Raw genomic sequence first — 72089 nt, 5'->3', positions numbered from 1 at the left:
TATCCCCCTAAAAATTTGGGGAAAATTTTTTTTTTTTTCTCTCATCTTTTGTCTAAACAGACTTCCACTTTATACCTCCTTCCTCATTTAGAGTTATAAGTTAATAAATGTCTCTTATTCATATCATTGAGACGGGAAGTGACAACATTACCTCCCACTTGATACCCCCCCCCCCTCCCCCTTCCCCCCCTTTTTTTTTTTTTTTTCCCCTCCCCCCCCCACTCTTCGCAATTTTCATCTCCCCCCCTGGTTACTTTATATGGTTTTGTATTTGAAACTTTAAATTACCTCAGAATTAAGGCCTGTGACATCCGCCGCCGCTGGATTGTCCCCCATCCTGCTCGTGTTATTAGTTGCGACACTCCCGATTTTGTGTTGCCGCGCCTGATGGCACTCGCAGGACTAGGACTGTATTGTCCTCTTGAAGTTAATTCATTTATTAGTGACAGGATGTTTCTTGTCCCTTTGTTATTATTCTACATTCTGTTTTTTCACATTTTTTTCACCTTTAAGGCAAAAGACATAATTCTTTTAAAAAATTGAAGTTTTCATGACATCTTACGACCACAGAGGTCTGAATGTTGGTATAATTGCTTTTATTATGGCATATTACTCTTATGGTATGTTATACTATACATAGTGTTCCTTGTATACTTACATTACTTTTCTTCCCTCCCTACCAGAAACATTAACATCATACTTACCAAACACACACAAAAAATATTTTTATCTATAGCCCACCTCATTTTCAAGTTGGATTCTATTCATAAGCTTATTACCTTACTCACATATAATGGTCCTTAGAATTATATCACATAATGTCCAGGGCTTTAACTCACCCCACAAACGTAAAAAAGCCTTCCGACACTATAAAAGATTAGGAGTAGATGTTATCCTTATGCAGGAAACCCACTTTTCTTCCACTAACCATCCCAATTATTTTGATAAGACATACAATCAATTTTATTACACCACCTTCCATAATAAAACTCGTGGTGTAGCCATATTTATACGCAACACCATTATCCTAGACATACAAAACATATATAAAGATGTTGATAGTCGGTATATCATCATCAAGGGTCTTATTAACAATAAAGCAATAACATTAGCTTCAGTCTATGCCCCAAACGAATCTCAATCTACCTTTTTCACAAACTTCTTTGATAAGCTTGACCAATACAGCTCACCTCATATAATTCTAGGTGGGGACTTTAAAATAACTGCACACCCAACCCTAGACAGAAGTAAAACTTCCCCCTCCTCTAAAGCATTCTCTAAATCTATAAACCGTTATTTAAATAATTTTCAACTCATAGACTCATGGAGATCCCACAATGTGGGGATTAGGGCCTATACACACTATTCTTACCCCCACGACGTTTATGCTAGACTGGACTATATCTTTTGTACCCCCATATTGTTGGCTAATTCTTCCAACGCCCTTATCCATCCCTGCCCCTGGTTTGACCATGATATTGCCTACTTTGAAACATCACACATAGGACTCTCCCCTTCCCCCTACAATTGGCGACTAAATGATTCAATTCTAACCTGCCCTTCAATATCACAAACTATTTCATCACACATTGAAAACTATTTCATTGAAAACGCTATTGATGATATCTCCCCCACAACCCTCTGGACAGCTCACAAAGCAGTTCTACGCGGCCATCTAATCAGCATAGCAGCCAAAAGAAATAGAGAAAAACTCACAAACATTAAAAACCTTACCAGAGAATTAAACCTTCTCTACAATAAGGTACAACAAAACACCACCCAAGATATCACAAAACAAATTCAAGATAAACGCAAAGCTTTAGATCATATATTATCAGCAAACACAGAAAAATCCCTGAGATTCTCAAAAGCTAAATTTTTACTACACAGTAACTCCCCCTCTGCCATGTTCGCCAAAAAACTTAACCATGATCACAAACCCCCTCACACATATAAGCTTAGAGATCAAACTGGAAATATGATCACCCATCCACAAGGTGTGTTGGAAATCTTCTCCTCTTTCTATAAAGACCTACTTTGTAGTCCACAACTCCCCCTTGACCAACCCTCTAAATTATGGCTAGACGACATTCAACTACCTACTCTTAATGCTCTCCAAATAGAATTCCTTAACGCTCCTTGCACAGATGCAGAAGTAAGCAAAATAATTAAATCTCTCAAAACATCTACTGCCCCCGGCCCAGATGGCTTCTCATCTTCATACTATAAAAAATATTCCTCTCTCTTAACCCCACATCTATCCAAACTCTTCAACCATATTCTGAATGGTAACCGTTTCCCAGATGAAATGCTTCTAGCAAACCTCTCCCTTATCCCCAAACCATTTAAAGATCATTCTCTACCCCAAAACTACCGACCTATATCAGTCCTCAACAACGACCTTAACATTTTTGGTAGGTTGCTCTCAGACAGACTAGCAGCAGTCATTACTAATTTAATACATATAGACCAAACCGGCTTTATCCCCCGTCGACAGATAGTTGATAATACCAGACTAGTTACCAATATCATCCAAGATGCCAACCTAACCTCCCATCAATTATGCCTTCTCAGTTTGGATAATCATAAGGCGTTTGACAGCGTTAGCTGGTCATATCTAAATTATCTATTACCCAAATACGGAATCTCAGAAAAATTTTTACAAGGTTTCAATGCACTTTACCACAACCATCAAACCAGAATTAAACTCCCTGGACACAACTCTGACTTTTTCCCCCTCAGTAGAGGCACCAGACAGGGCTGCCCCCTATCACCACTATTGTTTGCTTTGGCAATTGAACTTTTAGCCCACAAGATTAGGAATAGTGTTGATATTAAAGGTTACACTAAGGGTGATAGAGAATTTAAACTCAGCTTATATGCAGATGATGCTCTTCTATTCCTCACAGACCCCCTAACTTCTATTCTATCCCTCCTAAAAGAACTTAAATCTTTCCAAACTATTTCAGACCTCAAAATCAACACCAATAAATGTTCTGCTTTACCAATTAATTACACCCAAAATCTCCAATCCCTACTATCAAAAAATTTCCCATTTGATTGGTGTTCCAACTCATTCAAATACCTAGGTATCACAATCTCCTCACCCCACAACCTTTTGTATAAATCTAATTATACTCCACTATTCTTGCATATCACATCCCTCCTAAAATCATGGTCCTCCTTTCATATTTCCTTCCTTGGTAGAATATGCGTTATCAAAATGACGGTTCTTCCTAAACTTCTTTACTATTTCCGTGCTCTACCTATCAATGTTCCCAAATCTAAACTGACTTCCCTTCAAAGAGAAATCAACAAATTCATATGGGCAGATAAAAAACCGAGATGCAGCTATGCTCTAATGCATAGACCACACTCTAGGGGCGGCTTAGGCCTTCCAAATTTATGGCTTTATTACCTAGCCACAAGACTTACGCAACTTACCCAATGGTTCACTCCCTCAATAAACACCCAATGGAAGTTGTTTGAATCCATCTCAATCCTCCCACTCCATCTACAAGGTATCCTATGGTCCAATTCTACCTCATATAACAGACTTATGAAACAAAACATTATAATAGCTCAATTTTATCAGTTATGGATTAAATATAAAGATATTTACAAACTCTCCTCTGACACACCACCTTTGGCCTCCTTTTTAGGAGATCCCAGATTCATATGTGCCTATAATAACAGACAATCTTTCTCCACTTGGATTGACAAAAACTTAATCACACTGAAATCTCTTCAGCAAAAATGGGAATTTATCTCATTTCCCGCACTACAAGCCACACACAATTTACCTGCATATGAATTCCAACGATACCAGCAAATTAAATCCTTCTACGCTAAATATTTTGCACTAAACACTCACCCTTCATACACAACCTTTGAACATATATGTATTTTATCCTCTAGAGACAGAGGCCTTATCTCCAGGTTGTATTGTTATATTAATAGCGCTGGAGTTCCAGATAAATCTACCCAAATGCTTAAATGGGAAGAGGATATGGATGTCTCGATCAGTGTTGAAGATTGGCACTCCATGTCAGAAAATCTACGCAAATGCAATAAAGCTATCACCTTTAGAGAGACTCCAATTAAGATTTTCTCTAGATGGTACCTTACCCCTTCAAAACTTCACACTTTCTACCCATCCATCTCTCCTAATTGTTTTAGGGGATGCTCGGATTCCGGTACCCTCTTACACATATTTTGGAGGTGCAACCATATTAACCATATATGGCACAAAACAAATGATTTAATAGAACAATCCTCTGGACAAAAAATTACCCTCTCCCCTCAGATATGCTTGCTATATGCCAATATACCAGGCATACCTGCCCCCTGTTTGAGACTGTTCCATTCCCTATGCAGTTCCATACACTGGATGACCGCCTATAATTGGAAATCCACTAATCTATCATGGCAACAAGTAATAAATAGAATGGAACTACTCAGACTATCTGAGTGGATTTATCACACCCTTAATGATACTATCCACATTCACAAAAAGAAATGGGCATATTGGAACCCAACCTAACTGTTGTTAATATACTATTACCATCTTCTTTTACTACCTCATGATGATACTATGTTATGCCCTACTTTATTCATATACAAACCTTCGTTCATTGTCTATGATCACATCTGTTACATGATGTTAAATAACCTCTTTCTTTGTATACAACCTATTACTTCAATGTTAAATTGTAATGTCATATTATACCTAATGTCTGTTCATCTAAGCTTCCAAATAAATCTTTTGTAAACAAAAAAAAGTTTTCCTATCATTTGAGCCCAGTCTTGCCACAAAGAGTTAATCCAGCTCTGAGCAATCCTCTTGTCATAAGAGGGCCAATGAAAGTTGCAGGGCTGCAGAGCAGGAGGTGTGCCTCTGTGTGTCTGTGTAAATCCAGGAAGTGAACAGGCAGCAGCTTCAACTGCCCACAGTTAAAATGGATGCAGCCAGACTCAGTGGAGGGAGATTTCTGCATCACGTTTAGCAAGCACATGATCACAGTATATATAAAATAATATGTAAAGTGGTTGGCAGGAAGCTTTAGAATGGCAAAGATGTTTTTATTACAAATTATGTGAACAGACTACAGTTCCTCTTTAACATAAAAAATATCTTAGCTGCCTTAGGACCTGTTCAAGTGTTTTTGAACTGTTTAAAGTGTTTTCCTGCAAAGAAGCAGATCCATAATGAAAGTAGAGTGTGGAAAGAGACTGTTCAGGTTCTAGTCTAATCAATATTCCAATCGCCCACGTTCCTGTTCAAATGGCACACAAGTAAGTGCTGCAGCGATTACGAGTTGGGTTCTGGAAGCATCAGACAAACGTACATCTTCGCCAGCACACCATGGATCAGCAAAAAGTTATCCAAGAAGGTTTTTTTATTGGAAAGAAGTTACATCACAAAGAAGTGCAACATTTCGGGGCCGCGCAGGACCCCTTCGTCAGGCAAATGATGGGGTGCATAGTGTCAAACACAACATATTTATACAGTTGTCACCAATCAAAGAAAACATGTGCAGAGTGAAAAGAAGTGCACTCCCCCTTCCCTCTGACGTCATATTGACGTCAAAATCCCGCCATAAAGTATTAAAAACTGTTAAATCTAGAGTCAACGAGTTATTAAGAGTACTGGCATACAAAAATTCCTGGAGTGCGGATCACCACTCCAGCAGATGCATCATAGTACTCGATCGACTATAGACGCCGAATGCGCCCGCTCAGGGCACACTGTTTATTAGGACCCAGCTGACTGCTGAGGTCCTGGGAGCCTATCACGCAGCGCCACTTATGTTGTGCATGCGCCCGCCTCCGTGGAAACCGATTCATGGGAGGGACGCCTGGAAGCGGGGCCGCCTTCATCACGGCAACCTGTGACGTGTGGCCGGCGCCGCGTCAGGTATCCAAGGGGAGGTGTGTGTGTGTAGAAGAGCAGAGAGATGAAGAGCAATAAAGCGGGGAAAAGTGAAAGGGTGAATAAAAACGTGGTGCAAAAGAGAAAAGGGAAAGATAATGAAAGAGTGAAAAGAGGAATAGCAGAAGAGGGAAAAAAGGGGGAAAAATAGAAAGTAGATAAAGAAAGAGGAACAAGAGCCGAGGTTAGAAACACACTTGTCACAGCAAAAACAGCAAAAAAAGGAAAAAGGGGAGAAAAAAAGGAAGAAAAAAAAGGGGGGAAAAAAAAAAAGGAAAAAGTGGAAATAAGTAAAATGTCAAAGGAGAAAAAGTGTGTATGAAAAGTGGGAGACTTAGGAGAGAGAATTATAGGAGAAGAAAGGGAGAAAAAAAGAAAGAAAAAAGAAAGAAAAAAAGGGGGGAAAAGAAAAGGAAAAGGTGGAAATAAGTAAAATGTCAAAGGGGAACAATGTGTATGAAAAGTTGGAGACTTAGGAGACAGTATTGGAGGGGGGGTGGGGGGGGATGGGAAAAGAACAGGAAAGAGGAAAGGAGGAAGAAGGAGGGAGACGGGGGGGGAGAAGAGGGGGAGGCAGGGAGGTCGGGGGGGTTTCGGGGGGGTAGAAGGAAAATCTGGGGATACCATATACATTGCAGTGGGAGCCCAGGGGTTGCATATGCTAAATAATCCAATGGAAGAGGAAGATCTACATCCGTCGTTAGGCGTGAAGAACTGATCCAAATATATGTTTCTGAAAACTGTACCCTGCTGGTACTGGGTATTACAGAAAGGTACCAGACATGGGAAAAAACGAGAATAGAGAATAAAGGCCCATAGAGGAAAAGAAGAGTAATAATATGTACAAGCTATGTCTTAATCCGATGAGGCATTACCCAGATAAGGCATAAACAGTAATCAAGAAATACATGTTATACATCATAATGAAAACCAAGCCATAGATAAAAAAGCAAGAATACACAGGAAATTATCATCTATCATCAATGAAGCATGCGAAAGATAAATTAGTGTTGAGCCCCCCAGGGTGTACTGTGCCTAGGGTGTGTATCCAGTAGGCCTCACGGCGGAGAAGTAACTGATCACGATCCCCACCCCTGTGGGGTAGCTTGATGTGCTCAATCACCATCCCACAGAGTTCATGGGTCTGGTGTTTGGCTGTTACAAAGTGCATTGCTACAGGTTTATTGGGGTCAGCCTGTTCACCCTTCTCTGTCTTGGCCAGAGCAACCCTAATGTCACTTCTGTGTTTTTGGAATCGTTTCTTGAACGGGCCGATGGTTTTACCCACATACGTCAATGTACAGGGGCATTTCAATATATATACGCAGTGATCGGTGTTGCAGTTGTAATACTCGCGTATCGGGTAACGATTACCCATGCGTGGGTGTGTGAAATGTGTACCACAAATAAGTGAGTTGCATATGTTACAATTATAACATTTATAGCAGCTTGTTTTCTGTGATATTTTGGGTACAGTTTTGGTGTACTTCTGTCTAGGATCCGCTTGTATTAGATGGTCACGCAGCGTCCTCCCCCGTTTGTATGCTATCATGGGTCTGGCCCTCGTGGTGGGTCCTAAGGACCTGTCGGATAGTAAAATATTTCAGTTCCGTTCAATAGCGCGTCTAATCGCCCAAGATTCTTGATTGAATGTGTGGACGAACAATGGGCAAGTGATAGGGTTGGGAGTTCTGGTCTGTCTAGTCAGGGCTTTGTCAAGAGCTTGGTCAAGTACCACTGTAGGATACCTATAGAATTTGTTGTACATAATGTCTAGTTGCTTCTTTTTGTCATTCTCGTCAGAACAGATGCGTAGTACCCTAGCAAATTGTGAGATAGGCAGGTTTCTTCGTAGATGCTCAGGATGTGCACTCTGAAAATGGAGCAAGGTGTTTCTGTCAGTGGGTTTAGTGTATAGGGATGTTGTGATTGTGCCTTGGTTATTGGTGATGAGCACATCAAGGAATGAAATATGGTCACAAGAGAATTCAGGATTAAACACTATTCCTAGCAACAAACAAACTGAAATCATCCTCGCTACCTGACCAAATGAGGAAAATGTCATCAATTTACCTCATCCATTTCACAACATACTTGTGGAATAAAGGGGATGGGTAAATATGTTGTTCCTCAAGATAGCCAACAAATAAGTTGGCAAATGAGGGCGCTGCCGAGCTCCCCATGGCCATGCCACTTCTTTGTGTGTATGTCTTTCCCTCAAACATAAAATGGTTGTTAGTGAGGATGAATTCAAGACATTTGAGTATGAACCCACATGGTACCCCGGAAAAGTCTTGTTCAGCAAAAAAATGTTCAATGGCCCGCAAACCAGCAGAGTTTAGTATGCAAGTGTATAAGGATGATATGTCCATTGTGGCAAATTTCCAATCATTCTGAAGTGTCTGGAAGGGCCTTAATTTCTCTAGAAAATCACTTGTGTCCCGTGTGTAGGCAGGTAGATCCTTAACGAGGGGCTGTAAATAAAAATCAATAACCTGGGCCAACGGTTGAGCGATGGCACCTGTACCAGAGACTACGGGTCGGAACTTGCGCGATATGCTACCAGGACCTCCAGCTGACGAGCAGTCAGCTGGGTCCTAACAAACAGCGGGTGCATTCGGCGTCTATAGCCGATCGGGTACTATGATGCATCTGCTGGAGTGGTGATCCGCACTCCAGGAATTTTTGCATGCCAGTACTCTTAATAACTCATGTTGACTCTAGATTTAACAGTTTTTAACACTTTATGGCGGGATTTTGACATCAATCTGACATCAGAGGGAAGGGGGAGTATACTTCTTTTCACTCTGCACATGTTTTCTTTGATTAGTGACCACTGTATAAATATGTTGTGTTTGACACTATGCACCCAATCACTTGCCTGACAAAGGGGTCCTGCGCGGCCGCGAAACGTTGTACCTTTTTTGTGATGTAACTTCTTTCCAATAAAAAACCTTCTTGGACAACTTTTTGCTGATCCATGGTGTGCTGGCGAATATGTACGTTTGTTCAGGTTCTAGGGTGCTAGCTCTCTGAGACTGACAAAGGCAGTTCTCAGCCGTCTGTAAATGGATGTGTTAGAAGGAGCACCTGGAACAAAAGTTAATTTAACTTACAGGCCTTTCTGAAACATTCAGTAGTTAGGAACATCAGTTAGGAACATCAATATCACAGCCAATCACAGCGCCGGAGCCCGCGATCACGGAAGAGAGGATGTGAGAAGATATCAGCCCTCTCAGCAGTGACCGGCACCACTGAGGGGGCTTCGTTCTAAGGTAAGTATTTAAGTGCATACTAGCAGATTATGCCTTTGTCTTGCAGGTTTTTTTCCCTAGGTTTACAACTGCTTTACCTTCTTGCATTCTGCCATGATTCTATTAACCAATTCTGGACCAAGCCTATTTTTGACACTTGTTGCTTACAAGTTAAAATTATTGCTAGAAAATTACTTAGAACCCCCAAACATTATACAAACATTATACATATTTTTTTAGCAAAGACCCTAGAGAATAACATGGCAGTTATTGCAATATTTTATGTCACGCGGTATTTGCACAGCAGTCTTTCAAACGCAATTTGTTTAGTTAAAAATACACTTTTTGAGTTAAAAAACAAGAAAACAGTAAAATTAGCCCCATTTTTTTTACATATTGTGAAAGATGATGTTATGCCGAGTAAATAGATACCTAACATCTTTAAAATTGCGTGCACTCGTGGAATGGCGACAAACTACGGTACTTAAAAATCTCCATAGGCGACGTTCAAAAATGTTTAACGGTTACCTGTTTAGAGTTACAGAGGAGGTCTTTTGCTAACGCCAGGTGGAGGGATGGAGCCAGGGGGACAGAAGAGGGGGGTGCAGCCAGATGGTGGGATGGAGCCAGGTGGACAGGAGAGGGGGTGCAGCCAGGTGGAGGGAGGATGGAGCCAGGGGGACAGGAGAGGGGGGTGCAGCCGGGTGGAGGGAGGATGGAGCCAGGTGGACTGGGAAGGGGTTGCAGCCAGGTGGAGGGAGGATGGAGCCAGGTGGACTGGAGAGGGGGTTCAGGCAGGTGGGGGGATGGAGCTAGGTGGACTGGAGAAGGTAGGTGCAGCCAGGTGGAGGGAGGATGGAGCCATGTGGACTGGAAAGGGGGTGCAGCCAGGTGGAGGGAGGATTGAGCCAGGTGGCCTAGAGAGGGGGGTGCAGCCAGGTTGAGGGAGGATGGAGCCAGATGGACTAGAGAGAGGGGTGCAGCCAAGTGGAGGGAGAATGGAGCCAGGTGGACAGGAGAGGGGGTGCAGCCTGGTGGAGGGATGGAGCCAGGTGGACTGGAGAGGGGGGTGGAGTCAGGTGGAGGTAAGGAGCCAGGTGGACAGGAGAGGGGGTGCAGCCAGGTGGAGGTTTGATGGAGCCAGGTGGACTGGAGAGGGGGTGCAGCCAGGTGGAGGGAGGATGGAGCCAGGTGGACTGGAGAGGGGGGTGCAGCCAGGTGGAGGAAGGATGGAGCCAGGTGGACTGGAGAGGAGGGTACAGCCAGGGGGGGTGAAGCCAGGTGGACTGGAGAGGGGGGTGCAGTCAGGTGGAGGGATGGAGCCAGGTGGACAGGAGAGAGGGGTACAGCCAGGTAGAGGGATGGAGCCAGGTGGACAGGAGAGGGGGGTGCAGCCAGGTGGGGGAGGATGGAACCAGGTGGACTGGAGAGGGGGTGCAGCCATGTGGAGGAAGGATGGAGCCAGGTGGACTGGAGAGGAGGGTGCAGCCGGGGGGTGGAGCAAGGTGGACTGGAGAGCAGGGTGCAGCCAGGTGGAGGGAGGATGGAGCCAGGTGGAATTAAGAGGGGGTGCAGCGATTTGGGAGGTGGATAAAGCCAGATGGACTGGAGAGGAGGTGCAGCCAGGTGGGGGGAGGATGGAGCCAGGTGGACAGGAGAGGGGGTGCAGCCATGTGGAGGGATGCAGCCAGATGGACAGGAGAGGGGGGTGCAGCCAGTGGAGGGATGGAACCAGGTGGACAGGAGAGGGGGTGCAGCCAGGTGGAGGGAGGATGGAGCCAGGTGGCCTGGAGAGGGGGGTGCAGCCAGGTTGAGGGAGGATGGAGCCAGATGGACTAGAGAGAGGGGTGCAGCCAAGTGGAGGGAGAATGGAGCCAGGTGGACAGGAGAGGGGGTGCAGCCTGGTGGAGGGATGGAGCCAGGTGGACTGGAGAGGGGGGTGGAGTCAGGTGGAGGTAAGGAGCCAGGTGGACAGGAGAGGGGGTGCAGCCAGGTGGAGGTTTGATGGAGCCAGGTGGACTGGAGAGGGGGGTGCAGTCAGGTGGAGGGAGGATGGAGCCAGGTGGACTGGAGAGGGGGGTGCAGCCAGGTGGAGGAAGGATGGAGCCAGGTGGACTGGAGAGGAGGGTACAGCCAGGGGGGGTGAAGCCAGGTGGACTGGAGAGGGGGGTGCAGTCAGGTGGAGGGATGGAGCCAGGTGGACAGGAGAGAGGGGTACAGCCAGGTAGAGGGATGGAGCCAGGGGGGTGCAGCCAGGTGGGGGAGGATGGAACCAGGTGGACTGGAGAGGGGGTGCAGCCATGTGAAGGAAGGATGGAGCCAGGTGGACTGGAGAGGAGGGTGCAGCCGGGGGGTGGAGCAAGGTGGACTGGAGAGCAGGGTGCAGCCAGGTGGAGGGAGGATGGAGCCAGGTGGAATTAAGAGGGGGTGCAGCGATTTGGGAGGTGGATAAAGCCAGATGGACTGGAGAGGAGGTGCAGCCAGGTGGGGGGAGGATGGAGCCAGGTGGACAGGAGAGGGGGTGCAGCCATGTGGAGGGATGCAGCCAGATGGACAGGAGAGGGGGGTGCAGCCAGTGGAGGGATGGAACCAGGTGCACAGGAGAGGGGGTGCAGCCAGGTGGAGGGAGGATGGAGCCAGGTGGACTGGAGTGGGGGGTGCAGCCAAGTGAAGGGAGAATGGAGCCAGGTGGGCAGGAGAGGGGGTTACAGCCTGGTGGAGGGATGGAGCCAGGTGGACTGGAGAGGGGGTGCAGCCAGGTGGAGGGACGAAGGAGCCAGGTGGACTGAAGAGGGGGTTCAGTCAGGTGGGGGGAGGATGGAGCTAGGTGGACTGGAGAGTGTAGGTGCAGCCAGGTGGAGGGAGGATGGAGCCATGTGGACTGGAGAGGGGGTGCAGCCAGGTGGAGGGAGGATGGAGCCAGGTGGACTGGAGAGGGGGTGCAGCCAGGTGGAGGGAGGATGGAGCCAGATGGACTGGAGAGGGGGTGCAGCCAAGTGGAGGGAGAATGGAGCCAGGTGGACAGGAGAGGGGGTACAGCCTGGTGGAGGGATGGAGCCAGGTGGACTGGAGAGAGGGGTGCAGTTAGGTGGAGGTATGGAGCCAGGTGGACAGGAGAGGGGGGTGCAGCCAAGTAGAGGGATGGAGCCAGGTGGACAGGAGGGAGGGTGCAGCCAAGTGGAGGAAGGATGGAGCCAGGGTTCAGCCAGGGGGGATGGAGCCAGGGGGACTGGAGAGGGGGGGGCAGGCAGGTGGAGGATGGAGCCAGGTGGACAGGAGAGAGGGGTACAGCCAGGTAGAGGGATGGAGCTAGGTGGACAGGAGAGGGGGTGCAGCCAGGTGGGGGAGGATGGAGCCAGGTGGACTGGAGAGGGGTTGCAGCCAGGTAAAGGAAGTATGGAGCCAGGTGGACTGGAGAGGAGGGTGAGCCAGGGGGGATGGAGCCAGGTGGACTGGAGAGCCGGGTGCAGCCAGGTGGAGGGAGGATGGAGCCAGGTGGACTGGAGAGAGGGGTGCAGCCAGGTAGAGGGATGGAGCTAGGTGGACAGGAGAGGGGGTGCAGCCAGGTGGGGGGAGGATGGAGCCAGGTGGACTGGAGAGGGGTTGCAGCCAGGTAAAGGAAGGATGGAGCCAGGTGGACTGGAGAGGAGGGTGAGCCAGGGGGGATGGAGCCAGGTGGACTGGAGAGCCGGGTGCAGCCAGGTGGAGGGAGGATGGAGCCAGGTGGACTGGAGAGGAGGGTGCAGCCAGGGGGGATGGAGCCAGGTGGACTGGAGAGGGGGGTGCAGCCAGGTGGGGGAGGATGGAGCCAGGTGGAATTAAGAGGGGGTGCAGCTATTTGGGGGGGTGGGTGAAGCCAGGTGGACTAGAGAGGAGGTGCAGCCAGGTGGGGGAAGATGGAGCCAGGTGGACAGGAGAGGGGATGCAGCCAGGTGGAGGGATGGAGCCAGATGGACAGGAGAGGGGGGTGCAGCCAGTTGGAGGGATGGAGCCAGGTGGACAGGAGAGGGGGTGCAGCCAGGTGGAGGAAAGATGGAGCCAGGTGGACTGGAGAGGGGGTGCAGCCAGCTGGAGGGAGGATGGATCCAGGTGGACTAGAGAAGAGGGGGGACCAGGTGGCGGGAGGATGGAGCCAGGTGCACTGGAGAGGGGGGTGCAGCCAGGTGGAGGGAGGATGGAGCCAGTTGACCTGGAGAGGGGGGTGCAGCCCAGTGGAGGGAGGATGGAGCCAGGTGGACAGGAGAGGGGGTGCAGCCAGGTGGAGGTTGGATGGAGCCAGGTGGACTGGAGAGGGGGGTGCAGCCAGGTGGAGGGAGGATGGAGCCAGGTCGACTGGAGAGGGGGGTGCAACCAGCTGGAGGGAGGATGGATCCAGATGGACTGGAGAAGGGGGTGCAGCCAGGTGGAGCGAGGATGGAGCCAGGTGCAGTGGAGAGGGGGTGCAGCCAGGTGGAGGGAGGATGGAGCCAGGTTGACAGGAGAGGGGGCTGCAGCCAGGTGGAGGGAGGATGGAGCAAATTGACCTGGAGAGGGGGGTGCAGCCCGGTGGAGGGAGGATGGAGCCAGGTGGACTGGAGAGGGGGCTGCAGCCAGGTGGAGGGAGGAAGGAGCCAGGTGGACAGGAGAGGGGGTGCAGCCAGATGGAGGGAGGATGGAGCCGGGTGGCCTGGAGAGGGGATGCAGCCAGGTGGAGGGAGGATGGAGCCAGGTGGACTGGAGATGGGGGTGCAGCCAGGTGGAGGGGGATGAAGCCAGGTGGACTGGAGGGGGGGTGCAGCCAGGTAGAGGGAGGATGGAGCCCATTGGACTGGAGAGGGGGTGCAGCCAGGTGGGGAGTCATACACCAGTGATAATGTCTGGTCCTCCTACGGTCCACCAGCGCTCCCCTCCACCACCCGACAAGTTCTTACCACCCGCTCTGCTCCTCCAATGGCTGCATATCGCCCAGGAAGGGAGACAGGCAGAGAGCTGACAGGGCTGCACGGTCGCCCCTGGCTCCGGGGGGTCTGCCTGCTCCTTCTCCCTGCCCAGCGACTCTGCACCAGCAGCCAGCCAGATGGGGTTGCGGAGGCTGCCTACATTCAGCACCGCACCAACCACCACCCACCAGGGGGGAACCGATCCTCTGGAGGGGACCCAGCGGCTGTGGCTGCACCCCTAGGCAGCAGTGCGCCCTAGGCAGCTGCCTAGTTTGCCTAGCAGGAGCGCCGCCCCTGGGTACAACCACTTCAACCAAATGAAGTACAGGTACCTGATTTGGTGTGAAGTCGTTCAAGTGATACTAAACATACAGTATTTCATTGCCATTATCTGTATGTCTATTTATGCATAAAGATCATGTCACTGTATTTAATTTAATATAAAAATAATCATCCAAGTACCTTATTTAATCATTGCTGATCAAAGGTCACATGACGTTTCCCAGGTCTTTCCTATCCTCAGCGAAAGTTCTGCTGATGTATGAATCTGTGTCTGCACAGCGTTGATCTGTGCTGTGCTGGTCACATGATATAAAAAAAAGGCTTTTTATAGAATAGAGAATTAAAAAAAAGAAACAGGAGCAAAGTGTTTTAAAGTGTCATACAAATCTATATCTAAAAGTAAATGTTTATTATTTTTGTTGCATTAACTTGGTGTAGGTGGAGTTTAAGTTGACTGACAATAGCTTTCACTTTGATCACAACGTGAGAAGATCTGGAGGTGATTCTGCCAATAACAGGCTTTGTCACGCCCCTCCAGCCTGAGTCTATGGTGTGTATATGCTGGGAGTAACAGGAAGGTAAAGCCTCCATCAATCACCATCTTATATCCCACCCCCATAGTATTTAGCAATATGAGAACATGGAGGAGAAGGGGGAAGGAGGGGGAAGTATCATTTACCACTGTGTATACACCCACATGGGTAACTCTATAGTCACATGGGCTGCACAGATAAGAAAAGGGAGCAAATGAACAGCTTAGAAGTGAACTGAAACTGGAGCATGTTCAGTAGATGTCAATAGCTGGTTTACACAATCTCAGGCTACAGAAAAGAAGGGAGGGACAGTGAACAGCAGGCTCAACCAGGGTGTTTTGCAGTCTACAGAAAACAAATGCTCTAGGAAATAAGTATGAGCACAATGTAATATAGCATGTATTGTCAATTTTTGATGATTTGGGTTTAATGACACTTTTATATCAACTGCTCAAGCCCTGAAGCGAGCAGTTGAAACATTTTCACCTGAAACCCATTGGCTGCATTTGATGCTATTAACCATTACATGTTTCAAAAAGACCTTTCTTGCAAGTTTTTTGATAAGCCTTCAAAACTGATTGGCCTGGGTTACATGCCTTTCTAAAGAAGCTAATAAAATAGCCCTCTTACATAGTTACATAGTAGGTGAGGTTGAAAAAAGACACATCAAGTCCAACCTGTGTGTGTGTTTTTATGTCAGTATTACATTGTATATTCCTGTATGTTGTGGTCTTCAGGTGCCTATCTAATAGTTTTTTGAAATTATCGATGCTCCCTGCTGAAACCACTGGCTGTGGAAAAGAATTCCATATCTTTACCACTCTTACAGTAAAGAACCCTCTATGCAGTCTAAGGTTAAACTGCTTCTCTTCTAATTTTAGTGAATGCCCGCGTGTCTTTTTAAATTCCCGTTTGTGGAAAAGTTTTATCCCTATTGTGGGGTCACCAGTATGGTATTTGTACATTGAAATCATATCCCCTCTCAAGTGTCTCTTCTACAGAGAGAATAAGTTCAGTGCTCGTAACCTTTCCTCATAACTAAGGCCCTACAGTCCCTTTATTAGCTTTGTTGCCCTTTTCTGTACTCTCTCTATTTCCAGCACATCCTTGCTGAGGACTGGTGCCCAGAACTGGAGGGCGTACTCCAGGTGCGGAGAATTATCATTTTATTTCTGAAGTTAATACCTTTTTTAATGCATGCCAATATTTTGTTTGCTTTGCTTGCAGCAGCTTGGCATTGCATGTCACCTCTGAACCTATCATCTACTAGGACCCCCGGATCCTTCTCTATCCTAGATTCCCCCAGAGGTTCTTCCCCTAGTTAGTAGATTGCATTCATATTTTTTCCTCCCAAATGCATTATTTTACATTTTTCTACACTAAACCTCATTTGCCATGTAGTTGCCCACCACATTAATGTGTTCAGATCTTCTATTAAGGTTTTCACATCCTGCGGAGAAATTATTGTTTGTCTTAGCTTTGTATCGTCCGCAAATACTGAGATTGGGTTGTTTATCCCATCCTCCAGATCATTTATGAATAAATTAAATAGGATTGATCCCAGGACAGAACCCTGGGGGACTCTGCTTTCCACCCCGGACCATACTGAGAACTCCCAGTTTTCAATCCATGTACTCACCCTATGGTCCATGCCGACAGACCTTAGTTTGATCAGTAAGCGTTTATGGGGAACTGTATCAAATGCCTTTGCAAAATCCAGATACACCACGTATACGGGCCTTCCGTTATCTAGATGGCAGCTCACCTCCTCAAAGAAGGTTAATAGATTCTTCATGAATCCATATTGATTACTGCTAATGATACCATTTTCACTACTAAAATCTTGTATATAGTCCCTTATCATTCCCTCCAAGAGCTTGCATACTATTGATGTTAGGCTAACTGGTCTGTAATTCCCTGGGATGTATATTGGCACTTTTTTTGAATAATGGTGCTACATTGGCTTTTCTCCAATCAGCTGGTATAAATTCCAGTCAGTTGACTGTTCGTAAAAATTAGGAACCCTCGGGTGCAAGCCATCTGGTCCCAGTGACTTATTAATGTTACGTTTTTCAAGTCTATTTCTAATTCTATCCTCTGTTAGCCATGAGGTTGCTTCCTGTGACGTGTCATGAGGATAAACATTGCAGTTTTGGTTAATGAAGCTCCCCATTTCCCTTGTGAAGACTGAGGAGAAGAATAAATTCAATACCTTCGCCATCTCTCCAGCCTTAGTAACCAGATTCCCTTCATCATTCGTTATGGGACCAATATGATCTGACCTCCCTTTCTTACTATTTATATACTTAAAAAATTTCTTGGGATTTTTTTAATCTCCTCCGCTATGTGTCTTTCATGTTCTATCTTAGCCGCCCTGATTGCACCCTTACATTTCTTGTATTTCTTTCGGAGTCGGAAAGCTGCTGATGATCCCTCAGCCTTGTATTTTTTGAAGGCCTTCTCCTTTGCATTTTTACATTGGAGTTAAGCCACCCAGGACTTTTATTAGCTCTTTTAAATGTATTTCCCATTGGGATGTACTGGCTAATACCCTTGTTTAATATGCTCTTAGATACCCATTTTTCGTCCATGTTCTTTGTTCCTAAAGCCTCGTACACACGATCGTATTTTCCGACGGGAATTGTGTGATGACAGAAATATATAAAAGCCTCATGCATGTGTCCTGCTTCTTAATATAGGGGGTCAACAATGCCAAGAGTTGGTGAAAGCAGGGGTCCGTCATCTGGAAATAATTTTGAAAATCATCCGAATTATTCTCCTGGAGCTCCCGCAGCAAAGGCATATGATATAATTGGTCACGATTAATAAAGTAACCAATTTTTGGTCCAAGAAATCCTCCTCCTCCTCTTCCTGGACTGGACTTAGGTTAAAGCAATAACTCCAAGGCCAATAATAAATAACACGTTATCTATTCCGATGCCGCAATATGTCTGGTTGAACGGTCGTTCAGAAACGAACTGAAAATCGCAAAATGAAAATCGCAAAATGAAAAGTGCAAATCAACACAACACACCAAACTTCTACTAACACGAAATTAGCAGAAGGATCCCAAAGGGTGGCGCCTGACAATTGAACTTCCTCTTTATCGGTTCGTAGTACATCTAGTATGTCAATACGTTCATGTTTGTTGGCTGACAATTGTGTACCGTTTGTATGCAAGACAAAATCCAGGAACACGCTCTTTGCACAAAAGTCCAACGCTTTGTCTGCGGAAAATCCGATCGCGTGTACGAGGCTTTCCCATTTTTTACCTTCTAGCAAGGATCATAGTTTAGGGAAGTTGGCTCTTTTGAAATTCAGTGTCTTTTATTCCCCTTATGTTTCCTAAATGTGTGATTTATACAGAAAGTAAATTACCTGTGATTGCTGTTTCCTAAATTGCCCCGTATTTCCACATCCGTGATCAGGTCTGTATTGTTGGTAATCAGTAGGTCTAGTAACGCTTTGTTTCTAGTTGGTGCATTTACCATCTGACCCATGGAATTGTCCTGCAAGACATTTAGGAAATGGCGAGTTTTAGATGAATGTGCGGTTCCTTCCGCCAAGTCTATGTCGGGATAATGCCTGTGGAACTATAGAGCCCAGCAGAACTTTAAAACACACAAAAATGAAAGGAAATTACACACTTACAGGAGTAGAGACAGTTCCTGGTGATACGTGACAACCTAATCTGTCTGTCCATGATGGAGTGTGCCAATTGGATTCACTGTTGAGCCTCTGCATTATATGAATACATCGCTTGTTTTTTATATCCTTCTGGTAAGCAGACTGACAGCACTTGGGTGTGGTGTGCTCTTCCCTTGCACACGGAAGTTTGGTGGAGGTTTCATCTCATCTCTACTCTTCATTGGCTTTTATGGACTATCATATGCATTTTTGATCTTTTGTGCTTGTTTTTGATGAATCCACAAACTATGCTGGCTGCTTATTATATTTATATTTATCTCAGTTAGCGCTGATATTTGTTCACTGTTTTTTGTATTTTTTGAAACACAGTTTATCCAAGCATTATGCGTTGAAACACGATTGCAACCCAGAGGGTACCTCTTTCTTGGGAATTGACAAATTTTTGGGACATTGGAGGGGAAGTAACATGGTGAGAGGGGTCTCTCAATTGGAGACCAAATGGATTTACCAAGCTCAGACGTACCATCCCCATGGAATGAACATAGAATGGGATTTGAATGCTTTTATTAATAATAGTTAGAATATATTGCAGATTCCTATTCTTGTTTCGACTATAATATGTTATGCTATGTATTTTTTCTACTCCGTACCCTCTCTTTCGGAACCTTCTATATGTTTTATATCTCTGTTGTATGGGAATGTTCTTTATTTCATTACATGTTTTTAATCTAAGCATGTTAGTTTTTGAGTTTGCCACAAAGTTTTTTAGATTTTCTAAAATGCATTATGTCATTTAACCAGAAGAGGCCGCTGTCCCCTAAGTCTGTTATATGTCCGCTTATATACACAATTATTATAAGTATAATATCACACTTGTCCCTTCCCCTTAACATAATCCGCTTCCCCAATATTATGGGAAACTGATTATATTGATATAATATTTGTTCCTGGTTTCTTAATTGATTATGTATCCACAGAACGTATTGAAATTTTTTTACTTTTACCTGGGAACTTCCTGTGATCGGTCGCTTCCGGTTTTTGTATGTGTTCTACTTCTGGTCTATGGAACACAACACATTTCCACTCGTCAGGCCCGTCCACTCTATAAGAATGAATATCGTCGCACGTCATAACCACGCCCCTGAAGACGCCTGTTGATGACGAAACGTTGGGTTGAGCCACGGGACGTGTGACGTAGGACACGGACGGATGGAGGTGCGGCAGCCATCTTGTTGGTTAGAAGTGCTGGTTGCTTCTTCCTATTATGCTTGCTGAACTCCTTTAATATGTGAGTTTATTTTATCATTTCTTTTGCTCAATAAATGTCCTTTGATTGGATGCCTGCGCAATGAGCGTTCTTTCTTTCTCCTATGCATTCATATGACAATTGAATCATTACCTGAGCCCTGGAGTACACTCGGCTGAGAGGAAGGTTTTTTCAGTCTGCTAATGGGTCTAGTGTGAGAAGGCTCTCTTTGGGATACAGGAGCTGTGAATGATTGGATCGTTTTTGTCATCCTTTGAGTGCATATAATGTGTATAGCCCATACACTGATGGTAAGAGTCAGTTATATTGGGTGAAGGTGACGGGCTCTTTATCATCTTTCTTTCTCCCATATTGGACACTGTTTTTGATCGGTTCTAGTATTTCTGCTTGTACAGATGAACTTCTTTTTATGAACTTTATGCCCTTTTTTTATTTTGCGCTTTGAGCGCTACACCGTTTACCCACATTACGTTTATTGTTTCCAGCAATTTAGTGTTAGCAGCTATTTGTACAGTTTATCATTTGTTAAGCTCAACATTTTTTTTTGTTTTTATCAATAGTATGCAAGGTTTTGGAGGGGATGATAAGGGGCTATATACAAGATTTTAGTCATGAGAACGGTATCATTAGCAGTAATCAGCATGGATTCAAGAAGAATCACTCTTGCCAAACCAATCTATTAACCTTCTATGAGGAGGACAGTTGCCATCTAGATAAAAGAAGGACATGGTGTATCTGGATTTTGCAAAAGTATTTGACACAGTTCCCCATAAACGTTTACAGTACAAAATAAGGTCCATTGGCATGGACCATAGGGTGAGTATATGGATTGAAAACTGGCTGCAAAGGCGAGTTCAGAGGGTGGTGATAAATGAGGAGTAATCGGAATGGTCAGGGGTGGGTAGTGGGGTCCCCCAGGGTTCTGTACTGGGACCAATCCTATTTAATTTGTTCATAAACGACCTGGAGGATGGGGTAAACAGTTCAATCTCTGTATTTGCCGGATGATACTAAGCTAAGCAGGGCCATAACTTCTCCGCAGGATGTGGAAACCTTGCAAAAAGGTCTGAACAAATTAATGGTGTGAGCAACTACATGGCAAATGAGGTTTAATGTAGAAAAATATAAAATAGTGCATTTGGGGGGCAAAAATTTAAATGCAATCTATACACGGTAGGGAGAACCTCTGGGGGAATCTAGGATGGAAAAGGACCTGGGGGTCCTAGTAGATGATAGGCTCAGCAGTGGCATGCAATGCCAAGCTGCTGTTAACAAAGCAAACAGAATATTGGCATACATTAAAAAGGGGATCAATTCCAGAGATAAAACAACAATTCTCCCGCTCTACAAGACTCTGGTCCTGCCGCACCTAGAGTATGCTGTCCAGTTCTGAGTACCAGTCCTCAGGAAGGATGTACTGGAAATGGAGCGAGTACAAAGAAGGGCAACAAAGCTAATAAAGGGTCTGGAGGATATTAGTTATGAGGAAAGAAACTCCCCTCTGGGTGATATATGTACATTGCAACGATTTTAACAAACTTTGTTGCAGATTCCTAACTTTTGTTATTCTGAAGAAATCCCTATGTGTTTTTATGTGTCCATGTGGTAAGTGAATCTAATGGGAGTGCTTTCATAATTATCAACCAGCTGCTGCAACCTAAAGTCTGTCCAGGAGGTAGGCAGAAGTAATGGAGAAGTGTTTTCAAACAGCCATGAATACAGTGAGGTAAGCCTGTGTAGAATAAATGGAAAGCTGTTTTATTTTTGCAAAATAAGTACATTAATGCTATATTTGTACACAGGGGAGCTGGAATTTAGGGGAAAAAAAGGTGAACTTAACCTTTAAGCTTATTGGTGAAGTATTTTCTGGACACACTTGTAAAAAAACTAACCCATTCAAGGAGATTAATTTATATTGAATGTAGAAGTTGCAATACTGTGTAGTTAGTGAGCAACATATAATGAGTAATTATTTACTGTCCTTAAAAATAAAGAGAGGTGATATGCAAAGCATAGTTTTTAGAACATCTATACAAAACACTTGCACTCTTATAGTCTTTAGATTTTGATTGGTTGGTGTCTAGGAAGAGCTGAATGGGACAAAATGGACTAGGCTAATGGTTAAACTGGCCTGCATCCAAACCTCACACTCTGGTATTATAGGGTATCTCCTATAATTCAAGAGTATTATAAAACATTCCCTATATCTTGTTGGTGCCTGTCGTTAATAGCTTGTTTAGTCCAGCAACTTGTCATTTCTATTAAGTGGCTCTTAAATCTACATTGCTCTTTTACTTGACCAAAGTGTTGTAGTTTTACAATTATTTATCTCTGGAGCACTTATTTTAATGTGCTGTATTTCCACTGGACTATCATCATTATATAACAACCCCCCAGTCCCTGAATAAATTGATTGTCACAAAAAGCATACATGGTGGGAGAGGTGAATGAAATTTAGAATTCACCCAGAAAAGTGGACTATGTGTAAGACGGAATGTTTGAATCCATCTCGGCACAGCGATCTCTCAGCCTGCTTTCACTCTCATTGTTTCAGTGTGAAATCACTTCCTCAGGACATAATTAGAGCTGCTCCATTTATTGCATTAAATGATTAGTATGCACTTCAAATGATTCTCTATATTTTCCTTTATTGCAGATGATTTTTAAATATGAGGCTTGCATGCTTTAAAGGTTTAATTTTGCTTTCCAACCCCGAGTGGGGATAGCACTCAGCCATGTAACGCTTTACTCCCTCTTCATTACAGGTGCTTCAATGTAATAGCATGCGCTAATGACACACCTTAGAGACCATAACAGAAAAGAATGGCTGCTGTGTCTCAAAAAAAAATGTATGTAATGTAAATATTAGTTATAATGACATACAGTGCCTTAGAATTATGTTTATTGGTGGTAAAATAACGCTTTCACCAGAACGCTACCAGAAATTCTACATAAAAGCTAAACTCAAGGTAAACAGATAAATACACAGTTAAATACATATGCAATGACTGGCTATTGCATAGATCCACATACTCCAACTGTGCTCTAGAATTGGCCTTGGTATCCCCCTCTGTATGTCTGTAGTGCTCCATTCTTCACTCAAGGTCTTACCCTCCCATTTGGGAAACAACTCTTTAATCCAGGACACTGTGATAGCCTGGCGGGAGATATGCAAGCTTATAGGCACACCCTCCACTATCTCTAACCACTTACCGATACAAGGTAATCCCATGTTGGCTCCAGAATTGGACCATGGAGCTTTCATCCTCTGGATATCCCTGGGTCTAACTCATGCTGCTTCCTTACTCCATCCAGGCACTCGCAATGTTCGGTCCTTTCAGGGGATCTCTCAGCAGTATCACCTACCCCCTCATCACTTCTTCCATTACTACCAAATAGTGGACTTCATCAAAACACAAATAGTCCGGATGCAAACCAAGCTGGCACACCCAGTGCTGGACAAGGTGATAAAACAAAAATCCTACTCCATCTTGATAGTGTATTCTCAACTACTACAACATACCACATCCTTGATGGACTCATCTCTACTGAAAGCTTGGTCCAAGGATCTTCCGGAATTGGAGGACATATATGCAGTATAGGTGCTGTTTTACCTATCAAAGTACTTTTATTTCAGTTCATTCAGTACTAAGATTTACACAGACCTGCCAAAAAGCTCAGCCAGCCTATTATTCTGACTTATCTCTGCTGATGTCAAGCAAAAAAGCTAGGCCATCTTTGTGCCCCCTGCCTGTGACTGGACAGTAAAGAAGCAGCAGCAGTTCACTCCTCAGTTTATCCCATTCTCTCCTCCTATCAGCATATTCCTTATTGCATGTGCACTGAAGCACACCTGACTGGCTCCTAGTGCTGCCTCTTCCAATCTGGGAGCTGCTTTATTGTATTGTTGGTGTAAGAATACACCAACAATACAAAAGTTTTACAAACATTTTTAAATTTTTCCTTGCAGTGGGGCTGCGCCTGCACTGTAATGTTTATTAGCTCATTTTTTCTAGGGGAGAGGAGAAACAGTTTTACTTTCTTGATACGCTGTTCCCCTGACTGATGGACCCATCAGGGCTATGGACACTGTTTGATCTTGATGATGTCAGGATCCTAGACTATTGGAGCGTGAAGGAGAAGAAGTTGCGGGGACTGATCTAGCTGCAGAGAAGTGTGGAGGATCAGGTACGTACTCTTTCTTTCTTTGTTCCCGTAGACCACAACATGCAATTAACCCTTGCAGTACAGGCACATACTCCCAGCAAGGAATAGTTTTTTTTTTATTAACTGTAATATTGTAAGCTTTTTACTCTGCCTGAAATCCAGCTTTTTGTTACCTTGGGGAAACAGGATGGTGGTGAGCTGTATCCACAGGGTACGCACTAATAGGAGACTGCTAAAGCTCCAGGAGGAAGTACAAGGACATTTACCCATGCTGCCCAATTCACCATGCTGCATTATTCTAGAAATATTACTTATGGTACATGGTCAGCATGGAGTAAATATATTATACAAGTTAAATACATACATATGTAAATACATATATACAGTATGTAGATATGTATATATATATATAAGTGAGTACACCCCTCACATTTTTGTAGATATTTTATTATATCTTTTCATGTGACAACACGGAAGAAATTACACTTTGCTACAATGTAAATTAGTGATTATACAGCTTGTATAACAGTGTAAATTTGCTGTCCCCTCAAAATAACACAACACACAGCCATCAATTAATGCTTGCAACAAAAGTAAATACACACCTAAGTGAAAATGTTCAAATTGGGCCCAATTAGCCATTTTACCTCCCCAATGTCATGTAACCCATTAGTGTTACAAGGTCTCAGGTGTGAATGGGGAGCAGCTGTGTTAAATTTGGTGTTATCACTCTCACTCTCTCATACTAGTCACTGGAAGTTCAACATGGTACCTCATGGCAAAGAACTCTCTGAGGATCTGAAAAAAAGAATTGTTGCTCTAGATAAAGATGGCCTAGGCTATAAGAAGATTGCCAAGACCCTAAAACTGAGCTGCAGCATGGTGGCCAAGACCATACAGCAGTTTAACAGGACAGGTTCCACTCAGAACAGGCCTCGCAATGGTCGACCAATTAAGTTGAGTGCACGTGCTCAGCGTAATATCCAGAGGTTGTCTTTGGGAAATAGACATATGAGTGCTGCCAGCAGTGCTACAGAGGTTGAAGGGGTGGGGGGTCAACCATACGCCGCACACTGCATCAAATTGGTCTGCATGGCCGTCATCCCAGGAGGAAGCCTCTTCTAAAGATGATGCACAAGAAATCCCGCAAACAGTTTGCTGAAGACAAGCAGACTAAGGACATGGATTACTGGAACCATGTCCTATGCTCTAATGAGATCAAGATAAACTTATTTGGTTCAGATGGTGTCAAGCATGTGTGGCGGCAACCGGTACAGAGACAAGTGTGTCTTGCCTACAGTTAAGCATGGTGGTGGGAGTGTCATGGTCTGGGGCTGCAGGAGTACTGCCAGCACTGGGGAGCTACAGTTCATTGAAGGAACCATGAATGCCAACATGTAATGTGACATACTGAAGCAGAACATGTTCCCCTCCCTTCAGAGACTAGACGCAGGGCAGTATTCCAACATGATAATGACCCCAAACACACCTCCAAGATGACCACTGCCTTGCTAAAGAAGCTGAAGGTAAAGGTGATGGACTGGCCAGGCATGTAGCCAGACCTAAACCCTATTGAGCATCTGTGGGGCATCCTCAAATGGAAGGTGGAGGAGCGCAAGGTCTCTAACATCCACCAGCTCCATGATGTCATCATGGAGGAGTGGAAGAGGACTCCAGTGGCAACCTGTGAAGCTCTGGTGAACTCCATGCCCAAGGGGGTTAAGGCAGTGCTGGGAAATAATGGTGGCCACACAAAGTATTGACACTTTGGGCCCAATTTGGACATTTTCACTTAGGGGTGTACTCACTTTTGTTGCCAGTGTTTTAGACATTAATGTCTGTGTGTTTAGTTATTCTGAAGGGACAGCAAATTTACACTGTTATACAAGCTGTACACTCACTACTTTACATTGTAGCAAGGTGTCATTTCTTCAGTGTTGTCACATGAAAAAATATAATGAGGGGTGTACTCACTTTTGTGAGATACTTTAAAAATATGTATATATATATATATATATATATATATATATATATATATATATATATATATACACAATATGCATATATACATAAATTATGCATTCAGTATATATATATATATATATATATATATATATATATATATATGTATATATATATATAAATTCAATGTCAACATTATGGCGCGGCAAAGCCAACTTTCTTAAGAAAGTTGATATCCCTCATAAATATGAGTTTTTCATATATATTATTTACTTATCAGTATAACATAATGATTTCCTGCAAGTTCCCATACACATTAGATGCCTATAACTTGATTGCTAATTATTACATATACTCATTATGCTTCCTGTACAGCAAAATAATTCTAACTCCCATCTCAAATCTAGTTTATGGGAATCTCTGCCAACAGAGGTTAACTGAGGATAGCTTTGAATAGGGAAAAGCAAGCATACCTACAGTGAGCCATATTTCTTTTGCACAATATCAGTAGACATTTGTCTTCATGTTGGACCTTTTTTATTACTCCATTTAAAGTAGATGTAAACCTGATCACTAAAATTTTATACAGGTTTTATTCGTTTAAAGTCATTTTAAAAAATATTTTCAATCTTTTTAAATCTTCAGCTTTATTTTTTATTTATATATATATATATATATATATATTACCTGATGCTCCTGCCTTGAAAGTCCTTTTTCAGGCACTTCCTGTTATGGGGTGACAACACTCTGTCTCTGTTTTTCAATTGTGCTCCTCCATTGTTCCAATTCACACATGATCCCCATGGCTCCCGTGGCCGTGTCTGGTTGTGTAAGATTGTTTCACTGGTATCACCACAAGGAAGTTGGCCCAGAGCAATGATGTGCTCCCAGTACTGGAGTAGAGTGTACACACATAGACAGGCAAAGTGACAGCAAAACAACTGGGAGAGATCAGCAGCACAAAGACAAGTAAAAGGATGACAAACAATGAAACAGTACTTTAGTAAAAGACAACCAAATCTAATGTCAATTGTCTATATAATACAGTGCTGTAGCAAACTGAATGTCATCTAGTTTGGGCTTACATATACGTTAAGTGAGATAGTTTAAAGACTCTACAAACTACAGGTCTTGCAGGAAAAAATAATGCTGTTAATTATTTTGCATGTCCTTAAAACCTCTTAGAACTGAGATGTTTTCTTCCTATTTATCTAGTACAAATGCATTATGTATACAGAATGCCCTAATGAAAGTGTCAAAGTGAGACTGACAATGGTTAAAGGGAAATCTTAGCAGTAGTGGTAGAGGGTGCTGAACATGGATTTTCACAGGTTATCAAAATGTGGACAACGTCATTACTTTAGCCCAATTGGCCTATATTTGGCAGGTCACCATAAAGATAGAGATCCCCCAGAGGAGAGAGGAGGGTATTCACCAGAGTTGAGACCCCCAAGAGCAATAAGCATAGAGAGTGTAAAATGGGAAACCCTTGGGTCCAAAGTCTTTATAGTTCAACTGGTTACAACAGTTGCCCTGCTTGGAGCAAAGATCTTTCATTTGGTGCTCTCTTTGACCTATTATACAGAGTAATCTTGCCTTTGGTTTGAGAATATCTGTGACTGATTTGCTTGGTCAAATCAGTGCTGTCCCAGGAGTCTCTACTTGGTGCCTTTTCTCTTCTCCTTGTCTTGGCCAGCTCTGCAATATTGTGAAAATGTGGTGAAGGGCATTCCCCTCATCTATGGTGATCATTAAATAACCAAAGAGATTTTTAAAGATGCTGGAGATATTTTTTGTGTGGCAACAACCATATCTGATGTTGCATTATCTGTTGCAGCATTAATGATATGATTGTCTTATGTGAAATATCATTGCACAGAGCAGGTGAGTATAATATGTTTATTATTTTAATTAAAAAATGATTTTGCCCTTATAGCTACTTTAATGAAGGCTATCCAGAAGTAAATAAACAGCCTGGTAAAATAAGGGTAAAATTAGTCTTAATGGTAATATTTAGTGGATTTGTACATCTTTCTAATTAGGAGCAGGACTCAAAAAATAACATTTTACATTTTTTTTAGTCCAGTAAAAAAAGAAATATTCACAGACAACCAGCAGATGGAGCACCACTTTTTCCTTACCACCCATTCTTTACAGAGCTCAATATCTCAAGCTGAAATTTACACACAAGTGAATGTCAGGAGTGACATATTCAATATTGTATGTTTCTAGTGGGATTCAATCAGTCAAAACAAGTTTGAAAGCATAGAAATACAGAAAGGAGCGACAGGCCAAAATGTAATTGTTGTTAAAAAAGAAAGTCATATAAAAACAGATAACATGTTTCAGGGGCAACACCACTCCCCCTTCATCAGGGCTCAACACAGGATAAAACATACTGTAGATGGACTCAAAGAAAACAGTGACTTCACAGATCTATTTTGTAACCAGAACTGTCCACATTAAGGAACAACTTGGCAACAGTTGCTAAACAGCAATGAAGTCTCCAAAAAAGGCATTGCCACCTACCTGTTTATTTATAAAACTGTTTCTCTCAGTTCCTTTAAAGAAAGGAACTGTTACACTGTGCTTGAGTACTTTGTAAGCTTTGAGGGGGAAAAGAAATGAAGAAAGGTGAAAATCACTCTTAGCACAAATCTGTCAAGTACCCATGGTCATGAAGGGATAGACATTTGGGGCACATTTCTGGTGGTGTTTATGTAGTAACAACCATTGTATCAAATGCATAAAAACCTGTGCATCATTTTCATTGTTAGTACATACGCATGCAAAAAAATCATGATGTTCTTATTTGTGACATTTTTACTGAACGGTGCTGTTGCTTTGACAAATTCAAAAGTGAATACTGTTGCATCAGTGATAAGGAAAATGAAGGTGAATAAGAACTCCTCAACATCGGATAACACTACTGACTGTGCCACAGGTGTAATAGCTTTATTGCCCCCTAGACATTTCTGGGGCAAAGTTTTACTTCAAAGTGGAAGTTTAGTCTGCAATACTTATTTCTGCTTCAACAGCTCAAAACCTACAAGGTCCCTCATCAGTACCTTCTCCCCGGTTTCTTCCAGATGCCCAACTTCAGGTGTTTGGATTGACCAATGCAGTATGATGTCACTCCCACACATGCACAGAAGTTCAATCGTCCTAGCACACAGGCACTGTGCTGGAATGTAAACTGAGCTGTGTATGCATGTCTGGGCTGTACATTCCATGTCTCTTCTGCAATAAAGAGCCAACCTAATTGCAGTTATTCATTTTGGACTTTAGTTCCACTTTAAGTTCCCCTGGAACTGATATTTGATATGTTTCCATTACTCTCGCAACTTCTCCAAATAGTCTCTACACTTCACAGGAAAGATGCTTGTCACAATCTGGCAAATTTACATACAACTTACCAACATGTACATGAATCTGTTGCGTGTTTCCCATTTGTTGCACTAGTATGAGACAGATCTGTAAAGAATATCTACAACACTCTTCATGAATTCCAAGGATGGTGTTTTTTTTTCATTCAAAATTTTGATTTTTGACACCGGCTCCTGTTTATTCATTCTCGCTCTCCTTGCCATCTTAGCTGGGAATGAAGGCATTCCTATATTTATCTACAGCAATGTTTCAGTGTGCCTTCTGGTAAACAGCAAGTTATATCATCCATAAATGGACAATTCCACAATCTTTAAACCTTGCATTCATGCCTGGCCCTCAGCTAAAGGAGGTACAAAGAAAATAATAACAGCCTCATTACTTGTCCACTCATATGTCAGCTCCTGGCTGCGAGCTTCATGATTAGAATGCTGTGACATCATTATTAGCAACCTTTTAAGAGCATAAATATAACACACATATATATATAATGTAAAATTATCACAGCACATTCAGCTTAAGCCATATGTTTACTCAACAGCAAGAACACGTTTTAGTATACTTACTCTACCATTGTTTATTTTATTAATGCATTCATTGTTAAATTAGCTGCATGGTTATTCAGGGAATATATTCTTCCTAGGCCAGGAAATACATTTGCAATTTAAAGGCCCTATTAGGGGGAAATTTTAATGCTAATCTAAAAATTTCCAAGCCACTAAAATATAAAATATTAAATTCTATTATTAATAAATTGTGCATATTTTATAAGCCTCTTATTGTTCATAGGGAAGGGTTTGCTGGAAGATGGGATTTCACTGTGTGCAATGGCTTGTTTGAAATCTGAAATCTTACGGAACTATTATTTTCCTCTAACATATTTTCTTTCTACATCCCCAAAATGTTGGAACCACCAGACATACACATATGACAAAACGGTATGCTTTGCAGATATGTTTCCTTTTTTTATCTTTAATGCAGATGCAAACCCTAGCTGGGTGAGGTTTGATTTGCTAAAGCATGATGTATCATAAATAATTGCCATTTTTCTTCTCATAGCATATTCACTTTTTTTCATCCATTTTGGCATCTCAATGCTGTTACTCTCCTTCAGTCACTTCCTGTCTACATGCACTCACTCCAGCTGCACATCATTGCCTAGAACCGGCTGCCTGTAATGACAAAGTTGAACCATGCCTGTGCAATGTGTGTCAGCCACTAGCAGTCCCCACCAGGGGCATATGTAACATAGTGGCAACACAGAAACACAATTGGAAAATGGTTCACTCCATTACAAGAAGAGCCTGAACAAGGGCCTTCATGGCAAGATCACCAGGTATTCTTTATTGAAAAAGCTGCAGATTTAAAGAGATTGAAAACTTCTGAAATTGCATTATCATATTAAAGCAAATTTGAGATTTTAGTGATTGGGTTAAGGTCTACTTTAAGCTTTCGCTCAGCTGATGATCATTTAACTTTTTTCCTCAACCCGATTGGGTGTGAAAGTGGACAAGAATTCCTTGTGCTTTCAAAATATTGATTACCTACTATTATTATTAATACTGAAAAGATATATCTATATTCATCTCCTTAATCAAAATGAAAAAGTGTCTGGGTTTTATTCTTTAGCTATTACTGGCAGCCAAATGGTGGACTAATAGAGCGCCTTTACTGCTGTTTTGAATTTTCACAAAAGGAAGACTTTCTCGTTTTCTACATCAATGTATATATAAAATAGCACGCTCTAATAGGATATTTGATTAGCTTCACTCTATTGATCTGAGCACAGGTTCACTTTAAAGTCTATTAAATCTAGCTGCATCCTCTATTCCCTAGCCACACGGCAACAACAGCCGCCACCATGTTCACCAAATTGCACACTTCTCCCTTTTTTCGGTCTCTCCTTTTAACCAGAGGACTTTGACAAATACACTGTTATTTGATAATTAGTATTTTCCATTTTAATTAACCTGTGTAATACTCCTCATTAAACCATTTTGAAGAATGCTGTGACAATCAGTGCTCATCTTAACTCTTTCTGCAGCTTTTGAGTGGTGCGGTACCTCGACGAGATGCACCACACACTGTCACAGCGGCGTCTGCTGACTCCGGAACAGTAAACGGTGCAGTCCACCTGTGACCAGGATTCACATGCAGACATATTAACACATCTGCTGCGAGTTATATATATTACCCAGCGCCAGACTCAATTGCCTTATTCCCCATCTGCCGAGGGAAAAATGATTTCAGGAATTCCTATATATAAAGGAACTGCTCCCTAACATTTCATTAGGTTGAAATCAAATAATTTCACAGCTAATCTAGGAAGTTGTGTAAATATTTGCAAATTAGAAGAGAGCAAGACATGCAAAAAAAATCCACTTAATTACCTTTTTTTCTAACAGCGTATTGATTTTTTTTTTTTTTTTGGCTGTAGATTTCAAATTGAGCTGAATAGCCCCTAATGAAGTGAATTGTTTAATGCAAGGTGCTGCTTTGCACAGGAAGACACTTTGCTGCTCTTCATTAAGAACAATTTAACCCCAAGTGCTTGAAAGCTGTCTGTATTCTAAATAAAACACAGATACAGCGGTAGCACGCTGCGGCCGCTCGCTAAAACTGAATTACGTCCACTTGTATTGCCAGATCATTCTATTAAAGGATGCCGGAGCTTAATCTAAAGGACATATCATATGGATTATTATCTAACTGATGAAGAATAATACCCACAAGGCATTACTCTCTTTTATTTCAAAGACAATATATTTGATGGTTTATGTAAGGAACGTGCAGGTCATAGAAATTCCAAATATGCATTTGCTTTTAATTATCTTTTAATTATCTTTTTATTTTAAAACAATATTTTTCCAATTATTGACACTTTTTGCATTATTTTAGTGAGAATAACCCTTGATGGTGAAGATGCTCGTGCTGTCATCACAATGCTAAGGCATTCGCATAGACGGTGTCACTTTAAAAAAAATTAATTTAAAGTAGTAAAAATGACCACCTAATTTAGCTACAGTTCTAAAAAAAAATGCACAGAGTGAAATAAACATAGGATTTTAGTGTTTTAATAAGCCTTGTAGAATCACAGTAGATAGGCTTCCTTGCCAATAATAAATTACAAAAAATTGGATTTTTGACAGTGTGACAAGATAAAAGAAATCGCATGGGAAGGATGCAAGCAATTATAACTCTGTGATCCTTGGGTGAGGAAGTCAGCACATTAGATGTACATGCTGGCTTTTTGGAGAAATCACTTCCAAAAATGTATTTGTCAGGAGTTAAAAAAAAAAAACAACTTTTTTTTTTCGATTATATTTAGGAAGGACAATAGCTAGAAATCTTCATTGCTCTTCCTACTGATGTCTTTTATTTTTCATTGTAGGTGAGTATGACACCCATATAGGGGCTAGCGTAGACCAGGGTGACTGGCACAGAAAGGGTGGCAGGGTAAAGAAGCCGCAGAGGTACAGCAACAATGTGACACTACATAAATAATAATCAGGTTGTATTTCATGAAAAGAATTCCAGACAAGCATTTTTTTTTTTTTTTTTATGATTGGAGATTAGCGCTCATCCAGAACAAGCAAACAATTTGTTATCGACGGAAAAAAATTCACAGGAATAAACTGTACCTGCTGTCAGAGGAATTTAGCATTCGGCACTAAGCACAAGGTTTTCCCTGCGGAAAAAGAGCTTGACCAGGCTATTCTCATTTACAAAGAGGCAGGTTAAACAGTTAAACGCTAGCAAATCCTTCATAGCCCTGTGGGAAATTCCACTTTAATCCTGAACTTATAGGCGGACAATCAAAAGCCGAAAGCCTGGGTAACAAATCTGATCCGTGGTTACAAGTGTGTTCTCCTGGGACAGCAGGAGATGCTCCCTGCACAAGCCCAGGAAGGATAAATACCTTAATGATGAGACAGATAGTGGATGCGGAAGCAGTGCCCAGCTACAGACATTCGCCTCCAATTTAACATTGCATCATGAAAAGGCAATTGTGCTGAAACTGAAGGCGAGCCAGTCCTGATTATTGAAACTTGAAGTGTGGCTTTAAGGAATGATTAATGACAGTGTCACAGTTAAAACAGTGGCACAATGAGAGTTATCTCTAATCCACCTGCTTGCAGGCTGCGATTGTAAAACCGGGATGCAAACAGACCCCCGCACGCTCCGATAACACAAAAAAAAAATTAGAAAATAAAATCCATAATATGGGGCAAGGAAATCTAAGTACAAAGGTGGCGAGCCACAGATAGGTGTTAATGTCATGTGTAAAAAAAAAAAAAAAAAAGGTTCCTATGCGAGAGACAGAAATTAAACCGTGCTGCCTATTGCCTTGTCCGAAGATAGCAGTTATTTCTTTCTCGTCGGCGAGAACGCTGAGATGCGATATACAAAAATTCCATTTTTTTTTTTTTTTGGAAGAACCTTTTACAATTTCTTCCTATGTTTTCAGTAATGAGGCTCCCCTCCTTTTGTTGTGTTACAATACTCAGGAGCTATCTGCTTATATTTCGAAAAAAAGGCTTTTTAATCGGTTTAAAAAAAAAAAAAAAAAAAGCGTCAGTTCTTCCAGGACAAATAATGTTTCTTGCAGGCCGCGCTTAATCTGTGCTTCCCGGGGGCTGCGAGATACAAGCGGGAAGGTGACGCTCGTACACGACGTGGCTTGGAGGAGTTTAGAATCTTCTTTGTTTACAGAAAAGCAACAAGAAGCTTCATCCAGTAATTATAAATATTTAAGAATTATGGCTACAATGCCGTGGGAGAAATAAACGCCGCACCCGCGCCATTTCTTTATTTAAGGCTAAATTATTTACTACACTTCAGCACACGTCCCTTCGCATGGAAAAGACAGCATCAATTTCAGAAGCACTAGATCTACACATTAGTATTATTATTACCGCTACTTGCGCACTACTGAAAATAATATTTGTACAGGGGCTTAATTGTCTTGTGTATTTCCACCTAAACAGACTTGAACGAGATGCAAAGCATCATTTAACCAATGGAATCCTGTTTAAAAGAGACAAAAGATCATTTTTTTTATAAGAAACATACAGAGGCAAATACAGATCTATTGCTGACCTTAAAGGCTTCTCGAAGGATTTTTACATTTTTTTTCCCCCAAATCATATGAAATGAATGCAACAGTTATTTTTATAATGCATTCATATTATACATTAACCCATTGAAATCTCAGTACAACTCCTAGCATGCAAAGTACAGATATAATGTAGTGCTCCAAAGGAAACTTGTGGATTATGAGACAGTTTTTGTGAGTCTCATGATGTTAAACAAAACCTCTGCCTCCGGTTTGGCGTTTGCACTGAAGGCAGAGCAATGCTGCCACACGCAGGAATTTCTTTGTCATTACACCCTTACTCAACAGCTCCTTTTTGAATATTGGGGGTTATTCTTTCTCTGACCCAACGAAATTCAAGAGGTCATTCATATTTGACCCAACAAACCTTTGTTTGTGTCAAACACCCTAAATGCAAGAATTTTTAGTAATATTTTCCTAAAATTTAATCTGTTGTTTAAACAGAGCTTTGTTGGCCAGCAGAAAGGATAACTATTATTTGAATTTACTAAAATCCACCTATAATTTTCCTAAGAAATCATAATCCTAAACTATAAGTAATCCTTGCAAAATATCAGTTGCCATGAAGAAACCTGAGAGGTGTTATTCTTATAATCATCAATGAGGTTTAACCCTAACTTGATAAATTCTCACTTTAAACAATATGTTTCTGAATACGCAAGCTGGACATTTTCCACCATGCTGTAAGATTTCTCAAACCAAAGCGTCTTGTTATTAAATGCTCATTTCTGCCACATAGTACGTGACTAGCAATCAGCACAGAGAGCTAAGCACGAAGACAATAGCGCTGCTGCACATTATTTCAGACTAGCGCATTTGAACTGCTCTTTAATTATTTCTTACATATCATGTGTCACCCAATAAATAGGATAGTGTTCCAAAGAGCACAAGCTTTATGGCAGTTAAGAGAATGTGTTTTCTCTTCTAACACAAAACAAGCATTGTTAAAGTCTTTCTTTTCATTCTTTTATTTAACTGTGTAATTTGATTGGATGTTAGAAGTGGGGAAAAGTTAACGCAATTTCAGCGCATGTCATGACAAAACAAGAATATCGCTGATCTTTTAGTGAGAGACTTACATGGCCATTGTACCAAACATGCATATATATATATATATATATATATATATATATATATATATATATATATATATATATATATATATATATATATATATATATATATATATTCTAATGTAATATAGATAGATTAAAATTGATAAATATTTACATACATTTCTTTTTTGCTTGCATATGATAGGATGATGGAAGTCAGCAGAGCTTCACCTTATTCACTAAGTTAAGGGAAAATTCCTTTATATATGTGACTCCCATCATGCAATCATTTGCAAGCAAAAATACAGTTTTTTAAAATTTTCCTTTCATGTGATTGGGTCTTCTTGGCAAAGTGAAACTTCACCACATTCACTAAGCTAAGGGAAAATTCCCTTGCAAAGTGAGCAGCCTATCTGCCCTTATGTGTATTATTTTAATTGACGTCTTTACTATATATTACTGTATACATTGCTTACAAGTGTCTTGTAAGGCTTGGTACTGCAAAGGTTAATATAGAATTAAACAGATACTGATAAGGGAGAGTGATAAACTCACAAGTCTGCATATGAAAGTCAGTCTGCGCCAGCCTCTGGCTATATCTAATCCCCACCTATTAGTTTGTTGGACTCATTTATTTATATATATACACATTTTTTTAAAGACCAAAGAGGAGAGAGATCCAGCTTTGTAAATAGTGCCGAGATGACGTGCTGTCAGAATTCTGGATGAATGAAACGAGATATATAAATAATGCGGCATTCATGAAGTCTCTGGTTTGCTAATTACCAAGATTCTCTGTGCAAGCAGAGTCCTGAAAGGCTGTGGATAAGAAAGATGCTTTATACCTGTCTGTCACACCAGGAATCTCAGCTGTAGACTGTCACTAAACTCCTCATGTCAAAGTCTGCACAAGAGAGAGGCAGGAAGGATGGCGCTTTTTTTTTTTCTCCTAAAGGAAAGGAAGATGCATTTTAATGAAAGCCTCTGCATGTGGAACATTTGAATTGACACACAGATATGACCAGACCTGAAGCTGAAAGCAGACATAAGAAATGACTTGTAATTACAAACTGTAACCTGCAAATTTTATTCACTCTTTCCATACTGTGATGCCAACAATCGAAAGAGTTAACCTGTTTTCTCTATATTGGTAACCCATGGGCCACCTATGGGACAATTGTGGAAGAAGAGTTAGATCCTACACAAGTGTTGCATTGTACACACCACTGGGTATTGCCATAGGCAGACTTGGCATTGCTGGTCCCGCATGGTTGTTTATTGGATCACCAGATCTGGTGTTTACTAGATATGTAATCAGATTCTAAATTATACCTCAAAGAAGGCCTTCAAAGAATTGCAGAGTAATTAATAACGTGAAAACATGTATTCACACATCTTATTACATGTGCATCAGCATCCACCACCTCCCACCCCCCCCCTCCCAGTCCCCAGTCCCCAGTCCCATGTTCCTCATCCTCCATTCCCAATCTTCTTCCCTAAAGGAAATAGTGTTCTGTGAATGAGAAAACTACAAGTCCCAACAGCCTTCGCGGCTGTCGGCTTTGTAGCTCTCAATGAACTACCATGCCGCTGTTGAAAGCTCTGATAGTTTGTCTCTTCCTGTCAGTGTGTATCCCGTATGAGGTACGAACAGACAGGTACACTGACAAGTCTGCAGGAGTCTGCGGGTGAAATGCTTTACTTTTTTTTTTTACCTGCAAGAAGATGTGCATTTATTTATTTATTTTATTGGTGAACCTATGCTTTAACTCTCAAAGAAAATGAGTGTCAAAGAGCTAAATGAATACAAGAGGAATGTCTATATGTTAATAAATGCTGTCCTATATAATATGAATGGAAAATGTGGTGATCTAGCAGAAGAAAAATAAAAGCTTTAAAGTGAACCTGTACTGTGGTCATGCACACTAAAATATACATATTCTGAGCAAGCAGTAAAATCAGTTGACTTATCTCTGTATCTATAAGCATTGCGGAGAAATTAATTTTAAGTTCACAACACAGGCACTAAAATCTTAGCTTTTTTCATGGGAGCAGATCTTGGCAGCCAGCCAGTCCTCTAGCATAAACAACCAGCAGGTATCTTTGTTGTGATCTTTGATGATGAATAACTTCACATTTAGGGCTGGTTCACACTGCCCCGACTTGTCATGTGACCCATTAAAGGCAATGGAACCAGCTCAAGAAAAATGTCCCTGCACTACTTTGGGGTGACTTCATCACGATTTGCATTGACTTCTGATAATGAAGTCATATGCAAGTCGCGAAGAAGTTGTGCAGAGATGTCGGCTTCAAAGTCGCACGACTTTGAAGACATGATGGTGTGAACTGGTACTAAAAGCAGTGAGCAAAGACTTGTTTAAAAAAAAATTTTACTGCTGGTTGACAACATGTGAATAGTTCAATGTCCATAGTCTAGGTACAGATGCACTTTAATTTAATGAGTAAGGTGAAGCTCTTCATCCAATCATGTCCAAGAAAAAATCCTGATTGAACATTCCAATTGAACACTGCTGCTTTTATCAACATAAGTGAACATTTTTTTACTTCTTTTACTTCTTTATCAGCACTGTTTGCTGATCTGGTGGACTTTTAATTAAATCTATGTTCATTTTAAATACAGGATAAAGGTAGCTGCCCACACCCCATAGATTTGAGATGTGTGGCTCAATAAAAATCCCCAAACTGTCCTCCTTTTAGTAAACTTCCCACCATATTTCACATTATATATTGAGTGAATGAAGCACGGCACCAACATTGTAGGTAAGGATTCTTTACAGTAAGGTTGGGTCAGCTGTGGAATGCTATATCAAAAGTAAAACCAGAGTCTAAAAATGCGCTGGATTATTTTCTTGAAGGATCTTTTCTCCCTGTGTCTCAAAACTGGCAACAACTTCCTGCCTCTGGACCAAAGCTGAGGAAGCTTAGAGGTTGGACTATTTAATTTTCCATTACATTTTCAACCTTATTAACTATGTAACAACATAAAACAATAGGTACCGTTTAGTGAATTTCACTTAGCTTAGTGAATAAGGTGAAGTTGCATTCAAATTAACCATCCAGTCATGTGAAAGCATTATTTTATTGACAATGTGTATGATTGGATATTCAAAGTGAACAAATATTTACCTAATTTTCTAAATCAACACAAGCTTTAGTAAATCATTGTAAATTTTATGATAGATCTGAATGTGTGTTTGCAATGGAATACATACATACATTTTTTTATTTATTTATTTTTATTTATTTCAGGTACTTATATAGCGCCGTCAATTTACGCAGCGCTTTACATATACATTGTACATTCACATCACTCACACATTTACTGTACTTCTTTAGTGTATAAAACAATAAATGTACAGTCATGTATTGATACACCTTTATTATAATTATTATTTACAAACACGTTAATGTATATAAATACATGCTTGCGCCCAGTCTTTCTACATAAAAGGGTTGATTTACTAAAAGCTTCACTCTGCAAAGAAAATTCTCACGCCGCTAGAGGAATAAAATGAAGCCGTGTTCACATCAATCATCTAATCATGCAAAAAAAATCAGCTTTTTAAAATGTTAAAAGTGAGAATAGCTTCACAATATTCACTAAGCTAAATAAATATTTGCTTTGCAAAGTTAACAACCCCAATGTGTAGCAGGCATGCTGGTGTACCCAAGACCCAGTTGTCTTGTGTAGGATTTTTGAATACATTTATGAAAAATAGAAATAAAGGAATGGACAGACAATTTTTTATATTATGTACAAAAATTATTTCACAAACATATTTTTGTTTGTATTATTAAAATTTACTATGTGAGTAGCGCATTAACATACAATTGTCATTACATGTTTTTTTTTTTATATTCTACAGCTGCTTTTAATATATTCCTGTTTCAGTATATTTAGTTTATTGTTCCTGGACACTTATGTATATATATATATATATATATGTGTGTGTGATTTAGAAGAGCTGACAACTTGTAAATGAGAATGATCCCAATTACATCATATTTTGAGTAACATAAATTACTGTTAAAATGGTTTATATATACAATTATAAATGTTGTATTAACAGTGATATCATTGACACATTCAATGCCAATTCTTAATAATTTTTCATCCATTGTAATAAGAAATAAATATCCCACTAAAACTGCAATCCTTGGTGATGTATGAATGGTTAAACCTAATATGCACATTCATTTCATGAACATCACATCTGCAGATAGCAAATCAGGATTAAGCTTTCATGCTGCTCTGCCCGGACTGATTGTCTAGAGAACGAACAAGCATATACCCTTAGTAAATCAGGCCCAATTAACAACAGATATGAGGCGTAAGTTACTAAAATGTGAAGTATTCCTATAATCAAATCAGCATGGCCACTCGTAGTCTCCATCGGGGGATCATACCCAAGGACCTCCATGGCAGGATCACTGGGTATTATTTAAATGAAAGCTGCAGATTACAAGGCTGAAAACAACTTTTGAAATTATATTACCATTTAAAGTTGCTATAAGAATAATGTGATTGGGTTTAGAAACATAAACATGTACTGCATGCTTATTTGTGCATTGCCATTCATTACTATGAGCCTGAACTGGGGAAAAGAATGCAGCAAGTCTTATCTCATAATACAGTTATCTATACCACTGTGATGTGTAGGTTTTAATGTAAACAGGACCTTGGGGTTTTTTTTTCTTCTTCCAACGCTACACGTAGATTGTACCTATAGATAAAAATGAATCAAACACAAACACTTTTGGCATAACCATTTTTTTAAATATATTTCAGAATAAAATATAGTGACCCGTTACATTAGCAATTGCTACATTTATACTTTTATATACATTTTTATATACATTTATATCTTACAATCCAGGCAACTAGAATTTGATTTTACATTTTCTTGATGCCCAGTGGAACATTATAAGTAAATTAAAATCTGCATCTCCCGATCTATTCAAATATTAGCAAAGAAATATTGATGAAGTTTTGAACATATGGCCTGTATCATCCTAATAAGCAATTACTTCATGATTTTATGAATATAAGGTAACCTAATTTAAACATTTTTGTAATTAGAACATTTTTTATGAATTTTGGTTTCTCTGTCCTTTTCTGGTACCAGTAAAGTCTGCAAGGTTCTAATATCTATGCTTAAAATTTGCATTAAAAATATTAACCACATAAATCCACAAAGCTGGCTGTTTAACTTTTTTAGGATATCATCCTATACAAAGTTTTCACATTGTCATAAATACATTTACTAGGGGGTTTACATTTACTAAAGAACATCCTATATATATACTTGTGCAAGACATCATGTTAGTTTTTAGCATTCTTAGCTGGGTGCTGTTTTTGGGCACGGGCACAGGTTCTCTGCCATTTAAATTTAAAGACGAAAAATAAAAACAAAATTATTCAATCTGGAAAGGTGAACATGAATCTTTAATATCCCCGTAACTTTAACCTAGTCCTTGGCATTTGACTATTGAACAACAAGGGAGCAAGACTTAGTGTCGGGGAAGGAGCTTAATCTCAATTTAGTCAGTAGTTGAGGCCATATGGACCCAGGATCCAGGGGCTCCACAGAGACACAGGGATTGTTTTGAAGACTAACTTAGGTACTTAAGTACAGCAAACATACAGATCAGTGGGAAGGGAACAGAGAACATGTCACTTTGCCCTACTTCAATATGTGTGTTTTTTCATTGTTTTTTTTAGTAACACATACAGTATGTACTTGTCAAAATTGTTCTAATCAGGTGGTACTGAGCTGTGCCCCATGACTCTTTTGCAATACTAGCACAACAAAATTATTATAACATTTATCATGTATGCATTTATTTCATTTTAGGCTTGGAATGAGTTGTGTTGGGTCGGTGTACTCGGTACAGGTGTCTGTAGGTAGCATCATGTATCATGGATCTCTCTAAATGCCCATGGCTGCATATGCAAATATAAAACCTGCTAAAAAAAAATATAACACTTGCCATATTTTTTTATTGTAACTTATTATAAATGTATTATTTCATCACACTGGAAAAAATAAAGTGTAGAATATAAAAAGTCCTGTGCATTCATTAACATACCAACCAACAAGGTAAAAGGTCCAACCTACGCTCATATTTCTGGTAAAGTAATAACAAAAGCCCAAGACTTGGTCCTGCACAATACAAATACTTGTGTGAGACGCTGGGTGCTTTGGGTCACAATACCACATTTTTTATGTTCCTAAAAAGCACACAAGAGAAGAAAAGGCAACTTGTTTAAGCAATTTATAGCTTTAAATAAGGGGAGGGCAAATTTATTACACAAGTCTACAAATACATTTTTTCCTTTCTTTTTAATCTGACTTGTCAGGCAAGGTCCTTGCTGTAAAAGAGGATAGGCCAGGGACTATTGTTAAATGGCTTTGTTATATACTGTATATATCTCACTTTCATTGGCAAACCTGGAAACTCCTTTGTAGACTATTTGCCTTGCAAACATCTAATTGTACATAAATACTGTACTTTTATCTTTTTTACTCAATAATAACTGATCACAATGATGAACAACTGTATAAACTATTGCAATAATAGATGTCAGCTTTGTCACCGGGTAAACATGTTCTTCTACATTGTACACACAGTAAATAACAATCTAAAATAACTATCTCATATTTGCTACAACATCACCAGAACTTGCCATGCTCAGTTCTTTACAGCCTAGGAAAGAATAGATGCTTTGGTTTGACTGCCATCAAGTGGCATACTTCAGTACTATAAATAAATGGAAATTTTTCTTATAGTATTATCATTTTTAATTACTATTATTTTAATATTATTATTATCAGGATTTATACAGGGTCAACAGTTTGTGCCGCATTTTACAATAAAGAGAGAAAGCAGTTACAACATGATATCTCTGTCAGATTGTAAGCTCTCACGAGCAGGACCCTCCCAACACTCTTGTATTGAATTGTATAGGAAAGCAAGGTGCTATATAACTCTTGTATTATAATAATAATAACAATAATAATACAAAAGTAGAGTTATATTTAGGTTTTCCTTAAAAAAAGGGATGACAGTTATCTGATTTTTTTGTAATTATATGTGCAAGGCTGGTCATAACCGGTCTGATAAAGGACAAATGTCCTAATTTTAAGCATCTCCTCTGTTTACCCAGTTGTTCCCTTATGTCCTAGAAGGTGGTTATGAGGAGGCTTGTGAATGGCTGTGTATTTGTGCCCAGAGCACAAGTCCGTCCCCTGCTCCTTCCTACCAGAGCAACAACCCTCTAGCTTGAGGCTTTAACCTTCCACTATCTTATGCTCATCTCCATGCCAGAGACCTTCTCACAACATTTCCGACCATTAACCTTTATATCCCAAGGTAGGAATGTCCACACAAAAAGATTTTCTGTGCTTCTGATGGTTCTTTAAAATGGCATTTACAGTCACATCACATAGACATATTATCTGGGGTCACTTGACAGCATTTTGTCAATTAAATATAGCAGACGATCCACAGCAGTCACATGTGAAAGCAGCACACAGTACATTTTTAGTAAGCCATCTTCCCTGACTTATGCCCAGTACACACGGTCGGACTTTGTTCGGACATTCCGACAACAAAATCCTAGGATTTTTTCCGACGGATGTTGGCTCAAACTTGTCTTGCATACACACGGTCACACAAAGTTGTCGGAAAATCCGATCATTCTAAACGCGGTGACGTAGAACACGTACGTCGGGACTATAAACGGGGCAGTGGCCAATAGCTTTCATCTCTTTATTTATTCTGAGCATGCGTGGCACTTTGTCCATCGGATTTGTGTACACACGATCGGAATTTCCGACAACGGATTTTGTTGTCGGAAAATTTTATCTCCTGCTCTCCAACTTTGTGTGTCGGAAAATCCGATGGAAAATGTCCGATGGAGCCCACACACGGTTGGAATTTCCGACAACACGTTCCGATTGGACATTTTCCATCGGAAAATCCGACCGTGTGTACGGGGCATTAGTCTCTCTCCTTTCTGGGGTCAGAGAGCTCTGACATGCCTAAGACTGTCTGTTTACAATTTACTGCTCCTTACAAGTAGTCTCCTGAGACAGGATCACTGTAGTACCTTGTGTACACTAATAAATTAATAATAATACACTACTCCCCAACTTTCCAGGGAGATAGCCTTATTCCAGGCAACAATTGGCCTGGCTTAAAAGGTTTTTTTGCAACCCACTCTGGCCACCACCATCATAAAAGACAGGATGACTGCAGCCGACTCTTCTGGGTGCAGGTCTACCTTTCCCTGTCCTTCAGCCCTGTCCAGGGCCTCCACTTAGCTGACTAAATCTGCATGCTGGTGGAGTCTCTGGCTCCCATATCCCAAATGAGCTAAGGCTCCTAGCTGATATAAGAGTACTGACTCATCCATGACAACAGGAGGGCTCTAGCTAACAGGGATCTAGCACCTGATTACACTATTCTCTGTTACCAGCATTATTCTAGGACAGACCCACCTAGTGGCAGACTAGCTAACTACAACTGCTTATATGATGACAAGCATCTTAGGCATTCTGAGAGAGCATGGAGATTTTATCGACCAGGGAGCTTTTCCAAAATGTTGGTAAATGTCTTTTCCCCAGAGCAGAAAGATCAATGTACTGTGTATCAGCAACAAACAGGGATTGCTGAAAATCCCAGTATCCATGTAATTATTTTGAGGACAAACAGATATCCAACCACCTGCCATTCTCAGGAAGATACAGTGGGGACGGAAAGTATTCAGACCCACTTAAATTTTTCACTCTATGTTATATTGCAGCCATTTGCTGAAATCATTTAAGTTCATTTTTTTTCCTCATTAATGTACACACAGCACCCCATATTGACAGAAAAACACAGAATTGTTGACATTTTTGCAGATTTATTAAAAAAGAAAAACTGAAATATCACATGGTCCTAAGTATTCAGACCCTTTGCTCAGTATTTAGTAGAAGCACCCTTTTGATCTAATACAGCCATGAGTCTTATTGGGAAAGATGCAACAAGTTTTTCACACCTGGATTTGGGGCTCCTCTGCCATTCCTCCTTGCAGATCTCTCCAGTTCTGTCTGTTGGATGATAAACGTTGGTGGACAGCCATTTTTAGGTCTCTCCAGAGATGCTCAATTGGGTTTAAATCAGGGTTCTGGCTGGGCCATTCAAGAACAGTCATGGAGTTGTTGTGAAGCCACTCCTTCGTTATTTTAGCTGTGTGCTTAAGGTCATTGTCTTGTTGGAAGGTAAACCTTCGGCCCAGTCTGAGGTCCTGAGCACTCTGGAGATGGTTTTCGTCCAGGATATCCCTGTACTTGGCCACATTCATCTTTCCCTTGTTTATGGAGGCCACTGTGCTCTTAGGAACCTTAAGTGCAGCAGAAATTTTTTTGTAACCTTGGCCAGATCTGTGCCTTGCCACAATTCTGTCTCTGAGCTCTTCAGGCAGTTCCTTTGACCTCATGATTCTCATTTGCTCTGACATGCACTCTAAGCTGTAAGGTCTTATATAGACAGGTGTGTGGCTTTCCTAATCAAGTCCAATCAGTATAATCAAACACAGCTTGACTCAAATGAAGGTGTAGAACCATCTCAAGGATGATCAGAAGAAATGGACAGCACCTGAGTTAAATATATGAGTGTCACAGCAAAGGGTCTAAATACTTAGGACCATGTGATATTTCAGTTTTTCTTTTTTAATAAATCTGCAAAAATGTCAACAATTCTGTGTTTTTCTGTCAATATGGGGTGTTGTGTGTACCTTAATGAGGAAAAAATGAACTTAAATGATTTTAGCAAATGGCTGCAATATAACAAAGAGTGAAAAATTTAAGGGGGTCTGAATACTTACCTTCCTCACTGTATCTGCCCATCTATAGCCACTCTTATAAATTGCTGGTAAGAACAGTTATGTTGTAGTTTATTGCCTCCCTATACATAAGAACGTATGCAGATTCTATGTGGGAATAGTTTCAAACTAATTTCAAAGGACTTTCCCTTCTTTCGAACCAAATTCCTCTGTCCCTTTTTTTCTCCTTTGTTTACCTTATTTTTTGGTCTGATGTACAAAACTTTACAAAAAATGTAAATTTACTACCAAAAGTGTTCTACTTCACTAAAGCTTTTATCCAACCAATAAATAGTTGTTAATCCCAAAAAGAGAAGGAAAACCTTTCACTGTATAAGATGCCCCATATCCATTTATTCATTTGTCCAACAATACAACCAGCCCATTCAAGGTACAAACCCCAACAAATTTCACTCCACAAGGATCTTAATTATAGGGTCCTCTTTGGGGAGTGAAATGCGTTAGTATATGTACCTTGGATGGACTGGTTGTCTTGTTGGACAGATGAATACATTTTCTCTTTCTCTTTTTGGAATTACTATCGATCCTAGTAGCTGACAATAGTGTCATCGGTGAGAGAGTGGATAAAAGCCTTGAGTAGAGCAGTCACCTTCTGTTTACCACTAAATAGTTGTGTTTGGTATTTTCATAAAACCAGTACAAAGAAAATATAAAGGTGAAAAATTACTTGTGGGTTTCCCCAACAGTTTTGCTATATAAATTCCTCATGGTCAGTGTAACTAGAGTGCAGCAGGACATTGTCCTTTGCCTACGTATTCTGTGCTAAAAGGTGTGGGAGGGGCTAAACATGTAAAAAAAATTAGATTTTTCTAATTTTTTTACTTCTCACCTGCTGTAAATTGCACTTTGCATCGCTGGCAGTTATTGTTGTTACAGTCAGCTTAGAGCAATTTCTGTGACCTTTTCCTTCTGTACACAGAGGAAGAGAGGGACTCTTTTATATTCATATTAATAGCAACCAGTATAACTTGAAACAAGTGCATGGGGCCAAAATCACCCAGCAAAGTGAAGACTCACGAAAAGGTAAAAAGTTAAGTAGATTACCTAAAAATAATATACAATGTTACGCATTAAAAGTTCTCAGTGAGTGACTTGTCCTTGCTGTGTCCTTGTCCTTGTGTGTGATATCTGTGTAGTGCGATGGATTCCAACAATTGGAACAGCGTAACATTTTTTGTCATATGTGCCTATATGTGGATTTGTTGACATGTTGAGTCCCACAAGCCTGGCCTTTCATGCACCAGGTTTATTAGTTGCTCCTGGGAGACATCTCATGCCATGTTTCTTCTTGGGGATGTACTTCCTATGTACTTCCTATTGTCCAACAACTGCCTGGGTCATAGGATGAGTTCACATATAAACAAATTAAAAATGATTTTTTTCAAAAAGGTTTTTAACTGATCAGACGTTGATGGACATTGTCCACCAGTCAGTATCCCTTACATATGATGACACTGTACTGCACTGGTGACAGTATAATAAAAGATATGTATATATTAAAAAAAAAAAAAAAACTGTAAAAAAAAAATTCATTTTCCAAATTTTTTTAATTTTTTTAATTTTCCAAAAAATAGTGACACAAAACTTTAAAAAAAACTTGCCATGTCTCTTACTAAATACCTTGGACTGTTTACTTTCCAAAAAGGTATCATTTTAGGGTTATTCATACTGTCCTGGCATTTTGGGGCCTCAAGAAATTAGATGTCAGTACATCAGGATTGATCAATTTTCAAATATATACTGCATATACCATAGTTTGTAGATGCTATAACCTTCACAAAAAACAATTAATATACGCTTATTGGGATTTTTTGGACCAAAGACATGTATCAGAATACATTTTGGCCTAAATTTTTGAAGCAATATGATGTTATTGGATACGTTTTATAACAGAAAGTAGAAAATATTGTTTTTTTTATCAATATTTTGCGTCTTTTTTTTGTTTATATAACAAAAAATAAAGAACCCAGCTGTGATACCACCAAAAGAAAGCTGAGAAGATTCAGCCTCTCTATTTTTCCTGTTTACTATTATCATTGAAAGTGAAAGTAAAAGAAAATCTTAAATTTTGGGTTGTCTCCAAAAAAGTAATAGAGGGTAAATCTTCCAATGGGGACACTAGTTCTGGTAAATTAGGGGTCCCCAAGAAGTTTCCCTTAATTTGCAGGGATTTCCTCCCACTTCCTGTTTGGCTATGGGACAGGAAGTGAAGGGAAATCTCTCCAACAAGACACAGATGGAAAAAAAAATCTGACAGGGGTTATAATCCTGCCTTGCTCTATCCAAAATGACAAAAAAAAGTTTTGCCTATAGTTCTACATTAACATAGCCACTGATTACTGAGCAACCAGCAACTGGTGTACATTATAAAGAGTGCAGAGATTGGGAGTGCACACAGCATAGTATTTGTTGTGCATGCGTCAGGAGTGCATAATGCGTAGAGCATAAGTGTCAGGAGTACTTAACACATAGAGCGCAGGTGTCAGAGTTGTGTAATGCACAAAGCGCAGAGATCAGGAGTTTGTAGCGCACAAAGTGCAGGGGTCAGGAGTACATAATGTACAATTTGAAGTGGGTCAGAAAAGTTTAATGCAAAGGTTGGTAGACAGAGTACAACAAAATATTACTTTGGCAAGACGAAACAAGAGTTTTGCTGACAAATATACAAACTGGTCCACAGTATGAGAGTGGGCAATTTGTACCTTCCGGTTGGGAGACATAACACGGGAGCTTTTACCCCTTTCCTCGGCCGCTAGCGGGGGTTAAAAGTGCCCTGTTAGCGGCTGAAAAGCGCCACTATAACAGCAGTAAAGCGCCCTACCACCCACACAAGGTGCTTCTGTATGCTTTGTGACCCCCCGGGTGCTCCCACACTCAGTCATAAGATTATAAGGCTGTCCATACATTATACAGTTTTCTTGTACAACTTTCCTTTAGATTTACCAAAACCATATAATATGAGGTCATTTTCAATTTTTATGTAATTAGGCAGGCCCTTGTACTGCATAGATGAAGGTAAATCTAAAGGAAATTGAATAAGAAAATGGTATAATGTATGGCCAGCTTTAGAATCAGACCAGCTTTAGCATCAAATTTGTTTATTATTTTTTAAATATAACAAAGATTGACAAATTGAATACATACAAGGATGGTGATACAATATTCAAATAGCAATAAAGCTAAACATAAACCAACAGAGTATTACATCGAAAGTATTAGTAAATTCCATCAGAAGGAAAATAGTAAGCAAATGACTATTGGTTCATTTCCACTCTAATAGGTATATATTCAAAACAGAAGAGATCATGCGTTTATAAGTACCACACAATATTAAAATAAAGGTAGAAAACAAAATATAGGAGTAGATAGAGAGAAGAGGGTAGAAAAAAGGGGGGAAGGGAGTGGGGGGGGGGGTTACAAGTGGTAATGCGATCCCAAATTAATATTAAGTATAGTCGAGGCAAATAAAGTAAAATTACCAAGGCCATAATAGTGTGTCTGGAGGTAAACAATGCTTAACCCAAGGAAGCCTGAGTTTCTCAAATTGACCAATTCAATCTATTTCAATTGCTTTCACTCTAGCATGATTAAGAGCTTTATTAGTTCTGTGTATGGTTTCATCTAGAATTAAATATTGAGTTTTCCATACCTTAGAAATGGTTTGTTTTGTGGCTGTTAGGAGCTGTAAAAGAAAGCGAAATTGATTTTGTGTGATCCCATCCGGTTTTAGGTTTAATAGGGCTGTAGCAGGATTGGGCTATATAGGCGTATCAAAGATTTTGGAGGCCAAGTCCAGACCAGCTTTCAAGTGGTATTCTTCCTGGGTGCCTCTCCCGCTCCTAGTATTATTCTTTCTGCAAGTATCACCCTCAGCATAAGTTCACCGATACCTAGGCAGTTTTATGGACAAAAAGAGGAAGAAGAGGCCATCATAGTGTACTAATTTTTATTAACCTCCCTGGCGGTATGATTATTATGCATGTAAATTTGGTGTTATATATTGTAGGCCTGTAATTCTTAACAATAACACACTTAAATCTGTCCAGCAAGAGTCTAGTAGATATCCTGGGTATGATGAAGTTTGAAACACAAAAACATAAATTATAATAAATAAATAAATAATTAAAAAAATAATAATATAATAATAATAAAATAAATTTCCCCACAATTCACTATGGCTCAATTCTGCAAGTGTTCTAATTTACTATCACTGTTTTCTAGCTGGTCTAAAGCCACTTTTGATGTAAAGGGACACTTTTTGGTTGCTATGGACAATCTCCAGGTTCCAGGCAGAAAGAACAGTATATATACTATAAAACTGCATGCAGGGCATTGGACATCGCAGGATCCTGGGGACAAGGTAAGTAACACCTCACCAGGATCCTGCAATGTAATCCCGAGTGTGGCTCGGGGTTACCGCTAATGGTCCTGAAATTTAACCCCGATCCACACTCGTGAAACCGTCAGGGAGGTTGAAAGTAACAGGGTAAAAACATTGCACTCACATAAAGAACAACTTGAGTCACATATAGACCCAGAAGTGTCACAAACAGCATGCACTCCATGGCCCGGGAAGTAACGTCCCCAGAAACTGGAACCCCCACCCAATGCATTTCGCCCCTTCTTCTGAGCTTCTTCAGGAACAGCTGAACACTTTTAATATTGTGTTTTGATGTCACATTTATAAGGTTGTGCAAATGTAATTGTTTTTTGGCAAATGTAGGAGGATATCGCTATATCTGTAAGAATAAATACTTTATAGCGCTATGGTAAAAGTGTGATAATATATTGAGTGAGCTTTATGCCACTTATGAACAGCAGCTCCAGGAATTATAAATTTTAGCTGTATTTGAACACAGTGCAGGTTTTGTTGTATAAGGTTTCTTACTGTATTTAACAGAGGGGTGGATTTGAATTTCAATAGCTTATTTTTTTGTTCCTATGTACAGAATGACATTATGCATCAACCAGTGATTCTTTTTAAAAACTCTTTGAAAAGTCCCTTTATCTTTACAGTTAATAATTTTTTATCTTACATTTTGATTCCTGAGCTTGTATTCAATTTTCCCCTCCTTAGCTTGGCACCCCAATAATTTTTATAGGTCTTCATAAAGAATTATTGACAGGTGATGATCATTAGCCTGAGACCCTGATCATTTAAAGTATATGTACACCCTCACCTTGTAAAAACAACCCATTCAGTTTAAAATAGAAATGAAAGGCAAACTATTTGTGTATAGTTCTGAGCTGCATAAGGAGCTCAGAGAGGTAAGGGAAGAGAAGCAACAGTGCAATGATCTTCCCAGTGAATGGCTGTGCAGAGCAGGGGGGGGTGTCAGGACAAGTCTGATCATTGGAGGACAGCAGGCCAAGAAAACCATGCTGTGCTCTCATGCCTAGTGTGGTCAGGGTGTGGTCATTTTTTTTTATAGGAAAGCAGAGGGACTGGCAATAACAACAGGGATTTGACACAAAGAAAGCAATACAAAGAGAACAGGATACTTTTTTCACACGGTACAGCAGGCACATATGAGGAATATGAAATGTTGGGTTTACATATTCTTTATTATAGTCTGGGAAATATCATTAAGGTCCAGCCACATTACATGCATTTCACTCCCTAGTGGGCTTAATTGTTGAGGCTGTACTCATACTGTCGTGTGCACATATACTGTCCCTGGTGGCTGCTGAAGGTCTGGGGGCCTGGAGATAAGGCTTCCTGTTTTTTTGTCACACGTAGTACAAGATTTGTTGGAACCTGTAATGTGTTATGGAATATAGAGTGGGGCAATATTCACTTCAATATTGTTTTATGGATTTTATGAATTTTAGTAAAATACATTTTCATGTTTTTATATACAGTAATATGGTGATATAGAAGATATGAGTTTGCTATTAAAAAGTCCTCTCAAAAATAGAATAGTTTTACCATTTCCATTTTGAGATGTTGGCGCTTTCCTCCTTTTTTGCATGTCTCACCCAGTACAGATCTCCCCCAGTACAGCTCTTCCCAGTACAGATCTCACCCAGTACAGCACTTCCTCTAGTATAGATCTCCCCCAATACAGCTTTTCCCCAGTACAGATCTCCCCCAGTACAGATCTTAATTTAGTATAGATCTCCCCTAGTACAGCTTTTCCCCAGTACAGATCTCCCCCAGTACAGATCTTCCTTTAGTATAGATCTCCCCCAGTGCAGCTCTTCCCCAGTACAGATCTCCCCCAGTACAGCTCTCCCTCTAGTATAGTTCTCCCCCGTCGTACAGCTCTCCCCCCAGTATAAGGCCTCTTTCACACGGACAGATAGAATTGTGCTTTTAGCTGCGGATTTTCTAGTTTTCTACCGCAGCTAAAAGCACACAATGCTTTCCTATGGCCCCATTCACACGCTGCGTTTAGCTGCGATTTAGTTACATGTGGTTTGGTGCCGATAGAAAAAATAGAATTGACTGCGTCCAAGAGTGATTTAGCGCAGCTATATGCACATAACCGCAGGTAATCGCAGTCTTTTGTGTCAACTGCGGAGAGCAGCATGAGAAAAAAAAATAACAACAGAAAGCACATCATAAGCAGCAGGTATACCTGGGAAATGACACAGGAAGTTCAGAGGGATAGAGGAAAGAGGAGAAGGCAGCATGGCGGCACGAGATATCTCCCATGAGGCCATTATAGCCCTGGTGCATGCAAGACCGGAGTTATGGGACTCAGAATGCACAGGATATGCCGACCGAGTGTTGAAGAGATCAAAGTGGGAGGAAGTATACAGATTTGTCACACCGAACTGTGACGATATGTCTGCAACTAAACAGGATAACTGAGGTGAGTGCAACGTTTGTTGTGTCTATGTAGCAGGGTACACATGCATCATAGCTGTTTCCCATACCAACCAAACTTTAACCACAAGCTGAAGATTTGCCCCCTAAATGACCAGGCCATTTTTTGGCGATACAGCACTGCGTCACTGACAACTGTGCAATGCTACAAATCAAAATTGTTGTTCTTTTTTTTCTACACAAATTCAGTGTCTTTGGGAAAGGTTTATGGCATTTATATTGTGATCTGTGAAGAAAAAACTTTGCAGGAGGGACAGCGACATTTTGGCAGACAGATTGGACACTTTTGACACTTTTTTTGGGGACCAGTGACAGTAGCAGTCAGTTAAAAAATAGCCACTAATTACTGTATTCATGTCACTGGCAGTGAAAGGGGTCAGTACTTATGGGAAATCAAATGGTTGGTGTCTCCCCTAGAAGTGTTTCTTGGGTGGGGGGTGAGAGCAGATCTCTCTCAACTTTTGTTCCTAACATGCGTTATGTTTGATATATAACAAATTTATACAATGAAATATATATTGCAGGAAAGGAGGTTTATACACGATGGAGGTTCCTACGCGACAGGTACAAGAAAGAACTAAATGAAGAGAGGTCTACATATAGAAGCGGAACACCCTCAACTCATCGTAGGCCTAACCCCCATGCAGAGGCTTTGTCATTTTTGAGGCGCACCACCGAGATGCACTCGTAAGTATATATATATATATATATATATATATATATATATATATATATATATATATATATATATATTTTATTTATTTATTTTTTTTAACTTTATTTATTTTACTTTGTGGGCGGTATAGCCACACTGTCCCATTGATTTCAATGGGCTGGAGAGGTGAAGGAGTGGTATACACACCGCTCCTTCACCACTCCAAAGATGCTGCTAGTAGGATTTTTGTTCACGTCTTGCCAGCACACCGCTCTAGTGTGAAAGGTGTCTAAACCCCTTTTTTATAATGTTCCCCAAGCTCCAGATAGAGGGCTATTCTGTAGTGTACACATGACAGTATTCTGGAAACACTAAAACCATGGTATTTTTTTTTAAACTTGTAATGTTGTTATTCTTAACTAGAACTGTCTCAAGTGTTCCTGCAAGAGCAAGGCATGCAAGTTCGTCACCAGAAAATGATGACGCTAACCCAAGTCAAGAAACCAATTCAGAGACAATTTCATCCCAAGATTATCAACCGGTCACTCAAGAACCTGCGGTATGTATTTTCAAAACGTCACAACCTCCATCCACAAAAAAACGTATTACTTAACCACCTCAATACAGGGCACTTACACCCCCTTCCTGCCCAAGCCATTTTTCAGTTTTCAGCGCTGTCGCACTTTGAATGACAATTGCGCGGTCATGTTACACTGCACCCTAATTAAATTTTTATCATTTTTTCTCCACAAATATAGCTTTCTTTTGGTAGTATTTGATCACCTCTGCGGTTTTTATTTATTGCGCTATAAACAAAAGAAGAGGGACAATTTTGAAAAAACACAATATTTTTTACTTTTTGCTATAATAAATATCCAATTTTTTTTTTTTTTTAACAAATTTTTTCCTCGGTTTAGGGCGATATGTATTCTTCTACATATTTTTGGTAAAAAAAAAATGCGATAAGCGTATATTGATTGGTTTGCGCAAAAGTTATAGCATCTACAAAATAGGGGATAGATTTATAGCATTTTTATTATATATTTATTTTTTACTAGTAATGGCGGCGATCTGCAATTTTTATTGTGACTGCGATATTGCGGCGGACACATCGGACACTTTTGACACATTTTTGGGACCATTCACATTTATACAGCGATCAATGCTATAAAATTGCATTGATTACTGTGTAAATGTGACTGGCAGGGAAGGGGTTAACACTAGGGGGCGCTCGAGGGGTTAATGTATGACCTAAGGAGGTGATTCTAACTGTGCAGGGAGGGGACTGACTGGGGGAGGTGACCGATCGCTGTCCCTATGTACAAGGGACACGCCATCGGTCTCCTCTCCTCTCTGACAGGACGTGGATCTGTGTTTACATGCACAGATCCACGCTCCTTCTCTGTTACCCGGCAATTGCGGGTGCCCGGCGGACATCGCGGCCGCCGGGCACGCGCACCGGGTCCCGAGCGACGCAGCGGCGCGCGCGCGCGCGCCGCCGGCGGCGCACTCGCGCCCCCTAGTGGCTCGGGAGGGCGAGGACGTCATATGACGTCCTCCCAGAACAATAGAAGCCTCGTCCCGCCGTCATATGACGGTGGGCGGTGGCTTAGTGGTTAAATATTACAATGGCAGCTGGTGTTGGTACACAACAGCTTATTTTTTTGGGCAAAGTACCATATCAGTACTTCTGGCTTTGGAGGTCTTGCTGCTAATACAGTGACATCAGTTTTTTGGGGCAAAAACAAGTGCCTGTGTCTGATCTATTCAAAACAGGTGCTGCAAGCTCTGACACGACTTCAATATTTGGGCAAGCATCAGGTTTATCAGCATGCTGTCCACCAAGTGTGACCTCAACATCAGAAGCATAATCTATATATTCTATCTATTTGCAGGCAAATCTTGATAGGAAAGTCCGGTCTACTTCCACCACTCATCGAACACGCCGTACTCAGCAGGAGCCACCTTTTGAGGAATATTTCGATTGTATAATTAAAGAAATGAGAATCACAAAACCCTGCCACAAAGATGATGAATTCCTCAACATCTCAGACCCTGGTGTGATGTTTTTGAGAATGTTACTGTGTGTAGTCAGGGAGATTCCTCCTGTTAAGCGTACTGAAGTCAGGGGTGATATACATGCCTATCTTACATATACATAGTTTCTGCTTTAAAAGAGCAACACCCATATCCAAGATTTCAGCCATGGGGTCTGGGTTTTAATACACCTAGTGGCTCTTTGAATAAACCAATGCCAAGTCATCAGTACCATGAGACCACACCTGCCTTGAACACATATGCAGGACCGCCACCAACGTATACACTTTTCCCATCTCATCCTGTTTTTAAAGAATGCATGTGCAGCCACACCCAGTCAGTTCACCCTCATCTTCCCAATCTGGATCACCTATAGATGTTGGCAGTGAACCAAGCCATTCTTCCCTGCATTCCCTTTACCCAGTTTATGAAAACTTGTAGTTTTGTTATTTTTATGACTGTTTTATTTTTCAGTTTTTGTTAATGCAATGTTATTTATACCTTTACATCAGGGGTCATCAAACTATGGCCCTCCAGTTGTTCAGCAACTACAATTCCCATCATGTCTAGTCATGTCTGTGAATCTCAGAGTTTTACAATGCCTCATGGGATGTGTAGTTCCGCAACAGCTGGAGGGCCGTAGTTTGAAGATCCCTCCTTTGCACAAACTACTGTTTACAACCCCTTTAAGTTAAGGAGACCAAGGTTAGGTTCCTGACACTTTTTCAGTGGGGCCATCTCTTAGGAGAATGCTGGACACACTCTGAAGCACTTAATTTCAAAATGGATGCCTGATGTTGCTACCTGCACCCCTCTTTTGAACAAGCCATTTGTTGCTTATAGCAATGATCTTAAAAAAAAATTAAGTTCAGTTTCCTGCACCTAGTGTCCACATCTGTGTAGTCAAAAAATGGTTTTAGAACATCATATCAGGAATACTCTATATTTGTGGTTGCTTGAGGGTTAATATAAGGGATTTTTGGGATGTTATCTGTTCTACTGAGTCACTCTATATTTTTTGGGATGTTATCTGTTGTACTGAGTCATGTTTTACTTGAAAATAAAAAAAATCTCAACATTCTAAAGGAATAAAAAAAAATAATAATAAAAAAAAAATTCCACAGATGCAAGCATCAATGTTTTGTAAAGTTTTTCTTTTCTTTATACCCTTTGTTAATTTAAATAGCAAAGATAAAAATAAATCCAATTTAATTGGACAAAGTTGTCAACTACATTATTTAAAAAAAAAAATTTAAACAGTGATAACAAGAATGTTGATGCAAAAGGGTAACAAAGAAAATACTAAACAGAATCATACTGCCACGGTAGCTATCCATCGTTACAAGCAGGTTAATGCAAATGGGTAACAAAGAAAATACTAAACATAATCATACTGCCACGGCAGCTGTCCATCATCAGTAAGGAAATAATCACCAAAATGTTCACGGACTTGTAGCGCATGATTGCTTGGGCGAGTGGTAGTAACACGCCCTCTGTGTTCTTCACAAACAGGTAATGAGATTCATTGGGCGCAATATCCTTTCCCCTTAGAAAGTTATGGAGAACACAGCATGCCAAAACCACATTGACCGCGTGATCCACTTCAAGGTGCATTGTAGTCAACAGTACACGCCATTTGGCGGTACAAATACTGAATGCGAATGCCACCATTCTGCGTGCATGGCTCAGACGGTAATTAAAAATGCACTTCCTGGCAGTAAGATCATGCCTCGTATAGGGCCTGAGGAGGTGAGTGGATAGGGCAAATGCCTCATCTCCTAGCACTACTAGGGGCAGATCCGGTCCAGCAGTACCAGGTAGAGGCCTTGACTGTGGTATATTAAACTCTCCATACTGCAAACGCTGGCCCATCGTGGAATTAATAAAAATTCTCGAATCTCCAGAACTCCCGTAAGCTCCAAGGTCCACCACTATGAAACGCATGTTTGCGTTACTCAGTCCCAGCAGGACAATGGAGATTACCGTATTTATCGGCGTATAACACGCACAGGCATATAACACACACATTCCTTTTAAGAGGGAAGTTTCAGGAAAAAAACTTAAATTTTAAATAAGGGACTTTGAAGCAAAATAAGGGTCAGTGCCCATCTGCAGCTTCACCATTGCCATCAATGCAGCCTGATCAATGCCCATCTGCAGCCTCACAAGTGCCATCAATGCAGCCTCATCAGTCCACATCAAAGCAGCCTCACCATTGCCATCAATGCAGCCTCACCATTGCAGCAGCCTCACCATTGCCATCAATGCAGCAGCCTTACCATTGCCATCAATGTAGCAGCCTCACCATTGCCATCAATGCAGCAGCCTCACCATTACCTTCAATGCAGCCTGATCGATGCCCATCTGCAGCCTAGAGGAGACAGGGAGGGGGGCGGGATGAGCGCCGACAGATTACATACAGTTAGAATCTCCTATGATAGACAGAACAGTGGTCCAATGGCAGCCCAGGAGATGGGCCTTCTTATTACAGAGGCAGCCAAGTAAACAGGAGATTCTCACTGGACGTAATCTGGCGGCGCTCGTCCCGCCCCTTCCCTGTCCCCTCCGAGGCAGCTAAAATTGAAGTATTGGCGTATAACACGCACACGCAATTTGCACCCGATTTTCATGGTAAAAAAGTGAGTGTTATACGCCAATAAATACAGTAATTGTAATTACAGTCTCCTTGTAATTAATTGCTATTGTAATTAAAATAGCGGGAACCTGAGTTTGGTGGCTTGATGAGCCTGATATGTTTCCCGTCTAATGCCTAGATACAATTTGGGAAGTTATTCTTCTCCCAAAATTCCTCCACTATCTCTTCCCACAGACTGGCTGTTGGTTCCGGCATGACTGTGGTCTTAACCTCCTCCCAAACGGCAATACAGGTGTCATGTACTATAGTGCTATTCCTATTAGGAACTGATGATGAAGGGAGGTAAAACTCGCTCCAGTGGCAAAGTATCTGCAATACAAAATTGAGAACAATTCAGAAAATATAAAAAAGTATAAAATATATATAGATGTATATATACACACACTATTGTCAATAATATTGGTAAACCTGCATGTGCATGAATTTAAGCATATGTTCAAGATATGGAAAACCTACCTTAAAGTAAGTAACAGCCGTGTGTCTGGTGAGGCGTCCTTGAACAAGTCCCAACAATTCATCAAAACTCGCCACCGACATCCTCGTGTAGTTATAAAACTTGTCTCCGTGAGTTCTCAGTTCACCAAAAATGAGGGCAAAGTAGCCGATAGAAAGACGCTGTGAGGTTAAAGGGTGCACCCAATAACGACGGGGACATCTCCTCCACTCGATCTCTCTTCTCCTCTTCATTCTCATGAGCAGCAATATGAGCATTGCCATCAAACTACCCATACATGCATTCATCTTGAACGATCTCAGCACAATACACAGAACACTCCTCTCACTGCAAAACTCCAACACATACTCAGCCAGTCAACAAAGAGACAGGAAATAGATGGTCTGAAATGCAGAGGACCGAAATGCATCATGGGTAGATTCAAGGGACCAAAAAAAAAACAATATGGTAATGACTACCGCAGCTAAACCAACCGCATGTAACCGCATGTAAACGCAGGTAATCGCACTGTACAAATGCAGCTGATCGCAGTGCCTGGAGTCTTGAATTTCACAGAACATATTGTATGCTTTTAACTGCGGCAGAACAGCTGTCCATGTGAAAGACGCCTAACTCTTCCCCTAGTATAGTTCTCCCCTGCAGTACAGATCTTCCTTCAATACAGCTCTCTCCCCAAGTACAGTCTCCTCCTCAAGTACAGATTTTCTCCTAATCTCCCTCCATGAAACTCACTCACCACCAGTTCAGAGTGAGAGGAAGTTTTCACACATCTGGGTCATGAGACCAGAGACAAGGAGGAGATAAGGAGAGTTCTGACAAGTGGCAACTGAATGCGTTAGCTGCTGCACCATGAATATTCTGAAGGGTTGGTTGGACCCACTTATATCCCCCTTAGTTACACCGCTGTCCTGATTGAAGGGGGAGTGGAAGAATCATAGTTCTGAGGTGTGGGAGATACACTATTGTTATTTGGGACTAATGTATAGAAAGCCAACAGAAGTCTCTACAGATCACCAGCATAGATTATAGGTTATAAGGCACTATCAGCTTCAATAGCATAGTTCATTTATAACAAAGTGGAGCAAATGTGGATTAACAGCACAATAAAACATATATAATGCATAAAAAACACTTTACTTGAACAATGATGTGAACACTCTTGTGGTTCTGCTGTATGTAGATAGAAAGGTCAAGCTACAGTGCCTTGAAAAAGTATTCACACCCCTTGAAATTTTCCACATTTTGTCATGTTACAACCAAAAACGTAAATGTAATTTATTGGGATTTTATGTGATAGACCAACACAAAGTGGCACATAATTGTGAAGTTGAAAGAAGGAAAATGATAAATGGTTTTCAACATTTTTTACAAATATATATATGTGAAAGGTGTGCGTGCATTTGTATTCAGCCCCCTGAGTCAATAATTTGTAGAACCACCTTTCTCTGCAATTACACCTGCAAGTCTTTTTGGGGATATCTCTGCGAGCTTTGTACATCTGGAGAATTACATTTTTGTTCATTCTTCTTTGCAAAGTAGCTCAAGCTCTGTCAGATTGGATAGACACCATCTGTGAACAGCAAACAAAATGTGGAAAATGTCAAGGGGTATGAATACTTTTTCAAGGCACTGTATGCAACCTAATCTACTAAAAATGTAACAGAGAGATAGATAGATAGATAGATAGATAGATAGATAGATAGATAGATAGATAGATAGATAGATAGATAGATAGATAGATAGATAGATAGATAGATAGATAGATAAACTTTTTACATTTTTATTGCAGAACGATTAAGCAGGTGAGGGTTAGGAGTCCCAGATACTGTAGCAGATCACTTACAGATGCTCCAGAGCCAGATCAAAGTCCAGCTTCACACTGTCAGAACCTTTAAGCCAACCTGGTAACGCTGCAATCACATTCCCAAATTTCAGTGTATTCTCCAAGTGAGTCACAAGGCCCTTCTGAGAGACCAGACTTCATCCTGGTTCCCTCCAGCAAGTGGCCTGCCCTGGGTCTCCTCCATGGCACAGCATCCTCCAGACCAGGCAGGACTGCTTCAGCACACAGTAAGCCCCAAACCAGGTTATTGGGCCTAACAGCAGAGCTCCATCCAGCAGCACCTCCTTAGGCCTTAGCATGAGGCAAGATAGCGAGCACATGATCTGTCCCAAATATTTATATTCCCCCAGCATGCACCAGTGGCATAAACCTCCTACTGGATTGGCTGAAGAAAATATAAATATTCATAACTTTGTTTTGTTTGTGAAACCTCATATTATGACCAGTGATACCAGTGACATCTACTGGCAACAGTGAGAAATCACAAGCCAACAAAAACCAGGTGAAAAACTATACAATCAATCTGAGCTAATTACAGCCAAGCCAAAAAGGAAATTGACATAGTAACCCCTATTTAGGACAAGATAGATAGATAGATAGATAGATAGATAGATAGATAGATAGATAGATAGATAGATAGATAGATAGATAGATAGATAGATAGATAGATAGATAGATATTTTTAATTATTATTGATGATGCCAGAAAGCAAATTTTGATAATTAGTTCACATTTTTTTAACTTGTTTGCTCCTCTTTATTTGCAAAAATCTTGTCTCAAGATCTAACATTGAAGATTTTGGGACTTTTAATGAGGCAGGTAATAACAATAATAAGAAAAGTAACAGCACATTTATTAGCATAGGTAATGAAGGCCCATAGCAATGGGTATGTACATACAGTATATGGTAGTATTCTTTTTACATACAAAACACATCATGAATATGGCTAAAAACAAAATAGCACATAACATTAGACCATAATGTAGAACATGTTATATAATGTCATAAAAACAAATATATAAGGTACATGGGTATAGTATAGTAAAACCATATAAAAATGGTAATCACTTATGCAAGGTTTTAATGCACGTACTTCACTCTTATCTCACCACATTCATTCATGTCCATTCACTCTATTTTTCAGGTTTCTTTGCGCTTCTAATGAACATTGGTTCTGAATACAAAAAAGAAACAGCACTCAAAATGCCTCATCTGTAAATTTGTGAAGAAATAAAGAAAAAGAATTCCAAAAAAGGAAAACCTGTGGTCGGACTTTAAAGGCAAAACAAACAGTAGAAATATACAAAAATATTAGCATTTATTGAAATATATATATAATACAAACAACAGGAACATGAAAGAAACATCGATAAAAATCATATATACAAAAAACTATCTATATATGATATGAGTCCTAATGCGTCTACGCGTTTCGTTATACACTTCTTCAGGACACATTTGGGTTTCAGTAGTTGCAAAGAAAAGAAAGTGGTCTCACTATCTTGCAAAAGGAATCACATATTAATCAATCAGTGATCAACAAAGTAATTTCCAACAAAGGGAAAAAGCAAGGTGGCGCAATGAGGTCAGAGTGAATCACCAGGCAAACAACACCCAGGAACCACCTGTGAATCATTGATCACGAGTGTCTAGGTATAATACTTTCAAACAGGGAATGCCGTATCAAAGTGAATATTCATAGAAGACCGGATATAATCATAAATTGTTCATATCAGAGAATATAGGAATCCCTCAGTCAGAGGTAGCCACAGACTAAGAAATTTGGCCATATATCAAAAGTAATAAATCCAGATCTCTTCTCCCATGGGATTTTCAATATATGAAAATATATATTAATATATATATATATGTATATATATATAAATATATATTTTAATATTTGATTCCTTTTGCAAGATAGTGAGACCCCTTTCTCTTATTTGCAACTGCTGAACCCCAAATGTGTCCTGAAGAAGTGTACAATGAAACGCGTAGCCACATTAGGGCTCATATCATATATAGATTGTTTTTTGTATATATGATTTTTATTGATGTTTCTTTCATGTTCCTGTTGTTTGTATTATATATATATTTCCATAAATGCTAATATTTTTGTATATTTCTACTGTTTGTTGTGCCTTTAAAATCCGACCACAGGTTTTCCTTTTTTGGAACTCTTTTTCTTTATTTGAACATTGTTTCTCTTACACCATTCTGTGGCAGGACTAACTGTTTAGCTACACACATAGTTTTCTATTTATTCTACAGACACCTTTGTAGCCAACCATTGGCACAATACTCATTACAATATGATGACTTCCATCCTTCTGGGGACAGTCGTATGTGCGCCTGGTGTTCCTGTAGATCCCAACACCTCAGCTCCCAGGTAGACATACATGGTGACTCTTTCAAACCGGCAAAAGAGCAGAAAATAGCGGAGGAGCCCAGCAGAAGAACCGGAGAGCGGGAGAAGAACCGGACACCGGGCGAAGAAGCCAGGCACCGGGAGAAGAGGCCGGAGAGCGGGAGAAGAACCGGACACCGGGAGAAGAGGCCGGGGGGGGCGGAGAAGTCAAAAGAAGACCCCCTAAGTCGGAAGAAGACCCCCGTAGCTGCCTAATAAATTACTTTTAAAACCTGTGTAGTGTGTTTTTTTATTGACACTTTTTTCCCCAGGTGAATGGGTAGGGGTACGATGTACCCAATACTCATTCACATAGGGTGGGGGGCCGGGATCTGGGGGCCCCCTTATTATAGGGGGCTCCCAGATTCCGATAAGCCCCCCGCCCGCAGACCCCGACAACCAACGACCAGGGTTGTTGGGAAGAGGCCCTTGTCCTCATCAACATGGGGAAAAGGTGCTTTGGGGTGGGGGGGTCGCAGGGCGCCCCCTAACTTAAAGCACCCACCCCCCATGTTGAGGGCATGCAGCCTGGTACGGTTCAGGAGGGGGGGGCGCTTGCTCGTCCCCACCCCCTTTCCTGATCGGCTGGGCTCCGTGCTCGGATAAGAGTCTGGTATGGATTTTTGGGGGACCCCCAAGCCGTTTTTTCAGCATAGGGGGTTCCCTTTAAAATCCATACCAGACCTAAAATGTATTTTTCCTATTGCAGCGAGCGCGAGATGTACAGTACCCTGTCGCCGAGAACCAGCGCGATAGGATCGCGCTGGAAACATTCTCGCGGGCAGGTGCTGTAGCTGCAAACAAATTGCAGGCAATATTCCAGTAAATCCTCCAGTGACTCAGGTGACATAAGAAAAAACGTAAGGTGACTGTAGTGATACACATGGACCTCCACCTTCGGTGACACCAGCTGCTCACTTCAATAGATGGACCCCTGAGTGAATCAGTCAAAACAGCGGTTCCCTCACAGGGACAATACCATAGGAAGACAGCAGCAGCAGCTTTCAATGTCAGTTTTCAATGACTAGCATATAGGCAGATTTTCACATGTAAAAGAGGTAGGAAAGAATCTAGTGCTCTCTGTATGCTATTTAAAATGGTTTAATGAAATATGCAGAGAAACTCACATTAAAATGCACTGTACCCCAGTGCGAAGGATGAAAACATGGGTGGAATGGATGTCCCATACACGATGACTAGCGGGGCGTGGGTGACGTCACGATCGGAGCACGTACACAGATGCTGTACGCGTTACGTCCCTCAAAGTGGGCGGGACTTCCTCAGGCCGCTGAGGAAGTCCCGCCCACTTTGAGGGACGTAACGCGTATGGCATCTGTGTACGTGCTCCGAGCGTGACGTCACCCGCGCCTCGCTCGTCATCCTGTATGGGACATCCATTCCACCCATGTTTTCATCCTTCGCACTGGGGTACAGTGCATTTTAATGTGAGTTTCTCTGCATATTTCATTAAACCATTTTAAATAGCATACAGAGAGCACTAGATTCTTTCCTACCTCTTTTACATGTGAATATCTGCCTATATGCTGGTCATTGAAAGCTGACATTGAAAGCTGCTGCTGCTGCTGTCTTCCTATGGTATTGTCCCTGTGAGGGAACCGCTGTTTTGACCTGACTGATTCACTCAGGGGTCCATCTATTGAGGTGAGCAGCTGGTGTCACCGAAGGTGGAGGTCCATGTGTATCACTACAGTCACCTTACGTTTTTTCTTATGTCACCTGAGTCACTGGAGGATTTACTGGAATATTGCCTGCAATTTGTTTACTTTGGACTTTAGTTTTTTATTATTATTATTTTATGCGCTGTACTGCTTTTTCTTCATGCTTATTTATGGGATTTGATAAATTTACCCTCAGTATCACAGCTGCTGTTTAGTTAGGTTTATGGTCCGCGCTGGTTGATTTTTGTTTATAGGTGCTATAGCTGCCCTTGCGTCATATTTGGTCCTTCGGAACAGCATACAGACGAACGGGCTTCCTGATAGCAACTGGGTCCGGCGGAGTTCCGGCGGGAAGATTTGAAACAAGCTTCAAATCTAAAGTCCGTCGGATTTTCGACCGAAACGGGCCGTCGGAAGTCCGATGAAGCCCACACACAGTCGGATTGTCCGCTGGATTTGGTCCGTCGGACCAGTCCGGTCGAAAAATCCGCTCGTGTGCACGCAGCTTTAGAACTCCTTCTCCTCTTGCACAAATTTGTTTCCTCCTGCACAAATGTGTTTCCTCCTGCACACACTTGTAGTTACTGAAATGAACTATGTCACATCTTCTTCTAATGGGTAATAGGGGCCCACTCTGAATAAGTCCCTTTACAAGCTCTGGTTGCTCGCTGCTACTAGGCCTGAGGCCTGCAGAACCTCTCCCCGGAGGCCTAGTAGTTTAAAAGCATTACTTTAGGTTGTGGACTACTGTTCCAAGCCAGCCCAACTTGCAAATCATGTGCCCTCAGGCCACATCGACTTGACACAGATCCTCACAGTCTCTTCTCTGATCCAGGACTCCCCATCATCCACCGTGTGTTTGATGGAGACTCTGCTAATGACCGTGTAAAAGCAGAGTTCCCTCACAGACTTCCTGGCACCTCCAGCCCTCCACTGTGGTAACACTCACTGACCTTCCACAGCCCTGAGTCCTTTAAGAGGAACTTGACCGGACCATGCGTTCCGACAGCTTCACCTGCCCCTCTGCTCCAGGAGTTCCCTGCCACCGACCTTGTGGTGACAGACATTGCCAATGACCGTGTAGAGGCAATGTTCCCTCACAGTTCTCCCCGGGCCTTCTCCTGAGATCGGCGCACCCCCCCCAGATGGGGATGGCCTCCTGCTGCTGCCTAGCATTCCATTCCTCACTTCACTCAGCCGACTTCTCCCCCCCCAGTGACATATCACCTCAGCTTATATAGGAGGCCCGCCCCCTGCAAATACCGATTGGGGATTGGTCAGGGCTCCCACATGAGCTGCCTGCCACTCCAGCTCTAGGCCCAGCCCCTCTTCCAGAATCTTCTCTCTGAAAGCAGGGGAGGCGCCCCAGAGCTAGAGCACAGGTGGTCATACCCACTGCTACTCTGACCACTCCCACCCCCCAGATCAAAACAGACAGGCCTAGCTTGCAGCATAGGCCTGCCTAAATTTGCCTGTGCTGAAAATCCTAGGAAAATAACCCTTACTTACACCTACCTAATGGTAGAGGCTGCTACATTCACCCCCCACCAAAAATCACAGCTGTCCTCAGCTGTGGAAAAGAATTTACAAAAATTCCTCCCGGGCCCAGGAGTAAAGGGCATCCCATAAATTTGGTTGGATGGGGAAAAAGGGTACAAACTTGGACAAGGTTTTTGTATAAAAGTACAAAAATATTGTATATACACTCTGGTCATATATTTACATTGTACATTTTACACACACATCCTAACCTACAGGTCCCTGTAGCTACATCCATACAAGTGGAGGAAGAGCGCTACACCCTGGGGAGGAATACTCTGCCTGCCACAGGTCTTCATCTGTTGTCCCACGTTGGGGATGGACGGCCGTCACATCCCTGTGCCCCTAAGAGAAGACAAAACATACACACAGTCTATATATATACACTATCTACACAACATTCACCAGGTAAAGGGGGTTATCATCCTCCACTTGGTGAATAAAATAAGTTTTTTTTTAAATGTATCAGAAATGGCATACTGTTCTCCATCACTCCCGCAAAAGGGATCTAAGGGTACCTCCTACAGAGTACAGTCCAACAAACACGCCAAATGACAGAAAGGAAACCTGGTTGCTCCTAAGTGGAGGGGCCCTTCCTGAATGTCAGGTAGCAGGAAGGTTTAACAGGGACAGTGCACCCTGGTGTCCATGACAACTTGTTCTCCCATCAGGCACCCTGGGTGGCGGACAAAAGCTGTCCCTGTGAAAATTTTGAAAAAGTGTCATTGAAGAAAACCACCCAGGCTCTGCCCAGTTCTTGCAGTCCTTCCTCATACATAGAACCAGGGATCCGGCTATCCCCCTCTCTTCTGACCGAGACCGAGTGGCTCCTGTTAGGCCGACCCGGCTTTACAATAAGGACCCAGTCTTTGTGAATTGCATGACCCAAGCTCCACTCTTGCTTAATGTCCTTGAAACGGACCCAGGCATCACTCTATGGTACCCGTAGTGGCTAGGGGACGTGCAGAAAGTCCCAAACTATGTCATCCTCCCACTGAGCTCTCTATGACCGCCATGGTCTGGGCTGGGACATACGGAAAATCTAAGCCCCACTCTAAGGCTACCCTCCTTTGCATTTCCCGCTGGAATATCGAGAGTGGGGGTAACTCCTTAATTTTTCCTCTTTCTGGCAGGCCGCAGGCATCTGGGGCCTTAATAACCCATTGCCTGTAAGTGGGTGCCCTGGTCTGGGTAGTGGATGGCTGATTTGCGAAGATCCTTCTGGTTTGTGCTGGGGTCCATGCTGGGGACCGTGGTTCCTCCAATGTATCAGATGGGGCATAAACAGATGGGGAATCTCCGGTCTCCCATTCTTCCTCACTGGAGCCGTCCTCAGGGGAAGATCAGGAGAACAACTTCTCTACTGACCTGAACCTCTCCAACACTCTGGGTGAACCCCAATCTATGACCTGGCTCTCGCTCACCTCATCCAGCTCACCTGAAGGTACTCCCTCCTGCAGCATGGGCTCCCTCCGGATGGGCACAGCAATGGTCTTACTTGGAGCTGGCTCTTCAGGGATATCAACCGGAGGCCACACACTGATTTCTGCAGCCTCCGGGCCCCTAGCCAGGCCAGGATTCCAAAGCAGTCTCTTCTATTCCTATGTCCCTGGGAACTCTGAGGTGGACACACCTGTTGGCTGTTCTCCTCCATCATTGGCAAGTGATCCTTGGCCCTCTCCGGCCTTCCGAATGTCATGCGGCTGCAGCCTGCATAGTCCTGTGAGCGGGTGGATGTTGTAGTAACCTCGATTCCCGCTGCACCGGCCCTAAGCGGCTTAGTGGCTCCTCACAATGACCGCACCGGGCCCAGGCATTTACTCTGATTGTCAGTAGATGGCACCTGGGACACAGCATGCATAGCCGCTCCACTCCTCCGATCATTCCCAAAGTGAATCCTCCACAAAGTTTCAATCAGATGCCAGTGTCAACCAGCACCCGGTCCTGCATTTCAGGTTTTTTCTGTACAGCGGGCATCCTCCGATCCCCCTGCGCCATCTTCCTCCACCTCGTGTCTGTCGTGCAGCACGCTGTGTTCTTTTCTGTCCTCCGCTGGGGCGTGGCTCTGCCCACACGCTCATTGGTTCAGCATGCAAGGAACTGTAAGCAGGCTTCAGACAGTGTGCGCTGTAGTGACACCTGGTGGCAGGCGCTGATGAATTGCAGGCACTGTCCAGGTTTAGTTTTAAAACTGCGTCACAGAGCTGGAACTGAAAGCAGGCAAGCTGTACAATGATCACCATTAACATAATAAAGTCTCTCCTGTGATATCCTACTGTGTGGGACTGACCGTGCAACATCCTGTTAAAGACACCCTCTCCTTGCCTTCCGTTACTAGGGGCAACAGCAGATATCCACAACTCCTTTTACTGTGTTTAGCAGGATTAATAAAGTCAAACATTTTTCTCTTCTCTGCAGTGCAGTGTACAATGTCCCCGCCATGCAGAGCGCTGGACATATTTGTAATCCAGAGCGCGATCGCTTGCCGTGGTTGCCACGGATGATAGCACATGGTTACAGTCACTGGTTGCAGGGCTTTTCGCGGTGGTGAGTGTCCATTGAAACAACTGAGTGCAGGGGTGTGATGGCAGCGCGGATCTTGGACGGTTTCTATGGACAACAGTACTTGGCGATAAGTTTAAGTTGGTTGCTATAGGCAATGGCATGTGGCATTAGTCAATTTTAGAGCAAACATAGTCTTTCCCTTATTGTAGCCCAAAACTTGACAAAAAACAGGCAAATTCTCCCTTGGCTTTAGCGGTTGCTAGGGGCAAGGGACAGCAGGTTAACCGTGAAGGCAGATCTCAGTGGGATCTCCAAATGTAGCCATGGTGTTGCAGGTAGTAACAAACAATCCGCCAAATCACCCCACTGCCAGACTTCATACATCACTTCCGGAGACAATGAACAGTCTTTTGCTGGTTTTGTTTTTGTTGTTTTATTAGGGGGTACAACTTGGATAGGGATAGGAATATGGGATGCCCATAGGATTTGTCATTGCCATCATATTTGTAATTTAAGCACAAAAGCACTATGTTAGAGCCAGAAGATTAGATGCACAAGGACATTAAATTTAAATCTCCTTCTTCATCTCCATGCAGACTGTTGCTCCTCCTCTGCGTAAACTCCACAGACTATTCCTCTAAGAATTCCCCATCCATCACCGTGTGTTGGATGAAGACACCACTTTTGACCGTGTAAAAATGATGGTCTTAGAATTCTCCTCCTGCACAAACTTGTTTCCTCCTTTACAAACTTGTTTTCTCCTGCACACACTTGTAGTTACTGAAATGAAGTATGTCACATGTTTTTCTAATGGGTAAAAGGGACCCACTCTGAATAAGTCCCTTTACAAGCTCTGGTTGCTCGCTGCTACTAGGCCTGAGGCCTGCAGAACCTCTTCCCGGAGGCCTAGTAGTTTAAAAGCATTACTTTAGGTTGTGGACTACTGTTCCCAGCCAGCCCAACTTGCAAATCATGTGTCCTCAGGCCATATCGACTGGACACAGATCCCCACAGTCTCTTCTCTGATCCAGGGCTCCCCATCATCCACCGTGTGTTTGATGGAGACTCTGCTAATGAGTCCTTGATGAGGAACTTGACCGGACCATGCGTTCCGACAGCTTCACCTGCCCCTCTGCTCCAGGAGTTCCCTGCCACCGACCGTGTGGTGACAGACATTGCCAATGACCGTGTAGAGGCAATGTTCCCTCACAGTTCTCCCCGGGCCTTCTCGATCGGCGCACACCCCCCCCTCAGATGGGGATAGCCTCCTGCTGCTACCTAGCATTCCATTCCTCACTTCACTCAGATGAATTCCCCCCCCAGGAGCATATCAACTCAGCTTATATAGGAGGCCTGTCCCCTGCCAATACCGATTGGGGATTGGTCAGGGCTCCCACATGTGCTGCCTGCCACTCCAGCTCTAGGCCCAGCCTCTCTTCCAGAACATTCTCCCTGGAAGAAGGGGAGGCGCCTCAGACTGGAGCACAGGTGATCACACCCACTGCTACTCTGACCACTCCCAGCCCTCCGATCAAAACAGACAGGCCTAGCTTGCAGCATAGGCCTGCCTAAATTTGCCTGTGTGCTAAAAATCCTAGTAAAATAACCCTTACTAGCACCTACCTATTGGTAGAGGGTGCTACATATATATGCATATATATATATATATATATATATATATATATATATATATATATATATATATATATATATATATATACACAGTACTGTGCAACAGTTTAACCACTTGCTTACTGGGCACTTAAACCTCCCTCCTGCCCAGACCAATTTTTAGCGTTTAGCTGACGCAGTTTGAATGACAATTGCACAGTCATACAACACTGTACCCAAATGCAATTTTTATAATTTTTTTCCCTACAAATAGAGCTTTCTTTTGGTGGTATTTAATAACAGCTGGGATTTTTATTTTTTGCTAAAGGCACAGATAAGGCTGCACTGATGGGGACAGATAAGGCGGTACTGATGGGCACAGATAAGGCGGCACTGATGGCCACTGATGGGTGGCACGGATGGGTAGCACTGATGGGCACTGATAGGTACCACTGATAGGTGGCACTGATGGGCGGCACTGATGGTCACTGATGGGCGGCACTGATGGGCACTTATGGGCACTGGTAGGTGACACTGATGGGCACTGATAGGTGGCACTGATGTGCAGCACTGTTGTTGAGGCACTGATGGGTGGCGTTGGTGGGCACTGGTAGGCGGCACTGCTGCCTGTTGCTAGGTGGCACTGGCAGGGGGCACAGGTGGGCACTGAGGATATGCAGCAGCTCGCCGTGATCAGTACTGATGTCCCTCTCACGGCCGCTGGTGATCGGCTTTTTTTTCCTCCTCACGCTGTCAGCGCGAGGAGAAAAAATAGCCGATTACCGGCTCTGTTGACATCACATGATCAGCTGTCATTGGCTGACAGCTGATCACGTGTTAGGGGGTCGGGATCGACCCCTTACTCCGATCTGTGATCAGGCGAGTCTTATAGACTGGGGCGCGCAATCTGCTCGTGCACGGGACGACGTCAATGGACGTAGTCCCAGCAAAACAGGTCCGCGCTGTAGCCGTCATTCGGCTATAGCGCGGATCTCAAGTGGTTAAGGCAGGTGTGAAATGCTGTAAATTAGGATTGCTTTCAGAAACAAAATTTTAATAGTTTATTTTTAACATTTAACAAAATGGAAAGTAAATGAACAGAAGAGAAATCAAAATCAAAACGATATTGGGTGTGACCACCCTTTGCCTTCAAAACAACATCAATTCTTCTAGGTATACTTGCACACAATTTTTGAAGGAACTCGGCAGGTAGGTTGTTCCAAACAACTTGGAGAACTAACCACAGATCTTCTGTGAATGTAGGCTGCCCTAAATCCTTCTGTGTTTTCCTGTAATCCCAGACAGATTCAATGATGTTGAGATCAGGTCTCTGTGGGGCCAAACTATCACTTCCAGGACTCCTCATTGTTCTTTACACTATAGATAGTTCCTAATGACATTGGCTGTATGTTTGAGGTCGTTGTCCTGCTGCAGAATAAATTTGGAACCAGTCACACACCTCCCTGTTTGCATAGTATGATAGATAAGTATCTGCCTATATTTCTTAGCATTAAGGACACCATTGATCCTCACCAAATTTCCAATTTTATCTGCAGAAATGCAGCCTCAAACTTCCAGAGAACCTCCACCATGCTCCACTATTGCCTGCAGACATTCATTATTGTACCGTTCTCCAGCCCTTTGGCGAACAAACTGCCTCCTGCTACAGCCAAATATCTCAAGTTTTGACTCACCAGTCTACCAGCTGCCATTTTTCTGCACCCCAGTTCCTATGTTTTAATGCATAGGATGTGGAAACAAGGCTAAGCGACTTAACTATGCACAAAAACGTAGGAACTGGGGTGCACACATAAACACTCATAATATTGACATTGTTTGCACATAGCAGGTTGTGTATGATTGATCCAATAGAGCCTGTAGGCTGAGTCTAGATATTTGTACTGTTTAATATATAATATATAGCACATCATTTTTACAAAAATTCAACACAAATTGATCTGTTAGGATCGTAAAATAAAATAATACGCACGGATACATGGCCAAGAACATACAGCAAGCATTGAGCAGTACTAAGTCTCTATAGCCGGAACTCAACAAGTCCTCTCAATGACACTCTGTTCCCCACAGCAAAGTATCAAGTGAATATGTAACCTGTCAGAACCTGTACCTCAAATTGTACATCAATCAACTGTTAGGGGGCAGCTCATATTTCAGTTTCTTGCAGACAGTCACATTTTCTATGTAAAGCTAAAAGAGAAAAGAGATAATAAAGATAAACACATCAAAGGGCTGATAAAGCTGAGATGACATCTAGAACAAGAGGTCATGTTCCCAAGCCTGCAGCTGAAAAGCTCAACAACAATCTTTGAAAACCTCAATTACAGATAGGTAGTAATAATAATTTGATCATGGTGTTAAATTATATATCTACATTTTTCATCTGAAAGAAGCTGAAAGTGGAACATATATTTTGTGAGCAT

This window comes from Aquarana catesbeiana, linkage group LG13, assembly GCF_042186555.1.
Source record: "Aquarana catesbeiana isolate 2022-GZ linkage group LG13, ASM4218655v1, whole genome shotgun sequence".
Lineage (NCBI taxonomy): Eukaryota > Metazoa > Chordata > Amphibia > Anura > Ranidae > Aquarana > Aquarana catesbeiana.
The sequence above is the reverse complement of the archived record's forward strand: the minus strand, read 5'-3'. Positions refer to the sequence as shown.